Genomic DNA, 61,104 nt, shown 5'->3' on the forward strand with positions numbered 1-61,104 from the left:
CAATGCAGTGTGCGGAGCCCTGCAGCATATCAGTGCAGTGTGCGGGGCCCTGCAGCATATCAATGCAGTGTGCGGGGCCCTGCAGCGTATCTGTGCAGTGCGCGGGGCCCTGCAGCGTATCAGTGCAGTGCGCGGGGCCCTGCAGCATACAGTGTGCAGTGCGTATCTGTGCAGTGTGCCCTGCAGCGTATCTGTGCAGTGTGCGGGGCCCTGCAGCGTATCTGTGCAGTGCGCGGGGCCCTGCAGCGTATCAATGCAGTGTGCGGGGCCCTGCAGCTGTGCAGTATCAATGCAGTGTGCGGCAGTGCGCCGCTGCAGCGTATCTGTGCAGTGTGCAGTGCAGTGTGCGCCCTGCAGCGTATCTGTGCAGTGCGCGGGGCGCTGCAGCGTATCTGTGCAGTGTGCGGAGCCCTGCAGTGTATCTATGCAGTGTGCAAGGCGCTGCAGCGTATCTGTGCAGTGCGCGGGGCCCTGCAGCGTATCTATGCAGTGCGCGGGGCCCTGCAGCGTATCAATGCAGTGTGCGGGGCTCTGCAGTGTATTATGCAGTGTGTGGGGCCCTGCTGCAGTGTGCGGGGCCCTGCAGCGTATCAATGCAGTGCGCGGGGCCCTGCAGTGTATCTATGCAGTGCGCGGGGCCCTGCAGTGTATCTATGCAGTGTGCGGGGCCCTGCAGTGTATCTATGCAGTGTGCGGGGCCCTGCAGCGTATCTATGCAGTGCACATGCTGCGTGAGCCCCCCGGGTGGTGCGTCTCTGTGCCCAGTGCCCCAGCTGTGCCCCACAGACATGTGCCCCTTGGCAGGCCCTGCTGGCTCCACCCACCCCAGGGCAGCTGCAGCTGTGGTGATGGCCCCGGGGCACAGGTGGGAGGGGGGAACCGCCCGGCGCCGGGTCTCCCTCACCTTACCCAGCCCGGTGTCAGGTGAGGCTGCGCAGGCCCCGGGCGGGGAGCCAGGGCCCAGCCACTTTCCCCGTCACCTTGGAGCTAAATATTTACCCTTCCAACGGCTGTTTCCCTTGGCACCAGCGTGGGGCCCCCCCCCACATTCCTTCCCCAGCTTTGTCTTCACACGTCCACGCATGCAGATCCCAGCCTGGCAGCCCCCCCGCCCCGGCCCCCCCGCGCTCTGGTGCATCCCAACAGCCCCAGCACATGGGGGGGGGCCAATCTCCACCCCCCCAGGATACTCAGGGGCCCCGATCTCCAGTTCCACCCCCGTGACAGTGACCCCACAGCGCCCTCCGGAGGCCGGGCAGGGGGTTTCCCTGCTGACCCCTGCATGACGTCAGAGCTTCCCAGGGGGATGAACAGCTGATCCCAACATTCCGATCCCGCCTCCCCCCCCCCCCCCCCACAACACACACCTTGGCCTGGGGCTGAGACTCTGTTTGTCGGTGAGTCACGGCAGGGAAACCGTCCGTCTGCCGTGTGGACGAGCAGGAGGGAGTGTCTCTGCTCCAGGGACCTGAAGACAAACACAGCTGGGAGGGGGAACAGCCTGGTCTGCCCCCTCCCCTCCCCACCCCTGTCCCTCCCCCCAGGGATACGGGGGGGGGGGGCCAGGGTGAACCCCAGACCTGTCCTCACCCGGTCTGTCACAGGGGGCGCTGTGGGGCAGGAGCACTGACTGATGGTGGGGGGGCTCCTGGCTACTCCAGCCCCACCTCTCCCAGCAGGGGGCACTGTGGGGCACAGGGTGGGGGGTGCTGGCTGGGGTGGGGGACGGGGGGGGGGGGGGGCTTGTCATTCCACCCAGGCCTGAGGTTGCTGCGGGACCGACTCCGGTTTCCGTTACAATGAGGCGCTGACGTGAGTTGCTGCCCCCCCGCCCCCGCCTCTGCCCCCCCCCCCCCTTGACCTTCATTCCTTGGAACTGGGTCAGGATTTCCAAACTGTTCGTTGTGTAAACCCCGGCGAAGGGCCGGTCGGCTTCCGGGGGGTGGGCAGGAACTGATCGGCCGGGGCTGTCCCTGAAAAAACCAGAATTTCATGACCCTGGCAGGGAGCCAGCTGAGAAATGACCCCCCCACCAGATCAGACCCCACCCGGGCCCACCTAGCCCGGTATCCTGCCCCCTCCCATCCCCTTCCCACATCCGACCCCCCCCAGGCCCATCTACCTCAGTATCCTGCCCCCCCCCAAAATCAAATCCCTGGGCCCCTCTTCCCCGGTACCCCAGCCATTTAGCCCTGGGCTCCACGTTAATGTTCCCAGGTTATTAGAGCGATTAAAAGCAAGGAATAAGAAGAAATATTCACCCCTGAGATATCACATTTCTCTGCTCAGTGCATTACGGTAGACGCTACCGGCCTCAAGGAAAATTGGGACCCCGTCATGCCGGACACACGGAGAGGGGGGAGTGGGGTCTAGTGGTTAGAGCAGGGTGCTGGGATCCAGGAATCCTGGGTTCTCATCCCAGCTCCACCTCTGATTTGCTGTGTGACCTCAGTCCATCGCCCTCCCCACTCTGTGCCTCGGTTTACCCGGCATGGGTAAAACAGGTTTCTCTAAATCTCGCCCCAGCGCTTAGCCCCAACGAGGCGCCAGGCTGAGGCTGCTCTCAGCGTGTCCTGCAGGGGGCGGTAGCGTCTCCAGCTCCCTGGTGGGGCGGACAGAGGGTGGCGCCCCCTACCGCCAGGCTGGGGAGATGGGGCAAGACAAGGGGTGGGGGAATGGAAGATGGCGCCCCCTACCGCCAGGCTGAGACATTGCAGGCTAAAGCCCAGCCCGGTGTCCTGGGGAGCGGGCTGGCCCCTCCCCCATCAGCCCGGCCCCCTTCATGTCGTCCCCCCGGCGGCTCCTCGTGTTCTCCCCACTCCCTCCAGCTCGCTCGCGCTGCCTCTTTCCATGCCCCCCCAGGCACGGGAGGGGAATTTCTGATGGCCTGTTTACGGCTGCGGCCTGGGGTTTCTATGGCGAGAGAGCTGGCGCCCTGCCCGGTGCACACTGGGCCCATTCACATGCCGCCCAGGCCCCGGCCCTGCCGGATACGCTGCTTCTTAACACAAAAAAGGGCTTATTTCCCGTCCCCCCCCCTTTCCCAGGGCAGCTGTGGGGACAGGCCTGTCCCACCGGGGGGCGCTGGAGGGAGCGGGGCAGGAGCGCGGGAGGCCGGGGTGGGGGGGCAGATCTCAGCTACTCCAGGCTCATACAGCGCCCCCTGCTGGGAAATGTGGGGCTGGGGTAGCTGGGAGACCCCCACCCAGCTGAGATCCCCATGGGGTCCGTGGGCCTGTGAGTACAGGGCCAGACACAAGAGGACCTATATTCCCTTCAGGCCGAGGGACTCTGCCAGCGGCCACAAAGTGGGGGGTTGTCAATGGGGCTTAGGGGCTCTGAGCTCAGTTCCATAGAGCTGGGGTCCCAGAGGGGCTGGGTCCGGCCAGCTGGGCTTCTGGCTCTGGGAGGGGAGCGGGGTCCAGGGGTTACAGCAGGGGGGCTGGGAGCCAGGACTCCTGGGTTCTCTCCCCAGCTCTGGTGGGCAGAAGATCCCCTAGCTACCCCAGGAGTGGGGGCAACTGTCAGGGGGGCAGTTAGGGGGGAGAATAGTGAGCTCCCCTCTCACTTCTCCACTGCTCTGGCCTAGTGGCTGACCCTCAGGCCTGGAGGGGGCAGGCCCGGGGGGGGAGGGGGGCAGCCTGCAGACGGGCCGGGAGGTTGTAAATCGGGGCGCCGGTGACACACACCGGCTATGGAGAGACACGGAGTCATCGGCTGCCCGCTGGACGCCTGGGAAAGCAGAAAGCAGGCGCAGGGGACTCTCCCCTGGGAGAGGCGTGGGTCAGAGCAGGGGGGGGCTGGGAGCCAGGACTCCTGGGTTCTCCCCCCAGCTCTGGGAGGGGAGTGGGGGCTTGTGGTTGAGTTGGGGACCCCAGACCGTGAAGCGCTGACGCGTCAGCTGCAGATGGGCCGGAAGTCAGGGGGCTGGAGCGTGCTAAGCCTAGTTTGACGGTGGCTGCGGCTCCAGGGGTGACTGTGAACAGACCAGGGCAGTTTGACTCAGCCCTGAGTCCGGCAGGGCTGCGGGGGGGGGGGGGGGAGGGGGGGGTTACACCTGGGCTGGGGGGGGGGGGGGAGACTTGTGAAATCCACACAGGACCTGGGGCTGCACAGTCATCGTCTTCCTGGACCAGCCCCAGGCCAAAGCTTTCATCTCTCAGCCACCAAACCACAATCCACCAGGAAGGGGGGGTTGGGGTGACGACCCCCCCACACACACACACTCGGTCTCTTACGTAGGGCTGAGTCTGCTGCCTTTCTGGGCAGAGAACCCAGGAGTCCTGACTCCCAGCCTCATCCTGCTCTAACCACTAGACTCCACTCCCCTCCCAGAGCCAGAGACAACCCAGGAGTCCTGGCTCCCAGTCCCCTCTGCTGTGACCACTAGACCCTACTCCCCTCCCATTGCTGGGGAGAGAACCCAGGAGTCCTGGCTCCCCTTCCCTGTTGGGTTTGGGGCCAGGAAGACGCATCTAATGAAGAAAACGAAGGAGCCAAAAAATCCTTTTAACCCTGAAAACCCCAACTTTCAGCTCAGCACGGTGACCCTACACCCCACCCCAGAGGTGGCTGCATCTCAGCACCAGGTGAGGGATTCCTGTATAACCAGCCCCCGCGCCCCACCCCAGAGGCAGCTGCATTGGATGCTCCGGCTTACACAGTGCTGCAGGAAAGCAAAGTATCCTGGGAGCCTTTGGAAGTGTTTTGGGGGGCTCTGGGGCTGCTGTCCCTTGTTCACCCTTGAGCAGCCAGAGGTGGGGGGCGGGAGGGACAGTCAGATCCTGGAGGGAGCCGGGTGCGTGGGAGGATCGATTGCCTGAGAGGCAAACAAGGAAGAAGATTGCCACAGAATTCCCCCCGGAACCCAGGGGAGCCGTGGAAATAATAGAGCCAGGTGCAGGGGAGAGGGAGCTCCGGTTCCCAGTGACGCAGTGCGAGTCCCAGCACGGGACCCCACTGCACCCCAGTGACATGGTGCGATCCCTGGCACGGGACCCCACTGCACCCCAGTGACATGGTGCGATCCCCAGCACGGGGACCCGACTGCGCCCCAGTGATGCAGTGCGAGCCCTGGCACAGACACCCCACTGCACTCCAGTGACATGGTGCGATCCCTGGCACGGGACCCCACTGCACCCCAGTGACATGGTGCGATCCCTGGCACGGGGACCTGACTGTGCCCCAGTGATGCAGTGCGAGCCCTGGCACAGACACCCCACTGCACCCCAGTGACATGGTGCAATCCCCAGCACAGGGACCCCACTGCACCCCAGTGATGCAGTGCGAGCCCTGACACAGACACCCCACTGCACCCCAGTGACATGATGCGATCCCCAGCACGGGGACCCCACTGCACCCCAGTGATGCAGTGCGAGCCCTGGCAAAGACACCCCACTGCACCCCAGTGACATGGTGCGATCCCCAGCACGGGGACCCCACTGCACCCCAGTGATGCAGTGCAAGCCCTGGCACAGACACCCCACTGCACCCCAGTGACATGGTGCGATCCCTGGCACGGGACCCCACTGCACCCCAGTGATGCAGTGCGAGCCCTGGCACGGGGACCCGACTGCTCCCCAGTAATGCAGTGCGAGCCCTGGCACAGACACCCTACTGCGCCCCAGTGACTGTACAACCACTGCCAATGGAGATGGGGTGATGGTCCCACTGCGGGGCGGTCCCTAGGACAGAGGTTATTGGTTTCATTGCATGCCATCGTCTTGGCCCCAGGGAAGGTCATGCTGTCACCTTGGGCTCTCGGGGGGGGCCCTCGCCCGTTGCATTCCAGTGACTGCGGCCAGCACGCCTGCAGAGACGCCCGGCGCATTGCGATTCTCCCAGACAGCCAATCATGGGCACCCATCGGCACCAGATCAGCCGGTTCCCCTCTGCGGCCCGGTCCTCTAGACTGGGCTTAAAACAATCGAGAGTGGCTAGATCTCCACTCTCAGTCTGCGTCAGTCACGGTCTGCTGTTAGACATCCCGTGTGCTTGTCCTCCGAGTCTTTCTGTCTTTCTCAGTCACCTTGCCTCACACCTTCGTCTTTCATACCCCCTCCCCCCGTCCCAGACTCTCCCCAGCTGCGTGCTCTCCCTTCAGGTGTGTGCAAGAAGGGGGAAAAAAGAAAGCCACCGGGGTGTGCGGGCGTGACGCCTCTCCCAGAGACACCAGTGGTGGTGGTTGCAGCGGTGGGATTTAGCCCATGACCTCATCACCGCCCCCCCACCCTTAAGAAAATTTTAAAGGGAGAGCGGGCCGGCTGGCAGTGCATTCTAGAGATGTGTGTCATCTCTTGCCCTATTGCACGCCACCCACTTCAAAATGTGCTCTCTTAAGTCAGAGGAAGAGTTTTTCGAGCGCTGATCTCTCTTTCTTGCGCTCTCCTTTTTTTTCTGAATGGAAAAGGAATGAGTCAAGATGTGTCATCCTTTGAGAAAACATTCACACACTTACAGAAAGGGCCATGCGCTTGGTATATAAAGAGCAATTTGTAGTGGTGAGATATACACACACACACACACACACACACACACAAAGTACAGTGAAGACGCTGTGTGGCACTTTTTTTTTTTCACCTGCAAGGGGGCTGGTGGGAGGTGTGTGTGTGTGTGTGTGTGTTGATTTTTGTTTGCCTGTGTGTGCATGTGCGTGCGTGTTAGTGGAGAAAGTGAGGGGATACGATCACTTCTTTTTTTCCAATCTACCTCAAAAAAGTAATCAAAAACCCAGGGATTTTTGGAAAGCAGGTGGCCGTGAAGAAAATAAGTTTTCCCCCAAAAAAATAAACCCCCCAAAAAGTGGGAGAGAGAAAAAAAAAGCCATCACACAACTATACAAACAAACTCAAAAAGCAACTGACAAAAAAAAAAAGCAAAGCAAACCAACCCACAAACTTTAAAATCAAAAAAAGAAGAAAGGACAAAATATTGCAGGAGAAGAAAGAGTTAAATCTCAGGGACCCCAAAACATTACTTTAGCCTCAAAGAAAATCAGCCCCAGCCAACCCCCAAAACATGAAAAGTAAGTTCTGATTTTTGTTTTGTTTTGCTTACATTTCCAAAAATGTTGCTGTTTTTTTTTAATTCTTCATGAAGTAATGTCTTTACTTTGCAGTTCTCTTGCTTTGTAGCCTGAGCCGTGTAACTAGATCTGGTGTGTGTATGGAGGGATACCTGCACACCCAGATTCAGAGCTCTGGAGATGCATGTACTTTGTATGTTTCATGTGCTGTGCTGACGAGTTCCAATTTCTTTCTTTCTTGACGTGATGTTGTGTTGTATTCATCTGCAGATGTACAGACACACACACTGGGTGTGTCTGATGCAGTGTCTGCACTGATCATTTGCAATCTGTAAATGTATATTTAATGCATTAATCTCTCTCTCGCTCACTTATATGCATATTATTAGCATACTGTGTATACCTGCTGCAGTACATTTATTGATCTTGTATTTATTGCTTTATATTTGCGATCTGTTGCGACGTAGTCTTGCAAAGATTAGATTTTTATTGGTGAATATCAGTAACAGTTGATTTCTCTGTGCACGGACAAACTGACCAAAAAAACCCTGCTTTGATTGATAGTAATCAAAATTGACAGTAAAGTTAGAAAAGTTCTGCTTGAGAATGTATTAGAGTTTGATTTAAGGATGTTAGCTGTGTGTATTTTTTGTGGTGTGGATAATTTGTGTTTTAATGGTGATCAGGCATTAACTTTTTGAATCTCACAGGCCTCCGTCATTATTGTCTCCTCCCTCCCATAATTTCCTACAACTATGAACATTGAAATCGCTTTAAAAAATGCTTAAGACCCATCATTTTACCCTGCCCCGCAAATTTAAATGGGTGAAAATTGAAGAAGAAAAAAATAGAAGCTTCAAAATGAAATTATCTGGCGAAATGATACAAAATAAAAATCTAAATTCTGCCAAGCGTAATGCAGCGATAGATGCTCCTCACCGTACACTCACGCACACACGCAGATGTGCACACGCATGCACACATATACACACGCACATATTATTAGCATAGTGTGTGTGTCTGAAACAATACATTTCTCATTGCTCTTTTCCAATCTGTATTTTATGTGTGTGTACGAGTGCACTCAATGCATATGCAGATGCTTCTGTCTTATTCCTATGTGTGTGTGTGTCTATATTTATACGGGCACACACGTACCCTGTCTGTCTGCTACTGATCATTTGCAATCTGTCTATTTCTTATGCTTAGGCATCTCTCTGGTTATCTCAGTGATATAATATTGTCAGCGTACCAGGTGGATCTGATGGGTCGATAGTTCATCTGCAGTGTAGGGCTCAGGGTATATTAAATGCATAGATAGATTCTTCTGTGGTAGCGATATGCGGGCCTGCGCCATACCTATCTGACGTGCTATATGGGACATATACGGTTGGTCAGTTTCTTGCCCTGTAGATGCCAGGCTCACCCCAGGTGCTGCGCTGATAAAATAGCCCCCCGGGTCCACTTCTCGCGCTGCGGCACGGGGACACGTTGAGGCCATCCCAACACGCGCAGATATGTGGGTTCGTAGCTGTGCTGATGACGGACCGGCTCCCCGGCTGGTATCACCGATTAACTCCGCTGGGGCTCTGGCCCCGTCTGGGGAGATGTTTCTCGTTGAGCCTGTGCTTATGTTTGATTGATACACACAGACCTATGATTGAGCTGTCCCCATACACCCTATCTCTCTCTATCTCTCTATCCCCATCCACCTCCTCTTTTTCCCCCCTTCCCACTCCGGGTGGCTGGCACCACATATTGATCACCTTCAATCTGTGTCTATTTTGGATGCGGTTGAACCTTCCTTGCCGTGGCAGGACAGGTCTACGCTGTGACGAAAGCCCCGCAGCCCGGCTACGGCCGGCCCAGCTCAACCAGGGCTTGCGGGGCTCCAGGTTGCCGTGTAGATGGCCTGGCTCGGGCTGGAGCCTGGGCTCTGAGATCTCGGGTCCCAGACTCGGTGGCGCGGGTTCTTTCTCACTGTATGGTCGTGCCCTGAGCGGCGTGTCTGGATCCGTCACCGCCCTAGGTGTGCCTGGAACCCTCCCTCCAGGCCTGGCCCGTTTGGGGCTGTCACCCTGGCCCACGTGTCTTCCCTGAGCTTGTGGGGGGACGGGGGCTCGGCTGCTTCTGCCTCCGTATATGCCTCTGGCTGAGTTGGATTCCCTCCTCCCACTTCCCCCCCACCTTGTGCTGGGAGGGCCGACCCAGGCGGGATTGCTCCCAGCACCTCCTGGTGTCCACTCCCCCCTCCCCGGTGGCTTTGGCACATGTAGGAAGTTTGGGAGGTCTCAGATGTGGGTGGAGGGGGTGTTACATGGGGGGTTGAGGGTCTGGGCTTGTCCTGGGATGGGATGCAGGGAGGGGGCTGCAGAAGAGAGAGGAACTTAAAGGGGAAGGGTCGGGGAGCAGCACAGTATGTGTGTGTGTGTGTGTGTGTGTGTGTGTGTGTGTGTGTGTGTGTGTGTGTGAGAGAGAGAGAGAGAGAGAGAGAGAGAGAGAGATCTGTGTGTAAATGTGTGTGTAGATCTGCGTGTGTCCTAGTGTAGACCGGTGTGGGTATGTGTGTTAAACCTGTGTGTCGATCTGTGGTGTTCTTGTGTAGGTGTGTGTTAGAGCTGTGTGTAAATGTGTGTGTAGATCTGCGTGTGTCCTAGTGTAGACCGGTGTGGGTATGTGTGTTAAACCTGTGTGTCGATCTGTGGTGTTCTTGTGTAGGTGTGTGTTAGAGCTGTGTGTAAATGTGTCTAGATCTGTGTGTAGATCTCTCTGTGTTTTTGCGTCGATCTGTGTGTGTGTTAAAAATCTGTGTGTAGACCTTTGTGCGTGTATTCTTGTGTACCTCTGTGTGTTGGTCTGTGAACAGATCTGTGTGTTCTTGTGGAGATGTGTGTGTGTGTGTAGATGGGGGGGCAGTTGCTATAAGTCATTAGAGCTGAGCTGATTTACACAAGGTGTGTGGGGGGGTGTGTGCGCGTGTTAACCCTTTCCCTATCCCATGGCTCTCCTTCAGCCAGTGGGCCCTACACATCCCTTTATAACCCAGACCTGAGCTGAGCCCCCCACTCCTGGGTGGATCCAAGCCTGGGGTCCCGCACGCTGCTGGCTCTGTGGGGTGGGGGACCACAGGGGCACTGAACACCCCCTCGCACACTGCAGGGGATCTGTGCAGGGATCCCACAGCCGGCATCATCCGGGACGAGCAAAACGGAGGGGCTGGTTACACACTGGATACAGCCGGGGGGGCACAGGGGGATGGTGGGTAATGGAGGTGCAGGGGGATTCTGGGAGTTCACAGGGACTGTGGACAATTGGAGTGCATGGGGTGATGGACAATAGGGGTGCAGGGAGATTGTAGGGGTGCAGGGAGGATGGTGAGTAATGGAGGTGCAGGGGGATTCTGGGGATGCAGGGGATTGTGGGCAATTGGGCTGCAGGAGGAGCGGGGTGTAGGTGGTTCATGGGGGAAGGGGGTTCAGGGAGGAATTTGAGGGTATGCAGGTTGGGGCAGGGTGAGGGAATGGGGTGCAGGGGAGAGTGGGGGGACCCAGGGTTGTTTGCACAGGACTGGGGGTATCTGGGGGTGAAGTCTCCGTCAGGTCCTCACAGCCCCCCTTCCTTTCCATTCTGTTCCTCCCCCTTTCTGGGTTCCTGGGTCTCTCTCCGGGCTCCCCCCATCTTGTGCAATCTCTGGGGGGCTGGGGCAGAGCTGGGGGCAGGGCTGGGCCAGGGGACCCAAGCGGGGAGCTCCCATCTGGCCGATGAAACGCAGCGGGAGGGGCTGGGTTGAGGTTCAGTTCAGCACCCCCTGACCTGCCCCCTCCCAGCCCCTGCACCCCATGGGCACCCCCAGCCCCATTCCCTCCCACCCCACACCCCCTGACCCTCCCTCCTTCCCTCCGGGGCTGGGCCAGGCATTCCATGGCCTGTTGGGTGACTGGGGGCGGGGGGAAGAGGGCAGGTCCCGGCAGGCGCCAGGGTGAGATCATCCCGGGCCGGCATGGCCCTCGGCCTGCTGGCTGGCTGGCTCGACCAGGAGGGTGGGGGCAGGCTGGGGGGGGGGGGGAGGAGGAGGATGTGTGTGGGGGGTGGATGGGCAGATAGAGCAGTGCAGGGTAGGGGTGTGGGGGGATGGATGGGGGGGTAGATGATGGATCACTCTCATTTATAGTAGGGTAAATCCTTTGCTTCTGTGGAATTATTGCAAATTTACACTGGAGTAATTGAGATCTGAATCCATGCAACCCGCCCTGTCTGCACCCCTCTAGCTGTCTGTCTGTCTGTCCACCCTATGCCCATATACACCCCTCTCTCCATCCCGCCACCCCCCTCCTCTGTCTCTTCATCCCCGGACTTGCTGCTGTGTGTTTCTGAGCCCTGTGACATGCCCAGTGCCCTCAGCTCCGTGGATGTTTTTAGCTCTGATCCCCCCGCCCCGCTCCCCCCTCCCCCCAGTTCTCCTCTCCCCGTCCAGGGCCGTCTGGGTTTGGACCCCAGATCCTGCTTTCCGGGGGCTGTGGGGAAGGGGGGGACCCGGCCGCAGCCAGGCAGGGTTTATGTAGCTGAGGGAGCAAAGCAGGGACCAGCCTCCCAGGCTCCCGGTGGGTCCTTCGTGCTGGGGGGGGGAAAGGGGGAGCTGGGTGCTCGGCCGCAGGGGGGGCACCGCTCCAGACCCAGGGCAGGGACCGGCTGGCTCTGAGGCCTGGGAATGGGAGGGGGCATCAGCTCCCATCCAGTCCCGGGGTGGGGGGCATTAACCCTTTCATGCCCTCTTGAGAACCTGGGATTTGTCCCTCTCGTACGGCTGGGGGAGGGGGGGGGTCATTCCTGACTCTTCTCCCCCTCAGCAGGCCGGGACTGACCCCCCCCAGCTGCAGGGCCAAGCGGGATGTGGCAGGGGTGGGGGGTGGGATGGGGGCCGGGGAGGGGTTGCGGCAAGGTTGGGTTTGGAAATGGCGCAGGAGTCCAGGGTAAATTGGGCAAAATACCCCCATCATAACAGCCCCTCCCCAGGGAGACCCTACAATGACAAACTGGCATGGCTGAGGCTGGGAAGGACGCCGGTGAGCTCCAGGGCTGTGTGTGCTGGCTTGTTATTGTAGGGTCTCTCATGAGTGCATGCCAGTTTGTTATTGTGGGTCTCTTATAAGTGCACGCCAGTTTGTTATTGTAGGGTCTTCCATAAACGCTGACTTGTTTGTTATTGTAGGGTCTGCCATGACTGCACATTGGTTTGTTATTGTAGGGTCTCCTGTAAATACTGACTGGTTTGTTATTGTAGGGTCTCCCGTAAACACTGACTGGTTTGTTATTGTAGGTCTGCTGTGAGTGCATGCTAGCTTTTTGTTGTAGAGTCTCCTGTACACACAGATTGGTTTTTTATCGTAGGGTCTCTCTCACACACACACACACACACCAGTTGATTATTGTAGGGTGTCTCCTCCGTGCCCAGCTTCGCAGGGCGAGGGAAGGGCCTGGATTCCTTCTGGCTGAGGGAAGCAGCAGACAGGAAGCAGCCGGGGAAGGAGGCAGGAGATAGACCAGAGATAAAGGCAGCTCTGGCCACAGCTGCTCCGGCAGCCCCTGCCAGCTGCACGTCAGGGCAGGAGAATCCCTGCCAGGCACCCAGCCACCGCAGGGCGGGAGGGGCAGTCCTGGGAAAACAGGGAGAGGACCAGCGAGAGAGCAAGAGACGTGACATGAAAAACACCTTTATTCCCCTAACATCGCATTAAAAACGCTGCCCAAAGAAGAAAAAATGACCCTGTCCTCACAAAAAGCAAGGCCACACATCAAGCAAACCCCAGCTGAAGCCCCGTTAGCCGTGGACCCGCCGGCAGCAGGTTCACGCGACATATCCTGGCCCCGCTGAGTCAGCCCCTACGGGCCTGGGTGACAAGGCAGGGTGTAAATGGGGCCACCAGGCGAGAAAGAGAAAGGAAAAGAGAAACAGCGACTGAGAGAGGGGGAAGAAATGCAACGCATGAAAGGGGAGGCAGAGGGAGCGGCCGACCTGGAGGTGAAGGCCGGAAGCCGTGGGCGATGGGCTGGCCCCGGCCGGCGGGAATGCACGGAATCTGGCGGCTCTGTCTGGCCCCAGGAATGTGGCCGGCCCCCGTGGGAGGAGAACCAGCAGCCCCTGGGGAAAGGGGGGCACAGTGTGTGGTTCCAGAGCACCCCACCCCACAGCCAGTGCGCACAGCCAGCAGGGGGCAGCGCAATGTGTGGGGGACACACATCGGGGGCGGGGGAGAGGGGGGCTTTAGCCACAATAAATGTACTAGCCGTGTTAATAGCTGGCCAGGGACAGAACCCAGGAGTCCTGGCTCCCAGCCACCACCACCCCCAATCACTATCCCCGACTCCCCTCCCAGAGCCTGGACAGAACCCAGGAGTCCTGGCTCCCAGCCGCCTCTGCTCTAACCACTAGACCCAACTCCCCTCCCAGACTCAAGGATAGAACCCAGGAGTCCTGCCTCCCATCCCCCACTCTCAGCCACTCTCTCTCTCTCCCCCCACAGGCAGTTTGTGCCGGCTGCTGGTGGCGTTGCTGAGCCTGTGTGAGGGGCTAGGGGGGCACCCTGCCCTTCGCCTGAAGCCCTCGGACCCCCGGGCCGACCTCGACTCCATCATCAGCCTGGCCAAGAACCTGCTCAGCGACACCAAACACCTGTTCCATCTCTTCGTACGTCCGGTACTCGCCCCTCCTGCCCCCCAGATCAGACCCCAGGGCCCAGCTACTCTGGTACCCCGCCCCCTCCTGCACCCCAGATCAAACCCACAGGCTCATCTGCCCTGGTATCCTGCCCCCCACCCCGCCCACTGGATCAGTCCCCTGCTCCATCTAGCCCAGTGTGCCCCCCGCCCCCCATGCATCTCCTTTCAATCTAGGGCACCGGTGCCCAGGGGGAGGAGTCATGAGAATACAGAGGGCTCCCCCGCCCCCCCCCCCAGCCATTCCTGGGGGTCTCTGAGGGCCAGGGGAGGGGGGCTGGCTGGGACGGGCTGGACTGGATCCCATCGCCTCCTTGCTTCCCCAGAAGTCCCGGTACCCGGCCGAGGGAGAGCACAAGATGGACACGCTGCCCATGCTGTCCATGAGCGCGGTGGAGCTAAGCAGCATCCAGGTGAGCAGCACGAAGCCGAGGGGGGCCTGGGAGCCAGGACTCCTGGGTTCTGACCAGTGCTGGGAGGAAGCTGGGGGCTAGTGGTTGGGGTGGGGGAGCTGGGACCCAGGACTCCTGGGTTCTACCCTCAGCTTATGTCCTTCCCCTCTAATCTATATACAGTGGGGATGAGCCCCTCCCCTGCACCCTCCAGCCGCACTCCCAGGCCTGGGGGTGGAAGCGTTTCACCCCCCCCCACACACACACACAACTGGGCCCCCCCCCCCCACACACACACACTGATTACAAGGGGATCCTGGGCCGCGCGGGAGGGCTCAGGTCCGAGGGGCTCCGCTGCCGTGTGTGACCCCCTCTTTGCCCCAGGTGCCCGGGGGCCTGGCACGGCTCAGCGCCGACCTGCAGAACTACCAGAAGCACGTGGAGTGGCTGCGCCGGGCGGGATCTGTGCTGCGGCCCCTGGAGCTGGACCTGGGAGCCCTGCACGCCCGGCTGGAGCGCCTCCTCAAACGCCTGGAGCACCTGGTATGGGGCAGGGCCTCGGGGTGGGGGGGGGACACCTGGCATAGGAGGTGGGGCTTGGGGCACCTGGAATGAGGGGGGCGGCACCTGGGGTTGGCACCTGAGTGCACCTAGCATGGGAGATGGGGGCCGTGGTAGGGCTGGGGGCTCGGGCTGGAGGATGGGGCCGAGGGCAGGGGGCAGGGCCTGGAACGTCTGATCTGAGGTGGGGCCTGGAGCACCTGGGTTGGGGGGGGCAGGGTGGGGTCTCATGCACCTGGTATTAGAGACACCACCCAGCAGGGGGCAGCGCTGGACACAGACACACACACAAACCCCAGCAGGGGGCAGCGCTGGACACACACACACACACACACAAACCCCAGCAGGGGGCAGCACTGGACACAGACACACACACAAACCCCAGCAGGGGGCAGCACTGGACACAGACACACAGACACACACACACAAATCCCAGCAGGGGGCAGCACTGGACACAGACACACACACACACACACACACACACACACACACACAGACACACACACACACACACACACACAAATCCCAGCAGGGGGCAGCACTGGACACACACACAGACACACACACACACACCAGCAGGGGGCAGCACTGGACACAGACACACACCAGCAGAGGACAACACTACACACACACACACACACACACACTCACTCATCTCTCTCCTCTCTCCCCCCCCCAGATGTTCAAGTTGAGCCTGCCGCGGCCCACCGACCCACTGCCTTCACTTCCCTCCCACGGCACCCACTGGGCAGTGGTGCAAGCCGGCCACGCCCTCTTCCACAGCCTCCACCTCTACCTGGATTGGACCGCCCGCGCGCTGGTGCTGATCCGCAACAAGCTGTGAAGGGCAGAGGGCAGCTGGGCTACAAGGAGGACGGCTGGTGTGGTGGGGGCTCCTAGCCATGGGCCCCCCGGGACCTCCCACCCAGCACCCAGGATGCAGCGACCCTGGGGTCCCTCACCCAGCACCCAAGGGTGCGGCAACCCTTCCCCTCAGCCTGGCACCTTCTGGGGTCCCCTCTGCAACATTTCAGGGCATGGAGACCCTGCCCCCCAGCCATGGCACCCCCAGGGTCCCCCCACATCAAGGGGGGGTGCTTGGTGATTCTCCTCTCCCTCCCCCCGGATGTAGCAGACTTATTTATGCAAGGCGCTATTTATTTATTTATTACGGTAGGAGATCGGGGGGAGGGGGCTTGTTAGCGGTTTTCTTTTTTTTAATTCATTTCTTGTTAAGATCCCCTCCCCCCCCCCCAGATCTGAGGAGGGGGAGGGTACGAAGGGCCTCAGAGCGAGGGAATGGAGAAGCAGGGAGAGAGGAGGAGAATCTCGTGATCTTTCCCCAGTCGCTTCACTCCTTCTTCTACCCCTTCCGCACCCGGGCCAGCCCAGCCCTGGCCGTCCAGCCTCCTGCCTTGGCACCCTCCTCGGCCACGCCAGCCACCTCCTTCCTTCGGCCTTCCTTTCTTCATCCCCTTAGTCTCTTTTTCTCCATCCATCCATCCATCCATCCTTCCTTCCTTCCATCCATCCATCCTTCCATCCTTCCTTCCATCCATCCATCCATCCATCCATCCTTCCTTCCTTCCATCCATCCATCATCCATCCATCCATCCTTCCTTCCTTTCATCCATCCATCCATCATCCATCCATCCTTCCTTTTTCTTTCTTTCTTTCTTTCTTTCTTTCTTTCTTTCTTTCTTTCTTTCTTTCTCTTTCTTTCTTTCTTCAGTTCTCGGCCTGCCAGGTGCCCGCCTTCAATGGCAACAGTGACACCTAATGGCCGCTCTGCTGCACTGCAGACCCCCCGCTATATAATTAGGGATGGTCCATCCTTCATTTCATTATTGGTGGGGCTTTATGAGTGTCTGGGGTGAGGACGGTGCATGAGCTGCTCTCATGCCTGTGCTGGCCCTTTGAAGCCCACGGCACCGTGCTGCGGCAGCTCACCACACTCACGGATGCCGGCCCTTGAAGAGTTAATGGTGAAACGGCACAAGGGAGCCAGGGCTCCTGGGTCTGAGCCCAGCTCTGGGAGGGGAGTGGGGTCTAGTGGTCAGAGAAAGGGGGGCTGGGAGCCAGAATTCCTGGGTTCAACCCCAGCTCTGGGAGGGAAGTGGGGTCTAGTGGTCACAGCGGAGGGGCTGAGAGCCAAGACTCATGGGTTCACTCTCTGGCTCTGAGAAGGGAGTGAGGCCCAGTGGTTAGTGCAGGGGGGCTCGGAGCCAGGACTGTTGAATTCAGTCCCAGCTCTGGGTGGGGAGCGGTGGCCAGTGATTAGAGCAGGGGGCTGGGAGCCAGGACGCAGGCTGCATGTGTGGCAGTGCTGGACTTGTAATGAAAGCGGAACTCGAGCAGGTTTTTTCCTTTCATAATAGAGGCAGCGAGCTGGAGGTGTCAGCCCTGGCACACACCAAGCAGTGCTGCGTGGCACTGGCAAAGCTGCCTGTGGGGCAAAGTCCAGGCAAGGATAAATTTCCACGCCCCCATCACAGCTGATCCCAGGATCAAAGGGCAGACGCCCTGTGCCACATGTAATGCAATAGCACCTAGGGGCCCTGACCGAGATCGGGGCTCCGTTGCACCCGGTGCTGCTCAGACAGCGTGGGCTAATCTACACTTAAAACTGACACCGGCACAGCTGTATCAGTGCCGCTGTAAGAGCGCGTGGGTAGCTGTGTTATGTCCGCGGGAGAGAGCTCTCCCACCAACATCATAAAACCACCTCGACGAGCGTCTCCCGCTGACACAGCGCCGTCCCCTAGCGCTTGTGTGTTTTTTTCAACACCCCTGAGCGACAAAGGTTTTGCCGGCATAAGTGCGAGTGTAGACAAAGCCGGAGTCCCTGAGATCGGAGCTCCGTCACTGGATAGAGAGAGACCCACCGAGATCAGGGCCCTGTCCAGCCGGGCACTGCCCGGACACAACGTGTCAGCCGCTTCCCACAAGAGCTGTTTACGCCCCTACCGACCCCCATCCCAGATCCCACAGCTGGGCCGCGTTTCGGTATACCTGCCCCGTCTCCGTATTTATGCCCTCACTTTGGATCACTCCCCCTCAGTCACGGTATTTATAAATCCATCGGATGCCACCGTTTTAAATTATTTAATTTATGGTCTTGTTCCGAGATCAGGTTGTTTTGCTAATTAATTATTATTATTATTAATTATTATTATTATTATTTGGGTCACATGCAGATTATTTATTGAGCCAGCGATTTGCTCCTTTTTTTTTTTTTTTTTAAAAAGGCTTTGAAAAGAAAAATAATAACTTTCTGAAATAAAAACCTACATGGACGGAAGAGGAACGCCCCGGTGTCTTGATTTGAGTGGGCTTGTTTGTGTGGGGGGTGGTGGGGGGAGGCAGCCCTACTGCTCTTCAACTCTAGGGGTCCGCACCTACATCACCGTGCACCCCCTGCCCCCCGGCCCCCCCCCCACCTCGCTCGACCACGAGGCTAATGGGTCTTTGCAGTGGGGGGGGGGGGAGGGGCGGGCTTGTTTTGGTTCCAGTCTGCTAGGCAGACAGGGATCAAGGTGTTCCCAGAGTTTTGGGGTCTTCAGCCAGGGAGGTTCTGGTTCTGGTTCTGGCCTAAAACAGAGACAAGGATCTGGATCTGGGGGGTGGGGGTAGGACTGGTTCTGACCCACTGATCCCCCCCCCCCCAGTCGACCCTCCAGGAATAACCAGCCCCCTTTTCTCCCCCCAGCTGTTCCACAAGTCCCAAGGTCATGTGATCCCCGCATCATATGATCCAAGGTTAATTCCTTCTCCCCACCCACTCCGAGCTGGTCATTGGCCGCCCGGGGCGATTTCTCCAATCCCCATTGGCCAATTCAAACGCACGTTACCTGCTGGAGCCCGCCCCCTCACCCCCAGGGCCGGCAGGGCGGGTTTAGAACCCTAAGACCAGCTGGAGCCCGGCAGCTGGCAGTGGCAGCCTCCCCCCACGTGGGGCCGGGGCTCCTGGACAGAGCGACAGACAGAGAGACAGCCAGCCAGCCAGCCCGGTGCCGGGAGGAGGAGGGGGGCCCGGGGTTGGGGGGAAACTCCTGACCCATAACCTCTCCCTGTGTCGGGGTGCGACCGCCCATCTGCTTCAGGCACTGGGGCGAGGGTGGCCGGGAGGGCGTGGGGGGACCCCTTCCCCCAGATCTACCCCCCTACTGAGATCTACCCCTCCCCATCTCAGATTCACACCCCCCCCCCTTTTTCCTTGGGGGTGGGGAGAGAGAAAACTTGTCTCCACTTCTGATCCCCGAGGTGGGAACTTCCGTGTTTCAGGGGCGGGGGTTGCCACGTGGAGGGGTTCCCGAGTTTATACAGAAGGGGTGCCCCCCCCCCGATCCGGTCTGTGCGGGAGTTCACCCATAACACCGCCACTGGGACTTGAAAGGAGAAGTGTGGAGAGGGGGGAAGCAGGAGGGAGGGATGATGTCTCCCGTCACCCTCCCTCAGAAATCCGATGGGGACCCCCCCACACATATCCTGACCACCCCTCCTCCTGGACACCTGCAAATCGGAGGAATTCCATCGTCCATTGAGCCCCCGCAAACGGGTCTGGTTGGCGACCTTAATTCTCATGCCTTCCCCCCTGCCGGTCCAATTGACCGACTCCCATCTCACTGCTCCCCAATATTTTAAATCCCTGATTTGTTTTAAACTTGGTCCCCCCAGGAACCCATTTTTGGGGCTGTAAAACTTTTTAAAAACTTTTTTACAAAAAACTTTTTGTCCCTTTTTTAGCAGGGAGAGGGGGGATCCTCCATTTCCTGACCCCCCAGATACCCACACCCCCCCCCCCATCCCTTTCCCCAGGATCCTTCTCAGGCACATTTCCAGCCCAGCCCGCTCCGAACTCCCATCCCACCCCCAGGCACCCCACGTCTGACTTTCTCTTCTTCTGGGAACCGGGGGGTGTCTCAGAACCTGGGAAACGGGGAGTCCCCCTTGGTCAGAGCTAGAGGGAAGGTGGCTTGATCTCCTGATTAGGGTGCAAGGGGGGGCGGGTTCCCAGTGGGAGACAAGGGCAGGGGGTGCTAGGGAGTTGGGGGCAGGTGTTGGGGGCCGGGGAGGAGGGTTGGGCATGGAAGGGCTGGAGGAGATCTTCGGGGCTGAGGGGGACCCATCCTCCCCAGTGCTCTGCGAGGAGTTGGTTTCGGGGCTGGCTACGGGGCTGTACGGGGAGCTGGAGCGGCTGGTGGGGGCCCACGGGTCAGAGGCAGTGGCCGGGCTGCTGCCCCAGCTGGTCTCGGTGCTAGAGGCCCTGGAACGGGCCGGGGCGCAGGTCCGGGAGCGGGATGAGGCGCTGGAGCTGCTGCAGGACGACCGGCTCCGGCTCCTGGGCCAGTACGAGCGGGAACGGGCCGGGCGCAAGAGAGCTGAGGAGGTGAGGCACCCCCTGGTCCCGACCCGCAGCCCCCCTGTGCTTGGGATGGGCCCGGACTCCTGGGTTCCCTGGCTGCCATTGCCCTGTCCCCTGCAGCGCTACATGGAACTGGAGGACGCGGTGGAGCAGGAGCGCAAAGGGCACACGGTGGCGCTGAGCCGGCTGGACGGGCAGAGCCGGCGGCTGGAGGAGAAGGCCCGGAGCTACGCGGACCAGGGTGAGCGCCCAGGGAGCGGACCCGAGGCGCTGGAGGACAGGGGAGGGCTGGGGGTTGTAGGGGTGGGGCTGGACTCAGGGAAGGGAGAGGAGTGATAGTGCTGGGGTGGGGGGGCATCAAGAGAGGCTGTGGGGGTCTGAGGGAGCAGAGCTGTGGGGTCAGTAGTGGGCGGAGTCCAGGGAAAGAAAGAAACAGGGATCCCTCCCACTTGTGTCTCAGCATGGAGCTAGAGACCCCACAATAACAAAGCAGGGCTCCTTGGAGACCCTACAATAACAAAACAGCCTCGGTGACTGAGACCAAACAAGATCAAAGAGCAGCTGCTTGGGCCCTGCCCTCCTCCGTGGCCCTGGCCTGGCCCTATGCCCAGCCCTGGCGTCTCCCTGACGGGTTTTTCCGGACCAGGGGGGTGGGCAGCATCAGGGCAGGAGCTGCAGAGCCCAGGGGAACAGGGTGAGGCCCTGGCCCCGCCCCTGGCATGAGGCCCCACCCCCTTACTCAGAAAGTGGTTAGGGGTAGCGATGGGATCAGGCTCTCTGCAGACTCAGGCAGGGGGGGGTCACTCGCTTCTCTCCGTGCCCCCCGCAGTGGCCAGCCTGGAGGAGCAGAAAACCGCACTGCTCAAAGAGCTGTCAGCCCTGACCCAGACCCACAGCAAGGTGAGAGTCAACCCCCCCCCCCCCCCGGCAGCATCGCCCCCTGCTCCCCTGCCTCAGCCGCCCCTTCACTGCCCCCTCCTGGTGCCCCCTTTGTGACTGGACATCCCCCTGCGAGACCAGGTCACACTGGGGTGTGTATGGAGGGGGCCGGGGGGGTTGTCCATGGGGGGTACTAGCCCCCCCCCTGACACTGCCCCCCCCTTTGTCGTTGGCAGATGATTCAGAGCTACAGGGAGCTGAAGGCCCAGACCGTGCCGCCCCCCGGCCCCCGGCCCAGCAGGTGTGAGCCATGATGGGAGGCAAAGGCGCTGGGGGGGCGCCGTGCCATGGGGAGCGGGTGCCATGCCGCAGGGAGCCAGGGAGGGGGCTTGGCGGGCGGGGCACCGTGCCAAGGGGAGCAGGGGGGGCACCATGGCGAATGTCTGACCTTTGACTTCTCCCCCCCCCAGCACTGTGTCGGTCCCCCAATGGCCTCCCTTGTTTCTACCAAGCGCCTCAGACCCTGGCCCGCCTGAGCCCCCCAAGGTGGGTCCCTCCATTTGTGCAGTGAGTTTGCTGAGACTGAGGGCGGGACGGGCCCCCTCTGCCCCCCAAGGGAGTATCTATGGTGTGGGGGGCACCTGAGAGGGGTTCAGAGAAGGAAGCTGTGGTGGAGTTCCTAGGCGGGGGGTAGGTTGGCAGAGGGGAAGGAGGGTTGCCCTGAGTTGGGGGGCTCCCCTGGGGAGTACATGGACAGAGGGGGGTGGGAGGGATCAGGGGCTCCAGGGGGAGGGGCTTCCTTGTTATTTATGGGGGGCTATGGGCTTGGTGCCCATCGCTGTGTGGGATGACTTGGCTCCAGGCCCCCCAGGGAAGGGGGGCTCCCCAATATCCAGCGAGGGGGGGGGAGTCCTGGCTCCCTGACTCACCCAGCCCCTCACCCCTCTGTTTTGGGGGGCACAGAGCTCTGTGGAGGCTCCGGGTCCAGCTGTGCAAGAGGGGACCCCCGACCCCCTGCAGGATGGGGGGGACCCCGCCAGGAACAGCTGCCCACTGACTCAAGAGCTGCCCGTGCCCCGGAGAGACGGTACGGAGTGAGTGTGGGGAGGACACGGGGCCTTTCCCCATTAAGGGGAGCCACCCCGATTTGGCCCCGGGGTGGGGGTGGACTGGCTCAGGGGAGTGGGGAATGGGGCACTAGGGGGAGCCCCACAGATCCAGCCCGGGGCTGGGGGGAGGGGAGGAAGGACTGCCTCGGGAGATGGGGGGACTGGTGGGTTGTAGGGCTGGTGACTTCGAGACCTCTCTGTTTCTAGGCTCCCCGCAGAGGCTCCGGGAGTTGGATGAGATCCTGAACTCCACCCCGGAGCTGGACCCTAGCCCGGATCTGCCGGCCAGGTAAGTGAGCCACTGCGCCCTCGGGGGTTCCCCAAAATGGGCCCCTGCAACCCCCATTTCTCCTTGTGAGCCCGGCACAGGGGGAGCCCCCCCCCGATTTCCAGAGCATCCGGTGCGCCCATGGGGGCACCCCTCTTCTGGGCATAACCCCTTTCCCGCGCCAGCTGTCGCCCCAGGGCTCCGCTCTGCTGCCCGCCTGCCCCTCTCCTGCCCCGCCGGTGCGGGAGGCGACTGGGTCGGGCTGGCAGGGCCCTGAGCCGTGGGGCTGGTGACGCAGGTGGGTAGGGAAAGATTCAACCCAGGGCTGGTCTGAGAGGCTTCGTTCGGCCTGAACATTGTCTGATTTCCAGCTCGTGCTGTCGCCCGAGGCTGGGGGGGCTAAATGCCGGGTGGGGGGGGCGGCTGTGGGTCCCACAGCCCGGGGCCTGCCCCAGCACAGATGTCCCCTCAGCGTCCAGCAGGAGAAGCCGGGCCAGTAAACTGAGGCACAAGCTGGGGGAAATCATCCCCCTTCATCCCTCCGAGGCGAGAGCTGGGTCTCCGGCTCCTCCCCGAGCCACATTCCAGTCCGTTCCCCGGGGGGCATCCGGGCTCCGATTTGGGGCGGGAGGGGGGGGCCTTTGGGAGGCCCCGGCTGTGACCGGGGTCTGTTTACACTCCACAGGTCCCCGGCCCCACAGCGCAACATGGACTCGCTCTTCGCCGAGATGTCGGGCCTGAGCCCCGAGCTGCTGGGAGACGTGGACGAGGGGGCGGATCTGCAGGGTGAGATCAAGGGCCCCCCCACCCCTCCCCACCGACCTTGATCCTCCCCCCGCCAGCGTGTCTTTCTCACCTGCTCCCGTCTGGGTGTCAGGCCCTGCCCCCGGCCCCTGGCACTGCCTCCCTCCCCCCCAGGCTGGGACCTGACTTCCCACATCCTCCCCACCTTGACGTCCCCCCCTTCCCCATTACAGGTGATGCCGTGCAGGCCCTGGTGACGGAGAACGCCCAGCTCCGGGATGCCAGGTAAGAGACTCCCTGATTCCCCCCCACTCCTACTGTGTGGGGGACCCAGCGGGAAGCCTCATCCCTGGGGATCTGGGTGGAGACCCAGCAAACTCGGTTCATAGTTGGGGAGAGAGGCCCCGCGCCCCATTCCCTGCCCCCCTGAGCCAGCCAGTCCCTGCCTTGGAACGGGAGGGGAGCCGATGCCCCCGAGAGGGGAACAGGAGTGCGGGGTCTCACTGTTGCCCCCCCCCCCCCGCAGGCTGGCACTGGACTCTGCACGCCGACACCTCATTGCCCGTGTGGAGGAACTGATGGGTGAGCGGGAGTCGCTGCGGGGGGAGCGGGACGGGGCCGCACAGGCCCTGAGCCGCTGCCAGGGGCGTCTGCACGAGACTGAGCAGGATCTGAGCAGGTGAGACTGGCAGGGGGTGCAGGGATCCCCCCCTTCCCCCACGACACCCCACAGGGACTCCCCCTTCCTCCATCACCCCCTGTACCCCAGAGCCTGCAGGCGGCCAGGACAGACCCCCAGCTGGCCTGGATCGGTACCCCAGTGTGTCCGAGCCCCCCAATATCCGGCTGGGGGGATACCCCAGTGTGTATGACCCCTCCTGACCCAGGATGGGGGGTTCTGACTCCCATGGCCAGGAGTGTGTGACAGGTTACCCCAGGGTGCAACCTGGACTGTGAGACCACTGAGCCCTCTGTCCCACCACCCTGGGCTCCCTCTCACGCTGTGATGCTGACGTCAAGCCACTGCCCTGACACCGCCATCCCCAGGCAGGGACCCACCCAGCTGAGTCACGTGAAGGATTTCCCAGCCACTCGTGAACCAACAATTGAGAGGCTCCAGCCAGTGCTTCCCAGCTCCCCAGACTTGCACCTCCAAACTGTACCGTCTTTCACTGGTCAGTGTAAGTTCATTACCAGTCTGCCCCTCCCTCAATGCGGAGAGGACATGCACCAGCCTTTGAAAACTGAGCTGAGATTTCCCAAACGCTTCCACCAAAACGCCCCATTTTAGGGAAAGTAGAAAACAGATTTCTGAACTACTGGAGAGACTGGAAGGGATTGTAAGTAGCAGGCTTAGAGATCAGAGGTGGTTACTGAAGAACCAAAAGTAAATTCGCAGTTTATGTTCTACAAACTCATAGACTTTTAAGGTCAGAAGGGACCATTATGATTATCTAATCTGACCTCCTGCACAACGCAGGCCACAGAACCCACCCCCCACTCCTGTACTAGACCCTAACCTAGACCCCTAACCTAGGACTGAATTATTGAAGTCCTCAAATTATGGGTTAAAGATTTCAAGGTCCAGAGAATCCACCAGCAAGTGACCCATGCCCCATGCTGCTGAGGAAGGCGAAAAACCCTCAGGGCCTCTGCTAATCTGCCCTGCGGGGAAATATGCTAATCTGCCCTGGAGGAAACTGAGCAGGCTTTGAATCAAGCGGTGTCTCACCCTGACAGATGATACAGAAAGATTTCTCTTCCTCACTACACAGGCTGGGACGGCCTTCCCAGTTCATGTCTTTGTCCTCCAGACGTGTCTTCCAGGGGTTGAGTTGGGGGGACGGGGTGGAAGCTAAGTGATGCTGTCCCTTCTCCTCTTGTGTAGTTTCTTCCAGCTTGCTGGAAAGATCCTTGCTTGTGATGTGGGGGCTGCCCCCCTCGGTCAAGCCCTGTCCGCTGTCTCCTGGCCCTGCCTGAGAAGCCTTCATTGGAAACGGTTGCTGAGATAGTGAATTCTTTCCGGGGGGGGTCGTTGGTGAACTACTGATGCCATCTGGCTTCTCAACTGTTCCATGGCCGAGGCTGGTTGTGGGTGTTTTCCTGCCTCACAATCATGTGATTGACAGATGCACACGTGCGCACACACAACAAAACTTCACAACTGACCGCACACACAATCCAGCAGGCGAGCCGTGTTTGGCAGATCCTGGCTTTTAAAATGCCTCCCCGGGCATCCTGTGAACATACGGCAGTTCTATGGCAGTGGTGAACGTGGAGGTTGGAGGGTGCTGCTTTGACGGACAGAGCGCCACAGGGGGTCAGTCGAGGGGGTGAGGGGTGAGGTGGGTTTTGGGGACCGTGTTAGGAGCACCCCAGATCTCGCCCCATTGCCCAAAGCCGGTTGGGCAGCGCTAAAATAATGTTATCCCCTCTCCCTGCCAATCCAGGATAGCAGAATATTGTCCCTGAGCTCCCCCTCCCGGCTCTGCCGGTGCCCCTCACTCCTGACCGGCAGCTTCCCGCAAGCTCAGCTCTCAGCTCTGTCCCCAAATTGTTCTTTTCATTCATTTCAGGATTCAGCAGGAACTGGAGGAAATCAAGAAGCAAAACGGTGAAGATGCTGAGGTACCGGATGGAGTGGGGTCTAGTGGTTAGAGCAGGGGGGGCTGGGAGCCAGGACGCCTGGGTTCTCTCTCCAGCTCTGGGAGGGGAGTGGGGTCTAGTGATTGGAGTGGTCATGGCTGGGGGTTATCAGTGGCTCATCCCATCATCCTGTCCCCCCCTCCTGCGGCAGGCCCTGGCCTCGCAACGGAAGCGGTTCACGCGGGCGGAGATGGCGCGGGTGCTGACCGAGCGCAACCTCTACAAGGAGCGGCTGATGGAGCTGCAGGAGGCCGTGAGGCGCACGGAGCTGATCCGGTGAGAGCCGCGGGCAGACGGGCCCGGCGCCGGGATGCTGCCACCTCTGGGGTGGGGCATGGGGGCTGGTTATACGGGGATCCTTATTTAAACTCTTGGGTGAGCCCCCAATGTTGGACTGGGGCGTTGAGGGTGGTGCCCGCTCCCCCCCCCCCAGCGTCTGGCATGGCCGATCGGGCACCTCACACGTGACTTTACTTCCCTCCCTTCAGGTTATCTCGGGAGGATCAGGCGGCTCAGATGAAGAAATCGTCCTTCTGGAAAATGTATGTCCATGACCCCCTCCCCCCCACATGCCCCACAGGGCCCCTGCTGGGAGAGGGGGGGCTGGAGTAGCCGGGAGCTCCCCGCACTGCCAGTTCCCCACACCCCACAGTGCCCCCGGCCGGGACGGGGCCGTCTTCTGTCCCTCACGTCTCTAGGCCGCTTCTTTTCTCTCTCTAGCTTCAACCGGCTCTTCAGCGCCAGCGACTCCCCCGAGCGGGTCCCGGCGTCGCCCCTGGTGCCCAAGGCGCCCGGCTCCTATGCTGAGAACAGGGGCAATGGGGGCAGAACGCCCCCCGCGGTGCGGTACCTGCCCCGCCCCGCCTCCCCCACGGAGTGAGTATGGACCGGGGAGATGGGGCAGGACGGGGGTACAGAGAGCTGTGACCCTAGCGCCAGGCTGGGTGGACCTGGTGCCAGGGTGGGGGGTACAGAGGTACCGTCCGGTGCCCCCCTAGTGCCAGGCAAGGGAGATGGGGGGTGGGGGAGTACGGAGAGCAGTGCCCCCTAGTGTCTGTCTCTCATTTTGGCCTGCAGCTCGGGGGAGCCCCCCCTTCTCTCCCCCCAGCAGCAGAAGCGGGACCTTTACCGCCAGATCCGTTCCCACATCTGGAAGCAGCACGGCCGGGCCCCGATTCACGGCTGGAGCCCTCCGGCTGTCCCCCAGGTAATTGCCCCCCAGGGCGCCAGGAGCTGGAAGGGCGGGGCAGGAGTTATCAGGGTACACAATCTCTAAATCCCCAGGGCTGGATGGGTTCTGTGGATGGAGCTCGGGGAGGGGGGTCAGCTGCCCCCACGGCCATGCCCAGGGTGGGCCGTGCGCCCCAGTGGCTGACCCAGGCTTCTCTCACTGCAGGACCAGATGGAGCAGGCCAGGGGCGAGGATGTGCCGATGCTGGCGCAGCTGCGGCTGCTGGACCAGAAAGATCCCAGCACCAAGGTGAGGGGAGGCGTCTGGCACAGCTGGCCAGCGGGGGGTCACTGGGCTGCAGGGGGTGGGGGGCCAGGGCGCTCTCTCCTGGCAGTCAGCGCTGGCCCTGATGCCACAGCGTGGCGCTCGGGGCTTCTACAGGAATCTGAACAGCAGAATAACTGGCCCCTGCACCCCATCCCAGAGGTGGCTGCATCTTGGTGCTGGGCGAGGAGTCCCCGGTTAACCAGCCCCCGTGCCCCAACCCAGAGGGGCGGCGTCTCAGCGTCTGGGGGGCCGGCGGTGGGGCCAGGCCGTGACGTCTCACCCTCCGCTCTCTCCCCCACAGTTGTGGTGTGCTGCCGGGATGGGGGTGTCTAGGATGAACGGCAGCGAATCGGTGAGTGTCGGGGGTGTGATTTTTTCCCCCCCATCTCTGCACCAGCCCCCTCCTTCGCTCCCTAATGCCGGGGCTGGATCTGGGGACCCCTTCTCTGCCACCCTGGTGGATGGGTGGTGTGAGGGGTGCTGTTCCCTCCACAGCAACCCCACTTGGGGACTCTCCCTGCCCCCCCAGTATGGTGCAGCCCCCCAAAAGTAGAGGAGACCCCCTCAACCCCCACTATTCTCCGACGGTGGGGCAGGGACCATGGAGCCCATTTTGAGGAGTGACCCAGGCCCTCTTCTCCCCAATCCAGGCAGCCTTCACCCAGCACCCCCAAACTTTTGGGGAGACTTCGCCCCTCTAGCTAACACCATACTTCAGGGTGCTTCCCTCCCTTGGTCCCCAGGGAACCTTTGGTGGGGTTGATCCAGATTTGGGGCGCTCCTGTCAATCAGTGCTAAGCCCCTGCCCCTTGGGGGAGGGAACAGTGGGGAGAGAGGGTGGTATCCTCTCCCAGTGGGCATCCAGTTATGGGGTCCCTTCAGCCAGCCCAGTGGGGTGTGAGCATCTGTGTGCCTCCCTCAGGGTCTGCCCCAGCCTGGCGCCCCCAGCCTGGTGTGGGTCTGCTGCAGGACGCACTCGGCCAGCGAGGTGATGGTGATGGATGCCGCCCGCGCCAACCTCGTCCTGGCTCAGTTTGTGCTGCCCAACGCCCACGTGCTGTGTGCAGCCTGGCTGCCCGGTGAGTGCTGGGGGCTGGGTAGCGGTGGGGGGCAGCTTTATGGACCGGGGTGGGTGGGGGGCAGCTGTATGGACCGGGCTGGATGGAGGAGGCTGTATGGACTGGGGTGGATGGAGGGGGCGGATGGCTGGAGGGGGCTGTATGGCCTGGGAGAAGGAGGCTGTGGCGTGTCCCAGAGGCCGAGTGGGCCATACGGGCTGAATACGGCCCTGGCCTCCAGGTCACCGACCGGGCTGTCCCTGCCCCAGGTTACCAACTGCCCAGTCCTGAGAACACAGAGCTGGAACCTGAGATCCTGGAGGATCCCCTGACCCCCAGCCCCTCAGAGCCAGATGAGAAGGTGGGGACCCTGGACACGGACGGTGATGGCATCGGCACCACGGACACCATCTGGCTGGGCACCCAGGAGGGCAGGTGCGGAGACACTCCCATATAATCAGCCCCCGCGCCCCACCCCAGAGGCGGCTGCATCTCAGCACCGGGCAAGGGGTCCTCATGTAAACAGCCCCACCCCAGAGGCGGCTGCATCTCAGCACTGTCCCAAACTGTTGTGCTCTTTCTCCAGCATTTACATCTACTCGGCCGCTTCCGACTGGCGCCGGTGCCTGCGGACGGTGAAGCTGAAGGACGCCGTGCACAGCGTGGTGTGAGTGTGGGGCTGGGCACTGGGGTGACGCCTCCCTGGCTGTGGGCCCCCCACGACCGCCAGCCCTTAACTCCCCGAACCCGCCAGCACAAGCACTGTCTTCTCAGTGTCCAGGCACCTGCTCTGGGTGCTCCCCAGCCTCCGAGCATCCCCTGGTCCGCTGGACCCTCACAAAATTCGCAGTGCCCCTGATCTCCCAGCACCTCGGTTTCTTTATAGCGAAAGCCACGGTAGGTTAATTTAGCAAAGATCCGACGACCGCAGGCAGAAACCTGGGCCCCAAATGGCTGCGCGGATTGAGGGTTGGCAGAATCCAAGCTCCCCTGTACCATTTCGGTGGATAATATCCATTATTTTTAAGCCCTTTTGTTAGATTTTGATGGCCCTGGGGCGCAGAATTAGGGGGGTTTGAATTGCTTTTTCCCCCCGCCATTATCGATTTCAGTTTTGCAGGGAATTACGGGGGTGGGAGAGAAGATGGGGGCGTCGGCCGATAATTATTGAATTGGTCGCGTCGTGGCCGTGTCAGTGCCCGGATGGGCGAGAGGCAAACCAGGCGAGGTAACATCTTCTCTTGGGCCAGCTCCTGGTGGGGGGAGAGAGACGCGCTTCCGAAGCTTCCCCTGTTTTGGTTGGCCGTGTTCATGGAGGTTTCATCCCATGATCTAATCCTGAGTTAAAGCTTCATCTCTAATTCCTGGAGGCTCCAAGACGAGCCGGGAGGATCGACGCAGCCAAGACAGATTCGTCTGATATCAGCGACTGCCTCCCCTCAGCTCGGCTGGCGAATGATTCTGGGTGGCACCCGGGTCGCAGCTGACACACGTCAGGCTTTCATTCCCACCCGTTGCCACGCCAATTGCCAGCGGTTTGCAGAGAGGCTCCCCCGGGGTGACTCTGCCACGGCCCAGCGGGCAGCGGGAATCCTTCGGCGCCGGCTCCCGCCCAGGGGCCCATCAAAGGTTCCCAGCGTAGATCCGTGGCCGTGGACGTCCCGGCTCACGGCGATGGCCAGGAGCCAGCTGTCGGGTGATCCCAGACCCTTTGGGTTAGGGGCCTTGGCTGAGCTCTGGGACGCCCCAGGGCATTCTGGGTCACGGCCCACAGCCCTTGGCATGAGTGGCCCGCCGGCCCGCGCTGATTGGCTTTCTCTCTCTTGTAGCCACGCCCAGGGCCGCATGGTGGCCACGCTGGGGAACGGGACGGTTGCCGTCTTCCACCGGGACGCTGGTAAGTCCCAGAGCTGACTGTCAGTCCCCCCCCCAGTGCCCCTCTGGCAGCCCCGTGCCCCCTGCCCCACTCACCCTTCCTCCCTCACCCTGCAGCCCGTTGCTGGGAGCTGGGGTGCCCCCGCCTGCTGGACCTGGGACGCCCCCACCAGTCGATCCGCTGTGCCCTGGCTGTGGGGGGCCAGGTCTGGGTCGGCTACCGCAACCGGGTCTACGTGGTGGAGCCGCGCAGCGCCAGGGTCCAGGTGAGGATGGGGGTCGGAGGGAAGCTCTGGGGGGTGGGAGCCAGGAATCAGTGAAGATACAGGGGGATCCAGTGTGGGGCTGGGGGAGCAGCTGAGGTGCAGAAAGTGGATGGAGCTAGGTAGAGGAGCTGGGGGTCAGAGGGCTCCACTCAGAAGGGAGGGATCCTTGGGGGAGTCCCTGGATCTTAAAGGATCTACTGGCAAGGGCAAGGAGGGCAGTGGACATGGGGGAGAGATCCCCGGGCCTTATGGGGATCAAGTCGGTGGGCAGTGTGAAATCCAGAGGTGATCTCGTGGGATCCACTCCGGTGGGGAGGGGCACACTGGCAGGGTAGTGTGGGATCAACGGATATTAGTAGATCTATATGAGATCTCATGGGACCCATTCTGGAAGGGCCGGTACTCAGGTGATGAAAGTAGATCTCCTAGGATCCATCCAGGTGGGGTTGGGGAACCCTCCTGTGGGATCAAATCAGGTGACACTGGTAGATCTCATGGCGGGGATCTCACTCAGGCGGGGGCACTCTGGCAGGATCATGTGAGATCAACTCTCGTGATGTTAGTAGATGGTGACCTAATGGGATCCCCTCAAGTGAGATGAGCATATCCCCAGGATCCCGTGGGATTGACCCAGATGGTAGATCTTGCGGGATCCACTCGGATAGGGTTAAGGGGACCAGGGGATCCTGTTTGCGGGGGTCATCTCAGGGGCTGTTAGTAGATCTCTTAGGTCCACTCACGGGGTGGGGGTTTCAGTGGGATGGTGGGAGATCAATTGGGGTCGACTAGGCTGGGGATGGATTCGGGGAGCTTTGGTTTGCTCGATTCAGGGGAGTGAGGCATCCATTGGCCCCAGCCCCTCGCTCTGCTTCCCCCCCCCCAGTGGTACTTCGAGGTGACTGTGCACCCCGAGAACCAGGTGCGGCACATGGCGGCGGCAGGCGGCGGAGTCTGGGTCTCGGTACGGCTGGACCCCACCCTGCGCCTCTTCCACGCGGCCACCGGCCAGCCCCTGCAGGAGATAGACCTGACCCCCTTCGTCTGCAGCATGTTCGGTGAGCGGGCGATGGGGCTGGGGAATGGGCGCCGGGGGCCTTTCCCTTCTAGGGGGCGCCGGCCCCGGTCTGGCCCCCGGCCAGGGGACTGGCTGGCTCTGGGGGGGTCTCATCACCTGTCTCTCTTTAGGCACCAACGCGCTGGGTTTCTCCCTGCACGTCTCGGCCCTGGGCTGCTTCTCCCAGCGGCTGTGGATCGGCACGGCCAGCGGCACCGTCTTGACCGTGCCCTTCGCTCCGGGTGAGTTGAGGTGCTGGGGGTGGCAGGGTCCCCTTGGCATGGATCACATTTTACGGCCAGCCCAGCCCTCCTGGGGCGGGAGGGGGGCTGTGGGAGTGCACGGCGCTGCCCCTTGCTGGTGTGTCTCTTTCTCTGGGATCCCAGGGGTGATTCCCAGCTGGGCTCCTAGGGGGTGGGATCTCTGCAGCCACCCCCCTAAGCTCTGCCCCCCCCCCTCGTCTCTCCCACCCTCTTCAGAGTTCTTGGGGAGCTCAGAGGCCCCCCCAGCTGCAGGGTCCCAGCCTGGCCCCTCGCCCACCAGTGCCCCCTTCTGCTCAATGGAGAGCGCCCAAGCATCCTACCATGGGCACCGCGACGCCGTCCGGTTCTTCGTCTGCGTCCCAGGTACTGGCCGGGCTGGGAGCCGGGACGCCTGGGTCCTGTCCCTGGTTCTGGGAGGGGAGTGGGGTCCAGGGGTTGGAGCAGTGGGGGCTGGGAGCCAGGACGCCTGGGTTCTGTCCCTGGTTCTGGGAGGGGAGTGGGGTCCAGGGGTTGGAGCAGTGGGGGCTGGGAGCCAGGACGCCTGGGTTCTGTCCCTGGTTCTGGGAGGGGAGTGGGGTCCAGGGGTTGGAGCAGTGGGGGCTGGGAGCCAGGACGCCTGGGTTCTGAGCAGGATGAATTGTGGATCCCAGCTGCAGTCTGGGAGCGCTCCCTGGAGGCTGGTGCTGGTAACAGCCTGTCTCCCCTGCCCCAGGCTGCCTTAACCCTTCGCTGTCTGGGAGCAACGAGAGCTGTGAGGAGGGGGCTGGGCAGAAGCGGCCCTCGGCTTTGGTGCTGAGCGGAGGAGAAGGATACATCAATCTCCGGATCGGTATGTGCCTCGTGGGGGGTGGGGCTTCTGCGTGGGGAGAGGGGGTCCCTGGCTAACTAGCCCCTGCCCCAGAGGGGCCACCTCTCAGGCCCAGGAGAGGGGTCCCCATATAGTCAGCTGTGGTGCCCCACCCCAGAGGTGGCCGCATCTCAGCCCTGATGGGGGGTGGGGGCCGTGGCTCCTGTGACCCTATCTTTTTCTCTCTCCCTTTTGCAGGGGACGACACGGATGATCGATTTGGGAACCTTTTGGTGCCCAACCCCCGTCTGTGCCGCTCGGAGCGCAGCCACCTCATCGTGTGGCAGGTCCGGGCCTGAGGCCGAGGTGACGGGCGCAGACACTGGGCCCTGGCCCCGTCTGCTCCCCGGGGAGCCACCGTGTCCTCCCCATTGCACCCAGATACCAGCTCCGGTCTTGGAGGGGTGGGGGGGACTGAATTACCCCCCCCCCCCCCACTGCCCTGCGTGATGGCGAGGCCGTGACCCGAGTTGCTGCCGTTCTCAGGGGTGAGGGAGCAGGTGGGAGGGGGGGATATGAATTGTCCTGTCTCCCTAGAGCCTCCGCTTGGGGAAATGGGCCTCCAGCCTCCCCTGACCTCCCCCAACAGCTCAGTTGCTAAACTGCCCCCCCGCCCCTCCCCCCACATTCATCTACTGGATCTCCCCTGCATCCCTCTGCAGCTGTCACTCCCCTTCCCCCCTCCCCCCGGACCTGACCCCTCCCAGCGGCCTCCGCCCTCCTATTCACTGCCATTCTGAGCCCCCCTCCAACCCCAGTCCCTGCCAGGCCAACGCTCCCACATCCACCCCCTGCCAGAGCAACCCCCTTCACTTTGTCCCCCATCAGTGACCCCCCCCCCCAACAGAGCCCTGCTGCTGCCTGTATCACCCCAATTACAGCCCTATCCTGCCTCAGTGCCCTCCCCCACATCACGAGACCCTACCTCCAAGCCGGGCTGGTGTAGCTTTTCTGGACCTTTAAATGGGGGCGGGGCCACTGTCATACTCAGGAGTATAGATGGCAGCTGTCCTCAGGGATATTGTTTACAAGCCCCACCCACAGCCTCCTCAGGGCCCCTCCCCCTGCTGCTGCTTCATTTACATTCCTCCCTCCTGGCTGTACTGACAGTGCCCTCCTTGCCAGGCCCCACCCACATCTCAGAGCCCCTCTCTCCTTTACATGCAAAGTGGGTGGGGTAGAATCCCAGGGTATTGGCTTCTCGGAGGGGAACTGGGAGTCAGGACTCCTGGGTTCCATCTCTGCCTGTGCTAGACCCTCCCCTTGCCCCCTGCCTCAGTTTCCCTTCTGCACACTGGGGTGCTGGATCCCCAGGCACTTTCCTGGAGGCTTTAAGGGCCTGAAACCACCCAATGAAATCCATTCTGACCTCAGTGGTTGTGTGGGTGTGGGTCTTCCTGTGCCCCTCCCCCCACTAGAGACACATGGGGGGCAGGCTCTGGGGGCTTCCTCCTTGCACTGTGTTCCCCCTCCCACAGCTCCTTGCTGCGGTTATGCCAGCCACTCACCCTCCAGGGCTTCTCTGCTGCATGGGGGGTGCAGACGGGGGGTCCCCGTTGCTGCTAGATGCTCAGGGTTGGGCTCTGTCCCATCTGTCTGTCTGTCTGAACCATGCCGCACGCCGCAGCTTCTGGGAATCTTTTTCTATGGGACAATTTCTAATAAAGCTTTATTTTTCTGGGCCACAATGTCATCTGGCTGTTACCCCGGGGGCAGCTCCGCTCTGGCCCCAGGGTGGGGGGAACTGGCTGGCTTAGGGGAGCAGGGGAGGCTGGAGGGGTGGTAGGACAAGAGGGGGGGGATAGGTGGGGAGGGATGGCCGGAGCCCAGGCTCACTGGGGGTCCCTGGATTCCAAGCCAGGGAGAAAGGGGGGAGTTACCAACAAAATTCTGGTCCCAGCGCAGAAGGTTGCTGGGGCGGGGGTCCAGTTCTGCCACCTTCCTCCCCTGGAGCTAACGTTTCCGCAGGCCGGCCCAGCGTCACCACTTCGCGCCGCTTTCGCAGGTCGACATTCGTCATTAGAAAAATCAGGCCTGCCAGGGACAAGGATGGGGGGCAGGAAACAGCTCTGTGCACCCCCCTGGCTTTTGGGATTTTCCGCCTGAGAAAAAAGGTCCATAATCTCCTGCTTTTGACCCTGAGCTCTGGTCCTCGTCCCTGTTTCACGGATGGGGAAACTGAGTCGCAAGGAGGGGTCCGCCTACAAGCCAGGGGCATGGCTGGAAAGAAGATGCAGGTCTCCTGAGGTGCCATATGGTAATCTACCCACTAGGCCCCACTGCCTTGCTTTTCTCAGACACCCTCCCCCGCCCGGGTGAAGGGGTGCATGCCCTCCGGCTCTTATGCTCCTGGACTGCTAAATTTGTCCCCCGCCCTCCAACCCTGCTGGGGCTCTTCAACCTGGTTCAGCTGGTTTATTGGGTGTAGCCTAGTGTGGACAGCCCTGGGCAGGGAACCCGGTGCCTGGGATCTGTGAGCGGCTCTGACCTCTGCCTGGCCACGCCTGAGTCCCTGCCCCGGGCCTCAGTTTCCCTAGCCGCACGAGGCCCAGGAGGCTGGTCTGGGTGGAACTGGTGCCAGGGGGAGGTTTCTCCATCAGCGGGAAGCAGGGTCCCAGCAGCCCCGCGGGTCATACAGCCAGGGCCGCCTCGGGCAGGGGCTCCGGGGCGGCAGCCCAGCACCTCGGCTTTAGCGGGGCCCCCCAAACCAGAAGGGGCGCAGGGAGCTGAGAACGGAGGCAGCCCCCCACCTTCCCTTAAAGCAATGGGGCGGGCCCTTTGAATCTGCCTCCCGGGAGAGCCCCATAGGGCAGCCCCGGTCGCAGCACCCCGAGTCCTGAGGGAACCCCAAATCCCCCCCAGACCCCTTATTGGCCACTTCCTACGTCACCGCCCTCCCGCAGTGTGTGGGCGTGGTCTATGGGACCCTGTCTGCCAGCCTCTTTAGACGTCATCCCTTCTCCCCTCCCTGATTGGATGTAGACGCCGTCGCCCCGCCCCTCCGTGTCTGGGGAAGGGGGCGTGGTCCTTGGAACGTTCCGTTAGGTCAGGGGTGGGAAAGCTCTCGACGCTTTCCCATTGGCTGGGAGCCGGCGGGTGGGAGGGAGAGGGGAAATGGGCCAGCTCTGCTTTGGCGTCGCTGATTGATCGAGGGAGGGCTCAGCTAATTAGGTGGCCTGAGACGCAGCTGTTGATTGGCAGGGGTGGGTCGCTGGGGAAGCGCAGAGGTGAGTGGGGCCGAGCATGCAGCGGGGTAAAGGGGGCTCAGAGCTGGGGGGCAGGGGCTGGACAGCCTCAGGCAGGGGCAGAAGGGGGGAGTTAGTGCTGTGGGGGCAGAGCTGCCCAGGGACCCACCCACCCCTGCACCTACCTCTGCCTGGGCTGCACTGGCGACCCTACATAAACAGACGGGCGCAAGGCACAGGCCCGCGGACTGCGGGGGGGCGCCTCAGCCTGAGCCACAGAAACACGAGTAGCCACGTAACCAGGCACCCCCCACGTGGACACAAACACCCCTGAACCCCGAGAGATCAGCCCCCCTAGAGAGAAAAACCCCCTTACAGGTCAGGGGCTGGCTGGATCGGGGGGGGGGGCAGGGAATGGGGTGCGGGGCGTTTCCCCTCTAGGGGGCGCTGGCCCAGGGATGGGGGCCTGGCTGGCTCAGGGGGGCAGGGAATGGGGCATGGGGCCTTTCCCCTCTAGGGGGTGCTGGCCCAGGGGTGGGGGACTGGCTGGCTCAGGGGGGCAGGGAATGGGGCACGAGGACCTCTCTTCTCCTCTCCTCTTCTTCTGGCTGCAGGGGCAGCGATGTCCCTGGTCCGGCTCGGGAAGGTGCTTCCCAAGTCCAGCATCCTCTTCCTGTGCGACATGCAGGAGAAGTTCCGGCCCAACGTAGCCCACTTCCCCCAGATTGTGGCTGTGGCTGCGCGCATGTTGCAGGTGACGTGACCCGGGGCGGTGCTAGCGGGCGCTGGACTGCGGGGTGGGAGGGCTCGGCAGCGGATACCCTCCCCTGGCCGTCTGGGCTGGCCACGGTACCGAGCTAAGGGACGCTGTCCCGTGGGGTAGTGTTTTATGAGCCGTCAAAAAGTCGCTACATCCCACCCCAGAGGGGCTGCATTCCAGCACTGGCCAAGGGGCTCAAGTATAACCAGCCCCCTGCTCCACCCCAGAAGGGCTGCATTCCAGCACTGGGTGAGGGATCCTTGTATAACCAACCCTCAGAAATGTGATGTCAGGGGGGGCAGCTGGTGGTCCAGTTGGGTGTGGGGTGGTGAAACCAAGACAGAAAGGGCCAGGACTATCAGGCAGCATCCATTGCACACACTGGCCACTGGATGGCAGCCTCACCACGGAGGACGGGTGAGAATTAGCTCCCTGTGAAATACTTTCTGGTATTTATAATTGTTTGGGGGTCTCGGGAATTCCATGTTCTAGTTTATCCTGTCCCTGTCAGGACCTGCTCCTGGGGGTAGGTCTGGGGGGTGTCTGGACCTGTCCCCGAAGGCATGGGGTCTGTGGGGGAGGAAGGGGAGTTGGGACCTGCCCCATGGGAGAGGAGCTGCCACCCTGTCAGGAGCTTTTCATTTTATGTTGGTGTATTTCGCATGTCCAAAAATCACCAGGTCTCCTGATAAAACTCAGCATTCACCCCCCATGGAGTTTATCATCTCTAACCCATTAGCCCCCAGTCCCCTCCTAGAGCTGGGGAGAGAACCCAGGAGTCCTGGCTCCCGGCCCCCACCCCTGCTCTAACCATGACACCCCCCCCCCCATGCCCCAGGTGGCGCAGATGCTGGAGATCCCGGTGGTGGTGACGGAGCAGTACCCCCAGGGGCTGGGCCCCACGGTGCCGGAGCTGGGGGCAGAGGGGCTGAGGAAGTTCCCCAAGACCTGCTTCAGCATGCTGGTGCCGGAGGTGGAGCAGGAGCTGGGGGGGCTGCCCCACCTGCGCTCAGTCCTCCTGTGCGGCATTGAGACCCAGGCCTGCATCATGGTACATGGGGCTGGGGGAGAGGATGGGAGGGGACCCAGGAGTCCGGGTCAGTGTCCCGTGGGGGGTCCAGGCTGGCTTGGCCTGATGAGGAAGGGGGGGGGTGGTCCGGGCTGGCTGGGCCATGGCTGTGAGGAGAAAGGAGTGGGGGGTCCGGGCTGGCTGGGCCATGTCTCCAACTGGTCTCCCTCTCCCCAGAGCACAGCGCTGGATGCCCTGGAGCGGGGGCTGGACGTCCATGTGGTGGCTGACGCTTGCTCTTCCCGAAGGTCAGGCCAGGTTGGGGGGCTGGGATGGGGATCCTGGCTGGGAGAGGAACTGAGGAGGGGCTGGGGGGTTCTCATCTAGGAGGAGTTAGGGGGGATCCCGGCAGGGAGGTCTGGGGGGGGAACTGTCCCAGACTCTGGCAAGTGGAGATGGGGGGCTGAGGCCCAGTGGGGAGGGGGGATCCCAGCCTTCCACCCCGGGGCCGCTCTGACATCCGTCTCTCCCAGTCAAGTGGACCGGCTGGCGGCCCTGTCCCGCCTGCGGCAGAGCGGCGCCTTCATCACCACCAGTGAGGGGCTGATCCTGCAGTTGGTCCGAGACGCTGCCCACCCCTGCTTCCGACAGGTACCCACCTCCCTGGCCAGCCACCCGCCCTGGGACCCCATGGACACGGCGCCTCCTAGAGGGGAAAGGCCTCATGTCCCATTCCCGGCCCTTCCCCGTCCCTCCCTGCCCCCCCCCCCCCCCCGAGCCAGCCTGTCCCTGCCCTGGGCCGGATCGGGGCTGGCACCCTCAGAGGCGGGACATGGGGACCGTCCATCTGTCTGTCTGGTATCATGTTCTGTTCTGTCCTTCCAGATCCAGAAGCTCATTAAGGACCCGGCCCCGGACAGCTGCCTCCTCCCCCTCTTCCAAGGACAGAGCCCCGGCTTCAGTTAGCCTCGCAGCCCCCCCCTCTGCAGCCCCCCTTCCCTGGCACAGGGGGGCAGAGCGGGGCAGGGCTGCAATAAACCCTTCAGTACCGTGACCCGCTGGCTGTGTGTGTGTGCAGGCATGTGCATGGTGCTGCCCCCTGCTGGCAGGGCTGCGCGTGCCTTTGCCTGTCTCCCCGTACCCCAGCAGGCCGCAGCCCCCCCAGTCCCAGCATGCTCTTGTTCCCAGTCCGTGTCCCCCTGGCAACACGTCCAGCCGGCCCCCGTGCCTCCCTCACACCACGTTCCCCGCCGCTGCCCTCCCCCCATGCCAACAACCCCACACCCATCCCCCCCAGTCCACACCCCTCCAACCCCCGCACGCTCCCCTCTGCAGCGTGTGGGGCGGCGGCCGTGCTCAGCCCCCCAGCATTGCCCTCCCGCCCGTGTTGCTCTTTGCACCAGTCTCCGATGGGGGCAAACCTGGAACAAAGACCCAGGCGGTTACCGTGGCGCTGCCGTCTCCATGGCAACGGGATAATGTTCCATGCCGGGAACATCGGTTAATTGAGCAAACTGCCACATTTTTGCTGATTGCAGCGACAACCCCCCCAACCCCAACCCCCGGCATCCCGGCCTGAGAGCAGTGAAAGAATCCCCTCGCCTGGCGCCGAGATGCGGCCCCTCTGGGGTGGGGCGTGGGAGAGGGTTATAGGAGGGCCCTGCACCCACTGCTGGGATGCAGCCTCTTTTAGTTGGGGCACGGGGGCTGGTTATAGGGGGACCCCTCGCCCGGTGCTGGGCTGGGCCTCTCTGGGGTGGGGCGCGGAAGGTGGTTACAGGCAACCCCTCACCCAGCATCACATTGAAAGTGAATTCAACTAAATCGAATTCGGGCCACTTTAATTCTGAATAAGCGTCCACACATGGATTTAAAATGGCTTAGCTGAGCCATTAAGAAAGGGTGATCACACTTCACGGTTTGTCTCCAATGGGGTCCCTCTGGACCATTCCTCCGAACTCTGCCAGTGGATTCATCAAACCACATTTGATCCCTGGGGGGCCAGGTTTAGTTCAGTCTCGCTGCATTGAAGCTAGGGTGCAGTCAGGGCCCTTGAATCCGGAATGGGCTCATTCACACAGGAGCTTAATAAGGTTTAACGAATCCGCTTTGAATTCAGAGCTGGAGTTGGTCTTGCTTAATGTTCCCGAGCAGCGCTGTGTAGACAAAACCCTGAACTGAATTAAGGCCAGTTGGAGTCTCAGTTTCTAATGCAGACGAAGCGGTCGGCTGTGCGTTGCTGTGGTGAGGATCATCTCCCCCGGGGTTAACGGCGAGGCTGGCGTGATGTGCGTCCCCTGGCCTGTGTATGCCAACGCAGCCCCGGGGCCGCGGCGGGTGGGGGCAGCGAGCAGGCTGGGCTGGAAAGGTTATCCAGGCCTTGCGGGTACAGCAGCTCGCTGAGCTGCACGGGGGAAGCCTGGGTCAGTGCCGGTGTTGGGGGGCTGCTGGTTTAGGTGGGATCCTGTCCCCCCGACCCCGAGCAACACACCCCAACCCTGCTAAAGGGAATAGCTGCTGTTCGTGTGCCGGGATTTTGCTACCCTCCCCCAGCACCCTGTCTCCCCAGTCTGGCACTCTGGGGTGCTGCCCTCTCCCCCCTCCCTTGCTATCCTTCTCCCCAACTTGGTGCCCTCTGTCCCCCTCCCCCACTGCACCCCAACTTCCCAGCCTGGCACTACCGTCCGTCCCCCAGCGGGGGCTGTCACCACCGGGTGAGCCAGCAGCACATCCTGTCTCCGGCGTGCGGGTATTGCCAGATGCCTGGCACTGGTGCCAGCTGGGAGCATGAGCAACCCACGGGGGCCGGTGCCAAGCCTGGACTGGGTAGAGAAGAGAGGACAGAGCAGCTGGTGAGGAGGGGCAGGGAGGCGCAGTATAGTTGGCATCAGTCATTCCAGGGGTCCGGCCTGGGGGAGTCGGGTGCAGTCAGAGCCTTGTCGGGGTGGGGAAGGGGCCACAGTTGTGGCAGTGGGTAGAAGTGGCCTGGCTGGAGCTGATATTCAGACCCTGCCTTTCCTGCACCCCTACACCCCCCGTTCTGGTTCCCCTCCCCCTCACCAGCTTGCCCTCAAATCTTTCTCCTCAGCCCCTCTGGCTACAGCATCTCCTGGCCCCCGGGGATACGAACCCGGGCCTTCCGGCACTGGAAACAGCTACCTTACCCACATGAGGGAAAGGAGCGACTCCGTGAGCTGGGTGGCAGTAGTAGGTTGTTATCCTCGGAGGAGGACGAATGCCTGGGCAACATAGCAGCCAGCTGGGGGTCCCCTTTCAGGTCCTTTCTCAGGTTTCTGTCGTGTTTCTTTCACTGTCAAAATCGTGCAGCAAATGCGCCCTCCTCTGGGGTGTGCCTAAGATAGTTGTTCCCAAACTTTTGGGGTCATACCCCCCCATTACCTGGTCCTGGAGCCAGGGCCAAGAGCAGGGCCAAAGCTGCGCTGGGAGCCGGGGCCTGGGATGGGGTTGGGGTGAGGCTTGGAGCTGCAGGGCCTGAAGCTTCGTGAATGAGGCCTGGGACTGGGAGTTGGGGCTAGCCAGGAGTGGGGCCCGGGCCCAGGCACAGGATGTGGCCAGGAGTGAGTCGTGGGGCCCTGGTGCCGCGGCTAGGCACTGAGGCTGGACTGGAGCGGAGATGGGAGCAGAGCCAGGCTGGGTGGCGCTTCCTCTCTGCCCCCATGGGAGCTGACCCAGGCCCAGCCACACACCCCTGAAGGTTCCTCCGGGTCCCCCTAGTGGGGTGTGTCCCACAGTTTGGGGACCTCTGGCCTAAGAGGTCTGGTTCTTCTTGGGCTACAGGCAGTGTGGGCTAGTGGGTAAAGCCCTGGATTCTGTTCCCACCTCTCTTGCTGGGTGACCTCAGGCAAATCGTTGCTGTTTGCTGTGCCTCAGTTTCTCCTTTTACCTATTGTGTGTTCTGGTCGTTCCTAGAGGTTCCAGCATGGTCCCGTCGGGCCGGGTGCTGCCTGGACACAGAGTGACTGAGATCAGCGCCCCATCGCACCAGGCACTGCCCAGAGACAGAGATTTTTGTTCCCATTGTACTGATGGGGAAGGCGAGGTGCAGAGAGAGATGGTGACGCTTGCACACAGCTGTCTGTGGCAGAGGGCGCGGGCGCCGTCCCAGTGCACAGCGATTCAGAGACCCGAAGGGAGCCCTGTGATCATCCAGCCCGACCCCCTGGATCACCCAGCCCAGCACCAGCCCCAAATAAATCCCAGAGCAGAACATTTAGAAAACCAGCCCATCTTGATTTAAAAATCGCTGGTGACGGAGAATCTATCATGACCCTTGGGAAATTGCCCCCCTGGTTAATTGCTCTCACCATGCAAAATTTGCGCCTGATTTCAAGTCTGAATTTGTCGAGGTTCAACTGCAACTGCTAGATGAAGGGCCGCTTATTAAATATTTGTTCCCCATGAAGCCTGGGATCGAGGCATCCCTTAACCCTCTCTTTGTTCAGCTAAAGAGATTGAGCTCCTGGAGTCTGTCACTCCAAGGTTTTCCCATCCTTTAATCATTCTCGGGGCTCTCCAACTGGTCAGTGTCTTTCTTGAACTGTGGACACCAGACCTGGATGCACTCCGGCCAAATCCAGAGGTCAAATCACCTCTCTGCCCCTTTCGTGATGCCCCTGTTTACACATCCCAGGATGACATTAGCCCTTTGGCACCAGTGTCAGTGTCACAGGGGGAGCTCTTGTTCAGCTGGTCGGCCACCGCGACGCCCAAATCTTTTCAGGGTCGCTGCTGCCCAGAAGAGAGTCTCACAGCCATTGTCCTTTGCTGCTAGATGGCCACGTTGACATTTAGCCGTCTTAAAAAGCATGTTGCGTGCGCCCAGTTTGCCAAACGATCCCGGTCGCTTTGTGTCACTGACCCGTCCTCTTCATTAGTGACTTCCCCAATCACTGGGCAAAACTCATCAGCGGCGCTTTTACGTTTTCTCCCAGGTCGTTGATAAAAATGTCAAATAGGGGAGGGCCAAGGGCCGGGCCCTGCAGGACCCCACGGACAACAGACCTGCTCCCTGACGATTCCCTGTTCACGGGTCCATTCTGAGATCTATCAGTTAGCCAGTTTTTAATCCAGTTTAAGGGCCGTGGTCGTTTTCTACTGGGCTAGTTTTTCTTCATCGAAATGGCATGTGGCGCCTAGTCAAATGCTGTACAGCCACACGCATACCTTCATACGGCTGCACGCATACCTTCATCGGCCAAACTTGGCATCTCACTAAACTAGCTAGCGAGTGAGTTTGATACACTCTCCCAAGTTCCTGCCCAGCTGCACGCCCGTCCTGCCTTTCCATGGTGCCACCCAGACACAGCTCGGGGATCCGGCCCCTTCTCTACACTCCAAGTCACTGGCGTTAGCCCAGCTCCTTCATTAATCATGGGCCCGGGATTAATGATTACTTTGTAAGGGGGGGTAATTAATTTATGGGGATGGGGCTACCGAGACACCCAAGGAGTTACAGGCTCATGGCTGGCTTGCTTTCTCTTCAGCCCCATTTTCTTTCATTCTTTCGTCTCTGTCAATCTATTGAACCCACATAGTTTCCCTCTCTCTGCCCCCCCCTCCTGTCCAGATAACCCCCCACCCCGTTAGGCTAACCAGCCACACATTCCACCAGCCCCCCACCCCACCCCCCAAACCCTCCCTGCCAACCCAACACCACAAAAAGGAGGGAGACTGACAGCTCGCCCCGGCCAATCGGGTGCTCCTGCATCCCGCTCCTCAGCCAATCAGAAGCTGGGAGTTAACCCTTTTTGTTAATGAAAGCTTCCCCGCTCCCTGGGGAGGGGAGAGCGGAGGGCAGATTCGGGGAGGAGGGGGAATTTCCAGGGGTCGGGAGAAAAGCGGAGGGGGGGGGGCTGTAATTATCCATCCATTGGGCGGACTCCACCAATGGAAGCCCTCTCCCCCCTCCCATCCCAACGCTGGCCAGCCAATGGCTTCGCTCCAGCAGAATGTCTAATTCACCCGCTGGCTTTCCCTCCCCATGAAAGAATTTGGGTTTTTTAATAGAAAGTGCTGAAATATTTTTTTGGGGGGTAGGAAAAAAGAGGGGTGGGAGGGGTCGGGCGCTGGCATCTTTCCAAGCCGGGGCTAGAAGAGGGGGGCCTCCGGGCAGCGACTCTTTCATTCCCCCCCCCCCCCCACCCACTCCCCTTTTTAAAAAAAATCTTTTTGCATCCGCGCCTGCGATTTTTTTCAAGCCGAAGTAAAGGCATTTGGTCTTTTTGTAAACGGGATCTTTTTTCTACCGGCGGATCGAGGTAAGAGCGAGCCCCCCCCCCCCCTTGAACCCCGAGCCGACACCCGGTTCCCACCTGCACCGAGCGTTACGGCGTGGCCCCGATTCTGGATGGGGGGTGACGGGCTCAAGCGCCGCATGGATGGGGGCATTCATGGGCCCGAGCCGGGGCAGAAAGGGCACGGCGAGGGGTGCTGACTGTGGGGGGCGCATGGGGGGCAGTGCTTGATTTGTGCCAGGGCTGAGCCCCGGGCATTGCCGCACTTGGCAGCTTCTAGCCCTGGCACCTCTGGGCTTGTCGCATCAGTTATGAAAGTGAAAAAATTGCTCGAGCCGCGGCACAACAGCTGAGGCTCCCCGAGGGTTTCGTTCTTGGGTACCGCTATGTGCCGAGAGCCAGCCCCCCCTCCCTGGTCCTGGGGGGGGGGGGGCACACTGGGTGCCATACTAGATAATGTGTGTTTGTGTGAGTGTGTCACTGCTTGCTGGCTTTTGTGTGTGCATCATCGATTGTGCTGATCGTGTGAGAGTTGGTGTGTGTGTGTGTGTGTGTGTGAAACGAGGGTTGTGCTGAATGTCTGTGAGAGAGTCGGCCTGTGTGTCAAGGGTTGTGTTGTGCATGTGTATGATTTGTGTGTGTCAAGGGTTGTGCTGATTGTGGGAGTGTTGGTGTGTGGGTGTTGAGGGTTGTGTTGATTTTGTGTGCATATGTGTTTGTGCTGATTGTGTATATGAGAGTTGGGTGTTGTGTTGAGTGTGTGTGTTTGTGTGAGTTTTGGTGTGTCAAAGTTTTTGTTGGTTTATGTGTGTGTGTGTCAAGGTTTCTGCTGAATGTATGTGTGAGGTGCGGTATGTGTCAAAGGTTCTGTTAATTTTGTGTGTGTGTGTGTGTGTGTGTGTGTGTGAAATGGGGTGTGCGTCAAGATTTGTGCTGAATCTGTGTGAGAGAATTCAGTTGTGTTTGTGCTGATTTTGTGTGTGTGTGTGTCAAGATTTATGCTGGTTGTGTGCATGAGTTGGGTTTGTGTCGAGGGATGGGTTGATTCTGTGTGTGTGAGTTGTGTGTCAAGACTTGTGCTGAGTGTGTGTGTGTGTAAGAGAGAGGATTTGATTGTGTGTCAATCTTTTTGTTGATTGTGTGTGTGAGTTGGAGGCATGTATCAAGGTTTGTGTTAACTGTGTTTGTGTATACTGCGCTTGGTTTCTTTATGCTGGTATAAAGATTTGTGTTGATTGTGTGTCAAGGTTTGTGGTGGTGTGTATGTGCTGCTGCTGTTCATTTATGTGTGCCTGACTTGATGGCTGTGTATGTGTGATGTTTTGTGATGACAACTTGGGCGTGTGTCATGGCGGGTGTCAATGTGTGCACGCTGGTTTGTGTGTAAGAGATGGGTTTGTGTCAGTGTGTGAGACGCAGTGTCTGTGCTTTATGTGGGTGTTGGGTTTTATGTGTGACTTCCGCTCTGTGTGTGTGTGTGTGTGTGTGTGTGTGTGAGACAATTTGTGTGTATGTTGCTGAAGTGTTTGTGTGTGTGTGTTGTGGTTATTTTAATACAAATCCCAAGCACCAGTTTGTATCTAGCTTTTCTCTTCATAATTCTTGGCTTAAAACCTCCAGCAAATACACCGTGTAAGATCTATTGGCATTTTATCACATCACATCACATCACACACACACACACACACACACACACCATCTAATGCTCTCTCTCTCTCACATGCTCTGAGTCAAACTGATGCAAGATGACTTCTTTGGTATTTTCCCGGCTGGAGCATATGAAGCTGATGAGCCATTAAAAAAAAAAAAACCCTCATTGCTGCATCTTCCGGGCTTTTGACATGTTTATTCCTCTTTGAGGAAACAGGTGCCGTGTGTACGTGCCTAGAAACGTGCACCGGTGGCCGTGCGTGCGCCCGTGTATGTGTGTTGTGTATCAACGACTGGTCACAGGGAGTGACTCATCGATGAGCTGTAGTTTGCCGATAATCAATGAATTGATAACCAATCATTTCACGGGCTTTATAGGCCTGGTCCGAGGGCGCTGCTTAGTTCGATAAATCCGCTGGGATTGGATTTACCGATCACCAATTAGCAAAGCACCAACCGTCGGGGAAAACGTTTCCCATCGTTCTCCGACAGCCTGTGTCCCGGCTTCTTCCTGCAACCTTAGGGGAACTACACCCTCATTCCTCGCTAGTATTGTCTTTCTTTTGGTGCCCCCGTCTTCTGATCTGCCGTTGATTTCGACGGTCCCCGTTCCTTTGTAGCCTCCACACCTCACCGTTTAATCCCCTTTTCCGGGGGACTGTTCCCCGTTATACCTGTGCAGTGAATATGACGCTGCCATCCGTTGCGGCCATGTCGAAATCTGCACAGGGCTCGAGGAAATGCCACTCCTTAAAGTTAGCTTAACTGCAAAGGATCCTGGGACTCCTTCTTGTCGGTTCTTTTTTTTGGCCTGTTTCAGGTGGCGCCAGCTACCGTCTTGTTAGGGCGAGCTGCTCTCCCGGGAACACGCTCTGGGTGGCTTATCACACACACACACGCCGCTGACAGCTTCCAGAAAAGTTACCTTAAGCCGTCCGCCGTCACTTTAGCTAGTAGCAACCCGATCAGCGCGTACGGGCCAGCGTGTGTTCCTGGAGGGACTAGCGTGCGAAACACGTGTGTAGGTCGCCGGTTTTTAACATAAAAGCAACTCACACCGCTTGCGACATGGACGAAGCCGGGCGGGGGATCTCTGTCCGAGAAGGGACAAAGAAAGAATATCTCCGTCTCCAGCACGTAACAGCTGGTTTAGGGGATTTTTTGCCCTTTTCGTGCTGCTAAGATGTACAGGGTGGGGAACCAGAGGCTAAGAGATAAAGGGCTGAGGTGTCCATCCGAAGGAGGGACACACTCATCCCGCTTCCCCTGTGCTCTCACGGTCAATTGCCATGTCATTGTCGGAGACTGGGACTGGTGTGCACGCCAGAGTGGCTGTGTGCGTGTGTCAGGGATTGTGTCTGCATGTCTGTCTGTCAGTGATTATGCACAGCTCGGCTGAGTGTGTGTCCATGATTGTGCGTGCGTGTGCCCGGCTGAGTGTGCCTGCCTTGCACCGTGTCCAGTGGGCTGTGCGTGATGAAGAGTGACTGAGTGTGCGTGTGAACGGTTGTACATGCGTGGGGGGGGCATGCGGGCTGTTTGGGCACACAAGGGTGATGGGGAAACGAATGTGTGTGCACGTGGTTGAGTGCCCAGAAACGAGTGTGCAGGCACGTGTGCGTGACTGGCCGTACATGCGTGTGTGAGTCGGGGCACGGGAGCGCTGAGGGGTGCGTGTGCACCTGTCGGGCACTGAAGTCAGCACCCTCCTGAAATGTTCCTTCCAGGGGCTAGTTCCACCACTGCTGTCAATGGGTTTGTGTCCCCGCCCCCCACGCGACCCCCAGAGCAGCTGCCTGGGGAACGGGCAGGCGGTTGGGCTGTGGATGGTGCATTTCGGGTGCAAGCCCCTGGGGGCTGGAATCTCTCCCTGTGTGGGGCATGGGCTAGACAGACAGACGGATGGAGCGGGGTGTATGGGGCTGGATAGACAGACAGACGGGTTTGGGGATGGATGGATGGATGGATGGGTGGACGTGTGGGAACGGACAGATAGACAGACATGCGTGGGGATGGATAGACAGATGTGTGGGGCCACCTGGCCAGAGAGGTTTGAGGGGATGGATGGACAGACAAACAGACAGGTGTGTGGGGCTGGATGGTTAGACAGACAGACGTGGGGATGGATGTGTAGACAAACAGATATGTGTGGGATAGACAGAAGGATGTGTGGGGAATGGATGGCTAGACAGACAGACAGACCTGTGGGGATAGATGTGCTTGGGGCGGGATGGACAGACAGGGTTGTGGGGACGGGCGGACAGACGGACAGATGGGTGCGGATGGACAGACAGACGGGTGAGGGCTCACTAGCTGGCTCTGATCCCTGCGTGCGGGGCCGATGGGCCTTGCCGTGGCCCCGCCGCCGCCCCCCAGGGCCCTGTGATGGAGCCATTCGCTCCAGTGGGGCGTCGGCCAGGCTGGAGAATGTGTCCCCCACTCCCTGAAGGGGGATGTTGGGCGGGGGGGGGGGGGGGGACGAGGTGGGGGATGGGGCTGCAGTTTCCATGGAGTTGTTGCCATGGAAACAGCACAGGCTGCCTGGATCCTTTGGGCTTGGGGAAGCTGTCGGATGAATGAGGAACCGTTGGGGGGGGGGAGAGGTTCATGGCAGGGCCCGATCCTGAGCGATCAGCTCCAGTCTGCAGGCCCCAGGGGGCACCCCCCACTGCTGGGTGCAGCGGGTGGGGGGGGTAATGGGGACAGACACAGGCCAAGGAACTCAGCTCAGGACTCCTGGGTTCTCTCCCCGGCCCCTCTTCACTGGGTTAGTCATGGGGTGATCAGAGCATCTAGGCTGGGGGGGGAACCTCCCCTAGCCCAGCCCCCTCTCCTCTGTCAGCCAGGAGCAAGGGATTGGGGATGATTGCTCTACCCAGGGGGATTCTGGGAACACCTGCCCCATAGCCCCACTGCCAGGAGCAGAGCATTGTGGGTAATTGCCCTGCCCAGGGGCATTCTGGGAACATCTGCCTCCATAGTTATGCTGCCAGGAGCAGAGGATTGTGGGTAATTGCCCTACCCAGGGGGATTCTGGGAACATCTGCCCCCATAGTTATGCTGCCCGGAGCAGAGGATTGTGGGTAATTGCCCTGCCCAGGGGCATTGTGGGGGCAACTATTCCTTAACAGCTCTACCAGGAGCAGGGGACTGTGGGTAATTGGTCAATGCAGGAGCATTCTGGGATATCTGCTTGCTTCGTGTCTTTGTCAGGACTGAGGAGCAATGGCTTGTGGGTAACTGGCCCACGCTGAGGCATTCTGGGAGCAACTCTCCCATGGTGGCCCTGCCGGGAGCAAAGGATTATGGGTGACTGGCCAATGGGTGGCCGCGCCGTGTGGGATAGCTGAGGCGCTAGGACCCCGCTCCCTGCAGGCCACTGGGTGCAATGGGGACGTGCAGGATCCTGGCGTCAAGGGGCCGGGGAGGGTGACAGGGCGGCTGCCAAGACTGTCTTCACACATCCGTCCGCAGGGCTGCGCTGGGCCGGGCAGGCCTGGGGGGCACCGGGCGCAGGGCGGACGGGAGAGGGAAGGAGAGAGAACCAGAGACTGGCACACAAAGAGAGGATGTCAGAGACAGATGGAGAGTGAATGACAGACAGCTGCTGCTGGGACACACAGGGACACAATGAACTACACACCCAGACACAATGAACAACGTACGCACACGCACACGGAGACACAATGCACTACACACACACAAGGACACACACAGGGACACAATGAACTACACACACATAGGGACACACATGGGGACACAATGAACTACACACACACAAGGACACACACAGGGACACAATGAACTACACACACATAGGGACACACATGGGGACACAATGAACTACACACACACAAGGAAACACACAGGGACACAATGAAGTACACTCCCAGACACAATGAACAATGTATGCACACACACATGGCAACACAATGCACTACACACACACACACACACACACAAGGACACACACAGGGACACAATGAACTACACACACATAGGGACACACACAGAGGGACACAAAGAACTGCACGCACACACACACAGGGACACAATGGACTACACACAAACGCGGGCACAAGCAGTGCTCCAGAAACACCATCGCACACACCAAAAGACTCCAACACCTGCAGATTCTCACCCAGAAAAGACACAAACGCCAAGGTTCAGAACACACTGTGACACACTTGTAAACACACAGCCTCACGCACACACTAACACATCACAGACACACATGCTGACACACACACACAAATACACTATAGCACACTCATGCAACCCTCCTGCCCAGCCTCAGAGCTTAGCCACACGTACTGTGGGCACTGACAGCCTGGTTAGAGGGACACAAACACACCTAGCGACCTGCTAATGGACTGCCACAGCCATACAAACATGAGAACACACAAACACTCTCCCTAATACCCTGCCATAGACTCACACATCCACTGGCAGGAGCGTTGAACTGATCCCAGGGTCGGCTCTTTTAGGATAGAAACGTTGGCAGACGCTTCCCCCCCAAACTTGCCTAGGCAAGGAACTGTACAGTAACAGGCCCACCTGTCGGAGCAGGACACCCCAACATTACCCGGGCGAGGAAGTGAGAGACGGATACAGGAGACTGGGCGTTTGCATGAATGTTCCTGGCAGCTATCTAACTGCGTCTTAGCCCCAGACCATCAGAGTCCTCTGCCATGCCAGGGACAGAGTAGGATGCTCGTCTGTCTTGCTACCACCAGCTCCCCAAGAAGGGGGGTTAGTCCGTCCAAGGAACGATCCCAAACAGCAGCATAATATTATATGATTGCTACGTTTTGTGGCAGCCGTGTTGTGGCAGCTTGTGGCAGCCGTGTTGGGCCCAGGGATGTTAGGGAGACGAGGCGGGTGAGATCTTTTATCTGTCAAGGAGAGAGACGTTTCGAGCTGCCCGGAGCTCTTCTCCAGCTCCGGGAAAGATCTAGCCGACCTGCGGACTGAAGCTTCCCGGGCCTCTCAGCTCATCTTCTGAAAGGGTCGTGCAGGTTTCCTTTGGGGTTGAGGACTTCGAGGTCGGCTCTAAAGCGATCGCGTTGGGAAAAGGCTTCGCCCAAAGGTGATGTGGTGTTTTTGTCTTTTATCGTTCATTGGAGAGCGTGGGGATGGTCCGGTTTCACCTGCATAGCTGTGATTGGGGCATTTGGTGAGATGGGTCCATGCATGAGGGACACCACGTGTTGTGATGGGCGTGTGTAGGCCTCGTGGATCTTAAAGGTGTGTTTTGGGGGGTCGCTGATCATTGTAGCTGTGGAGAGAGGGCTGCGGGTTTAGTTCTGGTCGGATCTGGTGCCCGTCTGAGTTGGTGTGTCCTGCTCTGTGGGGAGCTTGCTTCTGATTATCAGCTTGGAGACTCGGCGGGCTTTTGGAAGGCCAGAAAAGGGGGTTCAGGGAAGATTTCTCTCAGAATAGGGTTCCCATCAATTATGGGTTGCAGTTGTTTGATGGTACCCCGTCCGGGTTCCAGTGTGGGGTGGTCGGAGGAGGTTTTATTTCTGTATTAAAGCGGGTTCTCTTGGGGTATCTGGCTGGCCTTTTCCGTGACGTGATCGACTTCTCTGGTGGAGTGTCCTTGTTTGGTGATGGCGGTTTTGAGCGTGTTAAGGTGAATATCCTGGACTTTCTCCTCGGAGCATGTTCTGCGGTATTTGAACACCTGGCTGTCGAGACCAGATTTCGAGGTAGTTACGGGAGCTGTGACGGCAGCTGGGGTGATCCGTGGGTTTCCTGCCTATCCGTGGTTTTCAACCTTTTTTCATCTGCGGACCTCCTCCAAAATGTCAAAGGGAGGTGTGGACCCCGCTGGAAATCTGAGACGTGGTCTGCGGACCGCAGGGGTCTGCCGACCACCGGTTGAAAACCACTGTTGTACGTGGTTGTCTCTAGGGATCCATGGTTGAAGCTGATGGGGGGTGTTGATCTCGGTGCGGAATGTCCTAGAAAGAGTTTAATGGATGGGCCGGTGGTTGTCGAGGTTGTGGTGGAAACAGACGAGGGAGTTTGGGCCGTCTGGCTAGCTGGGTGAAACTTTAATCGACGTAACTCAGGTCTAACTCCGCTTTTGTGGTGCATTTGTCCAGAAATTCTTCCTCCAGGTGGCCCGTGAAGAGGTTGCCGTATCGGGGAGCCATCCTCGTAGCCGTGGTTTGGACCACGTGTTTGTTGTCGATTGCAAAACTGTAACAGTGAGCATGCAGCTGGTGACGCATTTGGGGCGGCTATCCGAGGGGTGATCTGCGGCAGGGCGGTGATGGCGAGGGCTGTTGGCATAGAAGGGGAGCAGCGGGGCAGCGAGGATGGTTGTGAACGCCGCGGAGTTGGTGGAGGAAAGCAGCGGTGTTCTGTTCTTTTGCGGGCAAAGATGGTTTCACGCTGTTCCCAAGGCAGTCACTCCATAGCAGAGCTCTCAAAGGGAACTTGCACAACGGGGCTTCCCCTTGAACGATCCCTTACAATATGTGCTCACTACCGATGCTACACGGTCAGCTCACCCTTGGATTTAGCTGGGACACGCCGCGTACCGTTCCCAGCCCCGCAGACGAGCCCTCTGGTGCTCAACAGCTGGTCTCTTTCCCCAACAGAAGTTGGTCAGATAACAAACGTTGCCTCACCCGCCGTCTCTCTGCCCCATTTTTGTGTGGTTTGCAGCGTCTGTGGCTTTACAAACGGTGCGCCTAAAATTGCCCGGCGCTTTGCTTTCCCCACGGCATGTCGTCCTCGTCAGGCAGGTTGGGGTTCCCGGCCAGAGGCTGATCACGCTCACCTTGATTCTGTTGTGCCTGATCCTGGGACTACACCCAACTCTTTAAATGAATAATTCATTGCAAGCCAATAATAATCGGTAACCACTACAGAATCGGACTCCAGGATGCAGGGGTGACTCAGATCTGGGGGTTCCCAGGGGCTGGAATATGGCAGAAGGGATGCAGAGATGTCTCAGTGCTGGGGCGTGATGGGGCCCTGATCTCGGTGATTTTGTGTCTGGGCAGCGCCCGGCGCGCCAGGGCCCTCATCTCGGTGACTGTGTCTGGGCAGCGCCCGGCACGACGGGGCCCTGATCCCGGCGACTCTGTGGCCATCACCCCGCTCCGCCCCCTGTGGGCCCTGGGGGGGGGCACAAAATTGCCACAGCTCATGACTCCCAGGGCTCAGGCTCTAGGGAAAACAGCCTACGTCACGAGAGCTGGGACGATGTCCAGGTAGCCGGGGTCATATTGTGATGGCTGCCGACCCGTTTCTCTCTCTCTCTGTCTCTGCAGATTTCTCTCTCGGATTCTTTTATACTGATTGATCCGTTTTTTATAACCTCAAGAAGGAACCAGCTAACGGGGCCGTGACCCCCCGTCCCATCCTGTCCCCCCACTCAGCGCCGTATCAAGGGACCCTTCTGCAGCCCCCCTCCACACCACCACCCAGTGCCATCTCCTGAGCCCCTCTGCTCCCCCTATCCAGGGCTGTCTCACCGGCCCCTCCGTAACCCCTATTTCTGCCCATCGGTGCCTTCCCCCGGTGCTCCTCTGCATCCCCCATACCCGGCGTGTCTCTGTGCCCCCCACTTCTTGGCCCCCCCCCCTCCCTCCCCATTTACTGCCATCTTCTGGGGCCCTTCATCCCCATCCACTCAGGGCTCCTCCGTGTCCCCCATTTGCCCCCCCCATCTCCCAAGGTTCCCCCCCCGCACCATGTACCACCTGCTGACCGTCCTCCTCTGCGCTGCCCTGGAGGCCCTGAGCTGCCGGCCAGCTCTGGCGGTCCTCCAGGCCCCGCGTCCTGCCGACCACAGCCGGGCGCTGCCCAATCTGCTGGCGCACCTCAAGCGGCTGGCGGGAGTCAACGGCACCGGGACGGGGGGCGGAGGTGGGGGGGCCCGAGCGGCCGAGACCTGCCAGGGCTACTACGACGTCATGGGCCAGTACGATGCGGCCTTCAACTGCACCACGGGCGGCTACCGCTTCTGCTGCGGCACATGCCACTACCGCTTCTGCTGCGAGCACCGGGCCATGCGGCTGGAGCAGGGCCGCTGCACCAACGTGGAGACCCCCTTTTGGGCCCACACCCAGGCTAGCAGCACGGCCGGGCCTGGGGGCCGAGGCCCGGGGGGCTCCGAATCCGACCGCCAGCAGAGCAACAGCACCGTCTACGTGGTCTGCGGCGTCATCAGCTTTACCCTGGCCGTGGGCCTGGGCATCAAGGTGGCCTTCGGCAAAGCGTCCCGCCGGCCCCAGGGGCGGGAGATCAACGTGCCCAGGTGAGGGGCAGGGAGGGGGCGCAGCCGGGGAGAGGGGAGAGTCGGGGGCCATAGGAAGAGGTGAAAGCCAGGGGGAGGGGGGCTGCAGCTGGGAGGAGAGGTGGGGGGAGTTGGGGACCATGGGGAGGCAGGAGGGGAGGGGTCACGAGAGGAAATCGGACAGTGGGGCTGGGGAAGTGGATTGGGGGAGGGGGCTGGGCTGGGTGTGGGGCATGGCAGTGGGGAGAGGGGAAGGGAACAGGGGTAGAACGGGGAGACTGTGTGTGGAGGCCTAGTAGGGACGCTGGGTGGGGCAGACCGGGGCAGCCCCAGGATGTGTCTGAGCCCAGAGACCCCTAGTGGGGACGCCGGGCGGCGCAGGCCGGGGCAGCCCCAGGTCTGAGCCCAGAGACCCCTAGTGGGGACGCCGGGCGGCGCAGGCCGGGGCAGCCCCAGGTCTGAGTCCAGAGACCCCTAGTGAGGACGCCGGGCGGCACAGGCCGGGGCAGCCCCAGGGGGTGAGCGCAGCTGGACGCTGGGGCTGGGGAGGGGAATCAGTCCTGGCTCCAGGGCCGTGTTACTGGTGGGTGTCTAATGGGTGCTGCCCCCCATCCCAGGGCTCTGGTCGACATCCTCAGGCACCAGGCCGGGACCAGCTCGCGCTCCGAGCGCAGCAACAGCACCACCCTCAACTCGGGCTCCCAGGACAACGGCCCGGCCCGGCCCCCGAAGAACCTCTACAGCACCGTCAAGCCCTGCAAAAGCAACCACGGTGAGGCGCAGCGGCACTAGGGGGCGCTGGGCTGCAAGGGGCGGGGGGGGGGGGCAGCAGCGGGCGTTGGACTGCAGGGAGCAGGGCAGGGGCCCAAAAGGGGGCGCTGGGCTGTGAGGGGAGCCAGCAGAGGGCACTGAGCTGCAGGGGGGATGTGCCAGGTGCTCGGGCATCTTTGGGGAGGGCCCTGGCACCCACCGAGCCTGGTGCACCCTCAGGGTTGGTCAGCCCATGTTTTCCCTCCTCCGGGGGCCCCGTGGGGTGTTGGAGTGGACAGAGCTGAGACTGCACAAACTCATGTCAGACCTGGGGCCATTAAACAGGCCTGGGGATGGCCAGAAGGGAGCCAGCGCCCCCTAGAGGGGAGAGGCCCCATGCCCCATTCCCAGCCCCCCCCCCAGCCAGGCAAATATTTCCAAAATGCTGTAATTTCGAGAAAACGGTTTTTGGTCTCAAGCATAGGGCATAATGGGAGATCGCCCGTTTGCCATGGCAACCAGAGCTTGCTGTCATGGGGTGTCTGTGTTGGCTGAGCATTCACGGTGGGGCTGGCGGTGGGGCAGCTGAATCATTACCTTCCCCCCCATCAAAAATCCTCCTTGAGGCATGTTCAGGTGAAGGGGGATGATGGGGTCTTGGGAGAGAGGATCTAAAACAGGGGATGGGGGAGCAGAGAAACTGGGGACGGGGCCCAGCAGCTGGGGGAGGGCGGTGGCCAGGGGAGCATTAACTAGAGGGGGGTCAGGGAGGGCTGTCAGATTAACTCCAGCCTGCTGCTCTACGATGCCTCCTGCTGGGTGCAGGATCCCCCTTCACTGCTGCACCCCAGAGGTGGCTGCATTTGAGAGGCAACGTAGCCCTTGTTTTGCTCGGCCTGCTCGGTGCTTGCCAGGAGTCCGCGTATCTCCGTCCAGAGGGGCGTGGAGACACATCCCAGGCGTGAGCTGAGCCACTCGGGAAGCCAGAAATTGTATGAACACCTGTCTGCCTGTGGTACGTCTCTAGTGCCCATCACTGTAGCGTCTGGGCCCTTCCCGTCTTATCCTGACACACTCCAGGGAGGCAGGGCTATCCGCCCCATTGTGCAGTTGGGGAAACTGAGGCACAGAGCAATTAAGTAACCTGTGCGGGTCACCCCGGGAGGCAGGGCTATTCTCCCCACTGTGCACAAGGGGACACCCCAAGACCTAGGCTGGAGCTCTAACCCCTGGGCCACCCTCCCTCTGCCCGGGGCAGGTCCCTGCAACCGAGAATTCAGAGGCTGCAGCTCCGTGGTGCACCCTGGGAGCTGGGCTGATTGAGGCGGGCCCAGGGTGACACCCAGTGGCTATTTGGGGAATGGCGGGTTTGTTTATTACACCACATTCCACAGAGCAGGACAGAAAGTCTTGTCTGTGTGTCCTCCTCGCCCACATCCCCCTCACCCCCCGACTCCCGCCACCCCTCCCTCCCCTGCACCCCCACATCCCCACTCCCCAATATCTGCCACTCCTCCCTCCCCTGCACCCCCACGTCCCCTTCGCCCCCAGTCCTTCCACCCAGCTATCCCCCTGCTCTCCCCACGTCGGTCCATCCCTTGCATCTCCCTCCATGTCTCCACCCCACCATGCACCTACTGCGCCTGCCTGGCCACCCACAGCCCTGTGGGGCCTCCCTCCCCCGCCCCCAGGGTACGGGGGCACCCAGCACCGTGCCCCTGCTCCGAAGGGAGCCCAGCGCCTCGCGGCCTGGCCCCGTCACATGGCCGAGGGGCCACAGGGCACCTGTGCATCCATTTCTCATCCTCAGGACAGCTCAGAGCTGACCAACCTGGTACAATACCTTTAAGGGTCTGATTTTTTTGCCCCCAGACACAAAATGCCTCCTGAAACACCAGCTGGCTCAGAGGTGTCGGACCTCTCACATCACCTTTAAGGGACTGATTTTTTGTCCCCAGACAGAATCTAGGTGAACCCAGGGATGTCTGACCAAGCATATCACCTTTAAGGGGCTACATTTTTTGTCCCCAGACAGAAAATAACTCCAGGACAGGTGAACCAAGAGGTGGCTGATCCTGCACATCACCTTTAAGGGGCTAACTTTTTGTCCCCAGACAAAAAATAACTCCAGGTGGACCCAGAGGTGTCTCACCATGCACATTACCTTTAAGAAGCTTTTTTTTTTGGTCTCCAGACAGAAAATAACTCCAGGTGGACCCAGGGGTGTCTGAGCATGCACATCACCTTTAAGGGGCTAACTTTTTGTCCCCAGACAGAAAATGACTCCAGGTGGACCCAGGGGTGTCTGACCTCACAATGCCTTTAAGGGCCTGGGGGTGGGTTTCTGGGGGTGGTTGCCCCCCGGACTCATACCCCTGCTTTGCCTTGCAGACAACCCGCACCACAACTACGTCCACCTCAACGTGAGCACGCCGAAGCACCACGCCGCCACGCTGGGTAGGTGAAGGGCAGGGTGGGGCCCTCTCCCGCTGCCCCCCATCTCTGTCAGCCCAGGGGGAAGGGTGACCTGGGGCCCCTTTTCTCTCTCAAGCTCCCCCCAGGAAATCAGGGCCCTGGGGCTGGGGAGGGTGCATAAAATGACTTAGGGATTTAATCTCTATTTTTGCCCCTCCCCCAACCCCCTTTTCCCCCTCCCCCGACCCCCTCCCTCTACCTGTTCCCCCCCACCCTCCCACTCTTTCTGCCCCCTCCCGCCCCACAGACTGGCGAGTGCATCACACCCCGACGTCGGCCCTGAAGTACAACTCGCTCACCTGCTCCCGCTCCTTCCACAACCTCTCACACCTGCCCCCGTCCTACGAGTCGGCCGTCAAGTCGGAGCTCAGCCGCTACTCCTCGCTCAAGAGGCTGGGTGAGCCAGGGGCCCTGCCACTGGGGGGCGCTCACAGCCCGACCCCACCGCCACCAGCGACTCGCCTGGGGGTCAGAACTGGCCTAGGGGGTGCCGGCCCTGATCCAAACCCAGGGCGAGGGACTGGCTGGCTCCGGGGGGCAGGGAATGGGGCCCAGGGCCTCTTCCCTTTAGGGGACGCCAGCTCCCATCCAGCCCCAGGATGGGGGACTGGCTGGCTCTGGGGGGTGGGGAATAGGGCCCGAGGCCTCTCCCCTTTAGGGGGCGCCGGCTGTTCCCAGGAATGTTTGTCGGCCTGCATGTGAAATAAATTCACCTGCAGTCTCAGTCGCCCTGTCTGGCCTTGGAGCCTGTGAACATGCAAATGAGAGTTTGTCACATTGTTCGTTAACTCCTGTCCCCTCCACCCCGGCACCTCTGTCTGTCTCGGCATGTCCCCGGCTCTGGGCACCCCCCTGCTTCTTCCATTTCTTTCTCTCCCCTCCCCGTCTGCTGCCCCTTCTCCCCTCCTCTGACTTTGTCCCCCATCCTCCTTTCCCCCTCTGCCTCCCACTCTGCCCCTTCCCTCCCCTCTGTGCCCCCCACCCCGTTGCCCCCCCAGCGGAGAAGGACATGGACGAGCTGTACCTGAAACGGCGGCACCTGGCGGAGCTGACGCGGGGCACCCTGCCCCTGCACGCCATGAAGATGAACTACGACCACTACAGCGAGACGGGCCAGCACCCCCGGCGGGTGATGTCCCAGGAGCACATCCTCACGGACGGCTACCGCGCCTCCCCCTACGACTGCGCCGGCCCGCGGGAGCGGGTGGTCTCCCACGAGCGGCTGCTGTCCCGCGAGGCCCTGCACTCCCGGGAGCCCCTGCTCTCGCCCGAGCGCCTGCACCAGGGCACGGGCCCCTTCCAGGAGATGCGGCTGGGCCACCAGAAGGCCCTTTCCCAGACCAACATCTGCGCCAGCGGCACCCCGCTGCTCGAGCGCCATCAGGGGCTCAAGATGAACTCCCACCCCCCTTCTGCCAACTCCTCCCAGGCCGGCTGGGAGGTGGGCAGCAACCACACGGCCAACCGGCGCCAGGGCTTCACCGCTCGCCGTCAGAGCACTATCGAGCAGCTGCAGTTCATCCCCGGGCACCACCCCAGCCAGCACCTCCGCACCGGGAGCAAGAACGAGGTCACCGTGTGAGGGCCCAGCCCGCCCAGCCCAGCCCAGCTCAGCTCAGGTGGACTCGACTTTCCAAGGCCATAGCTCTCTTTGTCCTCCTCTGCGTCTTCCCCCATCCTTCACGTCTTCTTTCCCGGATCCTGGCGGCCGACACAGCCAAGGTGACTTCAAGGCCTTTGTCGGTCTTTGATGGCATCCGCCTTTGATGACCTCAGCACCACGGGCCCTGTTAACTTGTGGTGATGTCAGGGTTGCGTTGAACCCATCCACGCTGGATGGTATCGGCACCTTGGGCCCTGTCGATGTTGGGTGATGTCAAGTTTCCCTTGTCTCCGTCCACGTTAGATGATGTCCACTATTGGTGACATCAGTGCTGTGGGCCCTCTCGACTTCCGATGATGTCTAGATTGCCTTGGGCCCATCCATGGTGGGTGACATCAGTGCTGCGGGCCCAGTCAACTTTTGATGATGTCACACTTGCGTTAAACCCATCCATGTTGGATGACAGCAGCACGTTGGTTCCAGTCGATGTTGGATGATGTCAAGATTGCCTCGTCTCCGTCCATGTCAGATGATGTCAGTGCTCTGGCCTCTGTTGACGTTTGATGATGTCAAGATTTCATCGAACCTCTCCATGATTGATGACATCAGTGCTGCGGGCCCTCTTGACTTTTGATGATGTCAGGATTGCCTTGGGCCCATCCATGTTGCATGATATCAGCACCATGGGCCCTGTCAACATTTTATGTCAAAGTTGTGTTGGGCCCATCCCCGTTGGATGACATCAGCACCACGGGCCTTGCGGACATTTGATAATGCCAAGACTGTGTTGGACCCATCCAAGTTGGATGAGATCAGCGCCTGGGGTCCTGTTGATCTTGGATGATGTCAAGGTTGCTTTGGACCCATCCACGTTTGATGAGGTCAAAGAGCATTTGGCTCGTCCGTGTTGGATGCCATCAGCACTGTGAGCTCTGTTGGTGGTTGATGATGCCAAGACAGTCAGGCCTGTCCATATCGGATTACATCAGTGCTGTGGTTTTGTCAATGTTTGATGACATCAGGACCATCTGTCCTGTTGACTTTTGATGATGATGTCCACCTTTGAAGACACCTGCACTGTGGCCCTTGTCTGTGTTTGATGATGTCAGTACCACCAAGCCTGTCAACTTCTGATGATGTAAACACTGTGGGTCAACATTTGATGATGCCAAGAGGGCTCTCAACCTCTGGCGTCAATACCATCTACATCTGATGACATCAACACTGTGGACCTTGTCAGTGATTGATGACACAAGTGCTGCGGGCCTTGTTGACGTCATATGATATCATGGCCATCTCCATTTGATGGTAACAACACTCTGGACCCGGTCGACTGTGGATGACACCAGCGTCCGGGCATCAGCCTGTTGGTTTTGACATCAGCCTGGTGGCTCCATCCCTGATTGACAATGCACGTTCATTGGGCGTTGTCACCGTTGGATGATGTCACAGTGGTCTGCCCTGTCAGCATTGGAGGAGATCAAGTGTGGCCAGGTCCTCACAACACTTGATGATGTCAGCGCTGGCAGCCGCATCAACGTACGATGATGTCAAGGCTGTTGGGCCCATCAACTTTGGATGATGCCAGCACTGTGGACTTCGTCAGCGATCGATAATGTAGGATCTTCAGGGTCTGTGGACCTTCAATGTCAGCACCGTTGATGTTTGATGATGTCAGCTCTATGGACCTGGTTCATGTTTGATGACATCAGCGCTATGGGCTTTGTCTACCTTTGATGATGTCACTAATGTGGGCCCAGTCCACTTTTTGATGATGTCACCGCTGTGGACCCAATCTCCTTTTTATGACATCACAGCGATGGAACTGGGCCACTTTTTGATACCATCACTGCCAGGGCGCGGCCCACCTTTTGAGACTCAGGGCCGCCCCGTGAGGTCACAGCTGCCGGCCCCGTCGCTGTCCGGTCGATGAGGTCACAGCTGGCGCTGCTGACGCCACGGTGCCTTCCGATGACATCACCGCTCCCCTCCAGCAGGCCGGACGTCCCCTGGCACCGGGGTGGGAGCAAGCGGGCGGCCCCAGCACAGATGGCGCGCAGTCCCCCCACCCCGCATCTCACGGCTGGGGCTGGGAGCTCATCTTCAGGCTGAGTTTGGCCAACACGTGGGCTGCGGTATGGCCAAGCCCTCCACTTCCATCCCACCTCACCGCCCTGCTGCCCCCCATGTACATATCTTTATATAGCGCTCTCTGGTTTCTCTCTTCCAGTGCTTTGGATTTCCATCCCACTCCATTGCCACAGGGCGGGCGGGGCACCAGCCCCCACCTCTCTAGCACACGTGAATGTAGTTTGAACAGCCTCAGCTCTTTCGAACCCCGCCCCCCTCCTCCTAAGATCGCGGGTCACCCCCGTGCTGGAGGGACCGGGTTTTCTTATCATGTCTTTTTCTTTATTTGCCTTCTGGTTCTTCACGGGCCGCTTTCCAGGCCCCGGGATCTTAGATCTCATTACCCAGTAGAGTTCAGACGGGTCTCAGCCTCAATCCTTGTCATCCTTTCCTCTCCCTCTGCTCTTTAGACCCCGCCCATCCGATGACAAAACATGCTCCCTTTCTGCTCTGAAAGGGATGCTGTCG

The 61,104-nt window shown here is 60.3% G+C and overlaps 4 protein-coding genes across 5 annotated transcripts; all 4 read left to right on the forward strand.

Moving 5' to 3' along the window:
* Window positions 1-12,935: 12,935 nt before the first annotated feature.
* Window positions 12,936-15,535, forward strand: IL11 (interleukin 11). Its single transcript, XM_067532778.1, has 5 exons — window positions 12,936-13,182; window positions 13,546-13,709; window positions 14,065-14,151; window positions 14,515-14,673; window positions 15,371-15,535. Exons 1-5 carry the CDS (start codon window positions 12,936-12,938, stop codon window positions 15,533-15,535), a joined length of 822 nt encoding a protein of 273 aa, XP_067388879.1.
* A 4,237-nt stretch (window positions 15,536-19,772) lies between these two features.
* LOC137143119 (C-Jun-amino-terminal kinase-interacting protein 4-like) lies at window positions 19,773-34,245 on the forward strand. Its single transcript, XM_067532733.1, has 27 exons — window positions 19,773-20,080; window positions 20,177-20,297; window positions 20,886-20,956; window positions 21,172-21,236; window positions 21,406-21,481; window positions 21,899-22,022; window positions 22,252-22,333; window positions 22,998-23,098; window positions 23,290-23,341; window positions 23,583-23,735; window positions 25,633-25,684; window positions 25,854-25,978; window positions 26,191-26,244; window positions 26,423-26,578; window positions 26,780-26,909; window positions 27,099-27,182; window positions 27,502-27,552; window positions 28,123-28,279; window positions 28,528-28,693; window positions 28,845-28,925; window positions 30,088-30,155; window positions 30,251-30,399; window positions 31,283-31,454; window positions 31,585-31,695; window positions 31,933-32,079; window positions 32,429-32,545; window positions 32,762-34,245. The coding sequence occupies exons 1-27, from the start codon at window positions 19,778-19,780 to the stop codon at window positions 32,860-32,862; spliced, it is 3,069 nt and encodes a 1,022-aa protein (XP_067388834.1). The 5' UTR covers window positions 19,773-19,777; the 3' UTR covers window positions 32,863-34,245.
* Window positions 34,246-35,716: 1,471 nt separating this feature from the next.
* On the forward strand, window positions 35,717-40,170 carry ISOC2 (isochorismatase domain containing 2). Of its 2 annotated transcripts, none has more exons than XM_067532734.1 (6): window positions 35,717-35,790; window positions 36,363-36,502; window positions 37,347-37,559; window positions 37,755-37,825; window positions 38,051-38,168; window positions 38,403-40,170. In XM_067532734.1, exons 2-6 carry the CDS (start codon window positions 36,371-36,373, stop codon window positions 38,481-38,483), a joined length of 615 nt encoding a protein of 204 aa, XP_067388835.1. In that variant the 5' UTR covers window positions 35,717-35,790; window positions 36,363-36,370; the 3' UTR covers window positions 38,484-40,170. The 2 variants fall into 2 exon arrangements, with proteins under 2 accessions (XP_067388835.1, XP_067388836.1); XM_067532735.1 differs by lacking the exon at window positions 35,717-35,790 and adding an exon at window positions 36,002-36,126.
* Window positions 40,171-53,355: 13,185 nt separating this feature from the next.
* On the forward strand, window positions 53,356-58,485 carry SHISA7 (shisa family member 7). The gene is made up of 5 exons (XM_067532739.1): window positions 53,356-53,699; window positions 54,296-54,450; window positions 56,820-56,885; window positions 57,151-57,300; window positions 57,902-58,485. The coding sequence occupies exons 1-5, from the start codon at window positions 53,356-53,358 to the stop codon at window positions 58,483-58,485; spliced, it is 1,299 nt and encodes a 432-aa protein (XP_067388840.1).
* The last annotated feature ends 2,619 nt before the right edge of the window (window positions 58,486-61,104 follow it).

This window comes from Emydura macquarii, unplaced genomic scaffold (genome assembly GCF_026122565.2).
Source record: "Emydura macquarii macquarii isolate MOO-44397 ecotype Brisbane River unplaced genomic scaffold, CSIRO-AGI_Emac_v2 contig_3296, whole genome shotgun sequence".
In the NCBI taxonomy this organism is placed as follows: domain Eukaryota; kingdom Metazoa; phylum Chordata; order Testudines; family Chelidae; genus Emydura; species Emydura macquarii.

Excerpts from the sequence above, each read along its gene's own strand:
- IL11 (XM_067532778.1), top strand. The coding sequence starts at position 12,936 with ATGGGGCCACCAGGCGAGAAAGAGAAAGGAAAAGAGAAACAGCGACTG. Across the intron at positions 13,183-13,545 it reads CCTGGGGAAAGGGGGGCACA|GCAGTTTGTGCCGGCTGCTG; the intron begins GTGTGTGGTTCC and ends CTCCCCCCACAG. Across the intron at positions 14,674-15,370 it reads TCAAACGCCTGGAGCACCTG|ATGTTCAAGTTGAGCCTGCC; the intron begins GTATGGGGCAGG and ends TCCCCCCCCCAG.
- LOC137143119 (XM_067532733.1), top strand. The coding sequence starts at position 19,778 with ATGGAAGGGCTGGAGGAGATCTTCGGGGCTGAGGGGGACCCATCCTCC. Across the intron at positions 20,298-20,885 it reads CCGGAGCTACGCGGACCAGG|TGGCCAGCCTGGAGGAGCAG; the intron begins GTGAGCGCCCAG and ends TGCCCCCCGCAG. Across the intron at positions 32,546-32,761 it reads ATACATCAATCTCCGGATCG|GGGACGACACGGATGATCGA; the intron begins GTATGTGCCTCG and ends TCCCTTTTGCAG.
- ISOC2 (XM_067532734.1), top strand. The coding sequence starts at position 36,371 with ATGTCCCTGGTCCGGCTCGGGAAGGTGCTTCCCAAGTCCAGCATCCTC. Across the intron at positions 36,503-37,346 it reads TGGCTGCGCGCATGTTGCAG|GTGGCGCAGATGCTGGAGAT; the intron begins GTGACGTGACCC and ends CCCATGCCCCAG. Across the intron at positions 37,826-38,050 it reads GACGCTTGCTCTTCCCGAAG|TCAAGTGGACCGGCTGGCGG; the intron begins GTCAGGCCAGGT and ends CGTCTCTCCCAG.
- SHISA7 (XM_067532739.1), top strand. The coding sequence starts at position 53,356 with ATGGGCCAGTACGATGCGGCCTTCAACTGCACCACGGGCGGCTACCGC. Across the intron at positions 56,886-57,150 it reads GCACCACGCCGCCACGCTGG|ACTGGCGAGTGCATCACACC; the intron begins GTAGGTGAAGGG and ends CCCGCCCCACAG. Across the intron at positions 57,301-57,901 it reads CTCCTCGCTCAAGAGGCTGG|CGGAGAAGGACATGGACGAG; the intron begins GTGAGCCAGGGG and ends TTGCCCCCCCAG.